This window comes from Nicotiana tabacum, chromosome 24 (assembly GCF_000715075.1).
Source record: "Nicotiana tabacum cultivar K326 chromosome 24, ASM71507v2, whole genome shotgun sequence".
Taxonomy (NCBI): Eukaryota; Viridiplantae; Streptophyta; class Magnoliopsida; order Solanales; family Solanaceae; genus Nicotiana; species Nicotiana tabacum.
Window position 1 is genome coordinate 85,439,510 of NC_134103.1, and position 72,089 is coordinate 85,511,598.

Here is a 72,089-nt window from a genome sequence, read left to right on the forward strand (position 1 = left end):
GCTCACTTTTCTAGAGCAACGAGGTTTCTTCACCGGTGCTGATGCTCACTTTTATAGAGCAACGATGTTTCTTCACCGGTGCTCCAAGTTAAAATGCATACAAATATTAGAAGGGGTTTGTGGACACTTGTTGGAGGAACAAACAAACAAATGTCTCCGAGGATGCATTGAGGCTAAGGATTTTTCCCTTCTCTCTATGGGGAAAAGCTTTAGATTGGTTGGAACGTTTGGCGAACCATTCCATTCACACTTGGGATGGCGGAAAAGTTTATCTCTAAATTCTTCTCTCCCGGGCATATGACTACACTTTGAGATGAGATTTTGGCATTCAAGCAAGATCCCAATGAACCACTACACGAGATATAGGATCAGTATAGAACAATGGTCAAGGAATGTCCCAACAACGATATGACAGAAAACATGATTCAACAAATTTTCTACCGTGGGATTAACACAACCAACCAATGTGTAGTGAATAAACTTGCCGGTGGAAACTTTATGACTACTCCTTATGCGGAAGCGTGTGAGATATTGGATGAAATGGCAGAAATATCATCGGCGTGGCAATCCTGTGCTAATGTTTCACAAGGTGATCCGAACGTGTTTCACCTTCACAAAGAGTTGCATGACCATGGGTAAGCCATTGCCGAATTGACTACCACCATGAATCAATTAGCAAAGGCTCAACTTCAACAAGTGCAAAATCCGAAGAAATTCAATGCCATGGAAGGGGTGAACATGATGGTAAACAAAAGAAGGACCAAGGGCCCACAAGTGCAAAATCGAGTAGAGAATTATGTGCAAGAGGATAGTGGTTTTAATCAATATGATTCATACAATGAACAAGAAGAGGAGGTTAAATTTGTGAACAACTTTCAAGGTCAAAGAAACAATTTTCAAGGCCCAAACCAACAATAATGGCGACCTCAAAACAATCAAGGCAATTGGAATTCTAACAACCAAGGAAATTGGAGTGGTGGCAACAATCAAGGAAATTAGCATAGCAACAAATAACAAGGAAATTGGGAGGTGGAGGGGGGTGTAACAATCAAGCCGGATGGAATAATAATCAAGGCAATCGGGGGTCGGGTTTTCAAAGGGCCCCTATGTATCAACAACCGAGCAACCCGCTTCCTTATCCTTCCAATGGTCCAAGTTCTTCAAACAATGAGATAAGGCATGTTGAGAATATGTTCAAGCAAATAATGGAAAATAATGCCGATTCGGATGCCTAAATTGCCTCACACAACACATCGATCCGCAACTTAGAAGTACAAATGGGAAAAATCTCTCAAGCTCTAAATTCTCATCCTAAGGGGGCACTACCAAGTGACATGGTAGTAAACCAAAAGGGTGGAAATAACACGGGGCATGCCATGGTTGTTAATACAAGAAGTGGAAGAGGTGGGAATGTACCCACCTCAAGTCAAATACAACTAGTGGATGATGAGCAAGTGGTACAAGAAGAAGAGGTCCCAAACAATGTGGTACAATCAAATGATGAAGTTTGGATTGATATTAATGATAGTGTAGAAGAGACTCAAGAGGAGGTGAACCCGTCTAGGGATCATATTATTGATATACCGGAGCCGGTAGTGCAAAAGGCTAATGCACCATTGCCTAAGCCTCTACCTCCATACCCTCAAAGACTTGCCAGGAAAAATGGCAAGAATCAATTCAAGAAGTTCATTCAAATGATGAAGAGTCTCTCAATCAATGTGCCATTAGTTGAAGCTTTGGAACAAATTCCCGGCTATGCAAAGTTTATGAAGGATCTCGTGACAAAAAAGTGGTTAATGAATTTTGAAACCATCAAAGTCACTGATCAAGTGAGTGCAATTATGAATTCAATGGCTCCTAAATTGGAGAATCCCGGTGCTTTCACGATTCCTTGTAATATTTGAAGTGTCGAGTTCGAAAAAGCTCTTTGTGATCTTGGGGTAAATATCAATTTGATGTCCTATTCGGTTTTCAAGACATTGAGAATTGGGCAACCAAGACCCACCTCTATGAGATTGCAAATGGCCAATCGTACTATGAAGAGACATTTGGGAGTGATTGAAGATGTCTTGGTTCGTGTTGATAAATTCATTCTTCCGGCAGATTTTGTCATTCTAGATTGTGAAGCCGATTATTCTTGGAAGACCTTTCCTTTATACGGGGAATTCTCTTTGTGATGTTGAAGCCATAGAACTTACATTCTAGGTTGGTGATGAAAAAGTAGTCTTCCATATGTGTAAGTCCATGCGGCAACCAAATAGAAATGAGGTGTGCTCTTTTGTGGACTTAGTGACTGATGTTATTGTTGATGAATCAAGTGCTATGATCAATGTTGGTGATATGTTGGAGGCCGTCTTGATCAACTTTGATGATGACGAGATGGATGGCTTCACGAAATGTATGAACTCTTTGCAAGGAATGGGGTCATACAACTATGCACCCCAAAAATTGTCCTTGGATCTTGAAAATAGGACAACTCCTCTTACAAAGCCTTATATTAAAGAGCCTTCTACCTTGGAGTTGAAGCCATTGCCTCCACATCTTTGGTATGAATTTCTTGGTCTTTGTTCTACTTTACCGGTTATTCTTTCCTCTTGTTTGACTAATGTGCAGGTAGACTCCACTTTGGCGGTGCTACAAAAGTGGAAGAAGACTATTGGGTGGACTTTGGCGGATATTCGGGGATAAGCCCCGAATTTTGCATGCATAAGATCAACTTGGAGGAAGATGCCAAACCATCTATTGAACATCAAAGAAGACTCAATGAGGCTATGCAAGAAGTTGTCAAGAAGGAGATTATCAAGTGGTTGGATGCCGGGGTTGTCTACCCCATCTTGGATAGTTCGTGGACTTCTCCAGTTTAACGTGTCCCAAAAAAGGGGGTCATGACGGTGGTTACCAATAACAAGAATGAGTTGATTCCTAAAAGAACGGTGACCGGATGGAGGGTGTGTATGGACTATCGCAAGCTCGACAAAGTCACAAGGAAGGATCATTTTCCACTTCGTTTCTTAGATCAAATGCTTGATAGATTTTCCGGACGTGCATTTTATTGCTCTGTTGATGGGAATTCGGGCTGCAACCAAATTCTTATTGCTACGGAGGATCAAGAGAAAACAACCTTTATATGTCCCTATGGTACATTCGCCTTCAAGCGGATGCCATTTGGTTTGTGCAATGCACCGGCGACGTTTCAAAGGTGTATGATGGCTATTTTCATGGACATGGTGGAGTACTACCTTGAAGTTTTTATGGATGACTTCTCGGTGTTTGGAGATTCTTTTGATGATTGTCTTGCAAATTTGGATAAAGTGTTGGCAAGATGTGAAGAAACAAATTTAGTGCTCAATTGAGAGAAGTGTCATTTCATGGTCGAGGAAGGCATTGTCCTTGGCCACAAAATATCAAAGAATGGAATTGAAGTTGACAAGGCAAAGATTGAGGTAATTTCTAAACTTCCACCTCCAACTTCGGTGAAGGGTGTGCAGAGTTTCTTAGGCCATGCGGGGTTTTACCGGCGATTCATCAAGGATTTCTCTAAGGTGGTGAACCCGTTGTGCAAGCTTCTTGAGAAAGATGCTAAGCTCAACTTCAATGATGATTGCATGAGATATTTTGAATTGTTGAAGTTTAAGTTGACAATTACTCCCATCATCACCGCTCCAAATTGGAGTGTCCCTTTTGAACTCATGTGTGATGCAAGTGACGTAGCGGTTGAGGCTGTTTTGGAGCAACGGATCAACAAGATTTTTCTTTCGGTCTACTATGCTAGTAAGACCATGAATAGTGCCCAAGTCAACTACACCATTAAGGAGAAATAGCTCATTGCCATTGTGTTTGCAATTGAGAAGTTACGCCTGTACTTGATGGGTGCAAAGGTCGTTGTCCATACAGATCATGTGGCTCTTTTTTATCTTATGAGCAAGAAGGACTCCAAATCTCGGTTGATTATATGGGTAATTTTGTTGCAAGAGTTTGATATTGATATCTAAGATATAAAAAGGTATGAAAACCAAGTGGAGGACCACTTGTATCGTTTGGAGGAGGAGGGGAGGCCACATGATGGCGTTGAAATTAATGACTCCTTCCCCGATGAGTAACTCTTGGCTATTTCAATGAAAGAGGTGCCACGGTTCGCGGATTTAGTAAATTTCCTTGTGTGTGGAATCATCCCGGATGAGTTCTCTTCAAACCAAATGAATAAGCTCAATCGGGATTGTCAAGATTATTATTGGGATGAACCATACCTCTTCTGAATTTTTGCGGATGGGGTGATTAGAAGATGTGTACCAGAAGAAGAGCAAGGTGAAGTTTTTGGGGCGTGTTATTCATCGCCATATGGTGGTCAACATAGTGGAGAAAGAACGATGTCCAAAGTGCTGAGTTGCAGTTTCTATTGGCCCACTCTTTACAAGGATGCTAGTGAAAAGATGTGATGAATGTCAACGGGCCGGTGGAATCTAAAAACAAAATGCCTCTCACTACAATTTTGGATATTGATATTTTCTTATGTGTGGGGTATTGACTTCATGGGTCCTTTTGTGAGTTCTTGTGGAAACACCTACATCTTGGTCACGGTGGATTATGTGTCCAAATGGGTTGAGGACATTGCTCTACCAAACAATGAGGCAAGAAGTGTGGTGGCGTTCTTGAAGAAGAATATTTTGACAAGGTTTGGTACTCCGCGGGCAATTATAAGTGATGGGGGGTCACATTTTTGCAACAAGGCTTTGGACACTTTACTTATCAAGTATGGTGTTACTCATAAAGTCACAACTCCCTATCATCCACAAGCTAACGGTCAAGTGAAAGTTTTCAATCGGGAGATAAAGAGTATTTTGTCCAAAACAGTGAATGCTAACCGGACGGATTGGTCCAAGAAGCTTGATGATGCATTATGGTATTATTGGAAGGCTTACAAAATACCTATCGGAAAGTCACCATACCGGTTGGTGTTTGGTAAAGCTTTTCACCTTCCGGTGGAACTTGAGCACAAAGCCATGTGGGCTCTAAAGAAGTTGAATCTTGATTGGGATGTAGCCGCTAACTTGAGGGTTGCAGATTTGAATGAATTGGATGAGTTCTGGTACCATGCTTGTGCAAGTTCATCCACGTATAAATAAAAGATGAAATATCTTCATGACAAATATATTTGGAACAAAGAGTTCAAAGTGGGCAATCTTGTATTGTTGTTTAACTCAAGGTTGAGGTTGTTTCCCAGGAAGCTAAATGGAGTGGTCCTTTTGAAATTGTGGGTGAGACACCTTTTGGTGCATTGGAATTGAAGAACAAAAACAATGAAGTATTCCGAATCAATGGTCACCGAGTGAAGCACTACTTGGGAAACTTGGGAAAAGTTGGAGATAGCCACGTCGTGGCGGTCATTCATTTCAATTGATGGTATTCTGCGTCGTGCCACGACGTTAAATCAGGCGCTTCTTGGGAGGCAAACCATGTTTCTTTTCCTTTTCTTTTTTTAGATAGCTGTTATTTTTATTCTAACTTGATTTGAAGTGTGCTACAGGGCTGAGTGTGACTTACAGGAACTGTGGACAAAAATGTGGCTAAGTGTTGAAAGAAGTACGGACCGTAGTTGATTTGTGCGGACCACACATTTATGGTTGTTGCAGTAAAAGTGCAATGCGCTTGCACAATTATCTTTTAGAATGCACAAATAAAGGGTGGAAAATGTCAACTTTCTGAAGTTTAGTCTGTCAGAGAAAAGGTCGATGTGCGACCACAAAAGGAAATCTGCGGCCGCAACATGAAATTGTGCGGCCGTACTCGCCCTTCTTCTTCTTAGCTACCCAAGTCGTATAAATAGAGAAATTAGGGCATTTGTTACATTTTTTCCTTCTCTGAGTACAAAAACAGTACTCTCTTGAAATTTCTTGGTGAATCAATCTGTCCACACACACACCATCTTTGATCAGTCACTCATCACACCCATTCATCTAGTATGCTTCAATTTCTTGTTAATTTTTTTCTTTTAATTTGTAGATTTTTAGGCCTTTTGTCAATAGAATTCAATTGTGCAGCCATGTGGGGGTAAATCTGTAGTGGATTAACTAATACATGCTCTATGGGGACTGGGTCAACATTTTTTCATGTCTATATGATAAGACCATGTGAAATTGAGCACAAAATTTCAAAACCTAGAATGAAATAACTGAATTGTTCGTAATTTATGAATTATGCGGCCGTACCTGAATTTGTGCGGTCCGCAGAAATTAATTATTGTGTATCATTAGTGAAGAAGGGATTTGCGGCCGTAAGATAAAATGTGCGGACCACAGAATTCCCATTGCGGTCGCAGAAATACAATTTTACTGTCATCATAGAGTCCCTACTTTGAGACTCCAATGTGCGGCCGCATGTTTAATCGCGCGGACCATAGAAATCGTGGTGCAGCCGCACATCAGCCAATTCTCTATCATCCGAGAGTTGGCATATTTTGGTTTTAGAGATGCGGCTGTAAGTGAAATTGTGCGGACCGCACTTCACTTCTACGGCCGCAAAACAAAATTGTGCGGACCGCAGATCCTTCTCCTGCAAGCATGCTTTAACTGTGAACCTCACTGTGTTTTCTGGTGTATACTTGCATATCTTCGGTGTATGTCTGAACATTGAATTACAACTAACAATCACCTTTTCTTGATACAGATTCAATATAGAGGTAGAGGCGACACTTCAAAAGGGAGGTGTAAACCTTCTCGGGGTCGAGGCAAGAGTGCCCTACCCCTTGGCCAACAAAAGACAACTGCAGAGAAAGCTACAATCGAAAGGGGGAGAGGTGTAGATCTTTCTGACACCAGCTCATATGTCCCGTCTAGGGAAGTATCAGAGGGCAACTCAACCTCTGTTCAGGAGCAGCCGGATGTACAGTCAATGCCGCAAGGGAGGTACCAACTTAGGGATGAGCCGTCCTGATCTCATAGCACTTCCAAGGACTTAGAGAGTGCTAGTCAGGCTTCTGAGCCATCGGCCACACCTGTCCCTGAGGCACGAGTTTGTGAGGACCGATTTGTCAACTTGGCTGTCTTTACCGGCTTTTGTACATGGTGGCCAGTGAGGTTGCTAACTATCAAGCGACAGTTTCTATTGAAATATTTGGAGAGGTACAACCCAGCAGTGTTGAGACAGTTCAAGGAACGCAAGGGTTGGATGTGGTTCACTCAAAGTTTAGTGGACTCCAAAGAGTACATGGTACGGGAATTCTATGTAAATGTGGCTCACATCAAAAAGGGGACAAAAGTGACTAAAGTACGTTACTTAAAAGTGAGATTTGATCAATATACACTCAACACATACTTAGGCTTCGAAGATGTTGAGCTAAAGGAATATTTGGAGAAGTATGCATTGAGTGACACAACCCGACCTTGGTTAGTGGAGATTCTAGTAACACCGGGGCCATCACCTCCATGGATTGCCACTGGGATTCCTATCCACCTCAGTTTTGAGGCGAAGGGGTGGCAAACCTTTGTCTGCAACAGACTGGACCCGAGTCAGAATGAGACTTACTTTTCAATTCCTCGGGCAATTTTGATTGCTTCTATTATGGCTGGGTACCCTATCAATGTGGGTGTCGTGATGTCGGCCAACATCTCAGTGATTTCTCAGTAAGATGACTCGTCCTACCCGTATCCCAACACTATTACAGAATATCTCACGGATGCAAGGGTAGAGCTGAGGGATTATGACACAAATGTGAGGTAGAAGAAGCCTTTTACTTGGTATGCACTAATGAATGCAAACAATCCAAATAATAAAGTTCAGCCTCCTACCAACGCGGGCCAGTCTGATGAGCCAGCTACGGTAGTTGTTGAGGCAGTTGATGTTCTATCCACTTCAGCCAAGCCTTCCTCTAGTGCTGCAGCTATGCCTTCTCCATCATCTACAACCCCTACTGCAGTTCCTGCCACAACTCCCACTTCGGCTTTGAAGCCGGTGCCCATGCCTACTACCCCACGCTCTGTGCTGCGAGTCTCCCAGACATTGGCGAGCCTCAACAACTGGATGCAGACAATCACTGCAAAGTTGTCTGACTAATCCAGTACTGTTGTAGCACAGTCTTCTTATCAGGCACCTCAGTTTACCCCGACAGTTGAAGAGGCATTGAAGAGTCAGTGAACGAAGAGCTGGTAGATAGGTGATAACAAAAGTCCTAGGCCAGCAAGAAGTCAGTGGACAAGCTCCGGAGACAAGTGACTAGGCTTGCTACAGCTGGAGATCTCCCCTTTGACATATTGATTGACCCACACCATTCAGACCCATATCCTAAAGCACCAACAGCACCGGTGGCACCAGCTGTCAAGTCTGAGGAGCCAGACCTTGCTGCCGATACTACCGAGGTAGTGAGTCAGATGTTCACCAACCCAACCACACCTAGAGTTGAGGATGATGTGATTCAATTGGATGACCCTGCGGGCGGTGACATTGCTGGGGACACAGAGATGTCCAAGGAGCCATAGGGAGTTTTCTTCACTCTTTCCTCTCTTTTACTCTTATTTTGTTAAGAATTGGGAACAATGCTTATATTTATTCGGGGAGTGGAGTTTACTGATTATATTTGATACATTCTAAGAAATTTGGCCTTTAATAAATTGATATTATTTTCTCTTTTCTTATTATGTATATATTCTCTCTCTTTCTCTCATTATGTATATTCATTCCACCTTCAGTACTTTTTGCTTATTAACTTCTTTATTTTTGTTTCTTTACTACTTCTTTGTTTGATTTAGTAGCTTCTTTGTTTGATTTAGTAGCTTCTTTATTCGATTTAGTAGTTTCTTTGTATGTTTTAATAGATAATAAGTCTTTGGTTTTCTTAATGCCACGGTTCTTTCCAAAGGTAGTTGTTGTGTGAACCAGGTGACTCATCCCAACGATAGATGGCGTGACAACCTTCTTAAGGAAATGAGTCTGTTTTTAAGTTTAGGTAATAATAGTAGTAGTAATGAATAAAAAGACCTAATTAAGTCATGCTCGAAGAGTCAACCATGCTTCAACTGGTACCAACACACTTAACTACGTGCTTATGGTTAGAGACAAGTTGTTTTGAGAACAATAGCTCTAGTTAGTGACTTTTGTGACTCTTGTGTTGACTTTGGCAATCATCGCGTGGTTTAATTGGACCATAGTGATCTTTAAACTTGAATGTGGTCATTGTGGGCTCTCGACTCTGTCCTCTTTAACAATCCGGTTGCGTGAGGGGTGAGATGAATTGTTGCTAGTCCAAGTATCCATGCGAAGGGTCTAGAACTTGCCTCGAATGTGTTTCAAGGATAAATCCTAAGTTTTGCTTGGTTTGAGAAGTGATTGTAGGCTCTCCTTGGCCCGTTTGAGTTTTATATTACCAACCAATGCCATTATCCCTAGTCAACCCCTTTGAGCCTCTAGCCTTTCTCATTTGATAACCATGTTACAAGCCTTTACCCGTTTGGTTGTGACCCTCTCTTGGCACCCAAGCTTTCCTTAACACTCTCGTGAAACAAATGGCTTAAAACATAAGTTTGGGGGAGAGACGAGGAACTTTAAAATGGTATCAAGGCATAAAAATAGAAAAGAAATGATCTTTATGAGAAGATAAGGCAAGAAAAGAAAAAAACAAAAAGAAAAATGCAAAAAGTGAATAAGTGGAAGGGTTGAATGGATCCAAAAAGAGGTAATGATCCCAAACATGGAGAAATAAAAAAGGGAGAAAAAGAATGAAATGATCAAGAAAGAGTGATGTTAAGTCTATTTAGTCCCCAATGAAAATAAAGTGCCTCTAAGAATTGGCAAAGTGTGAGCCGAAAAATGAAAGAAGAATTGCTTAAGGAAAGGTATAACCACTCACCCATACTGTATCCGACCCTAATCCAAAAGCCTTCATTACATCCCGAAAGAATTCCTACTTGATTTCAAGTCGAGTGAACTTACATTAGTGGCGATCTACATAAGGGGCAGGCCTATGGTACTTGAAGCCGTACTTGTGGCATTCTCTTGAGAGAGATGAGTGAAACTTTCATAAATCTTTGGATTGGGTGCTAAATTTCTTAAGTGAGCCTGGCAAATGGAAAGTAGAGGAGGAAGAGTTTGGAGTCTACCATGACCTACATGATAGAGCAAGAGTCCTTGATGAGTAAAGTCAATTCTTGAAGCTCAAATGTCATATTAGATCTATATGCGCAGAATGTTTAACTTGTCGCCTTGTTGATAATATATGAGTAGTGTGGGTAATTGTTAGTCCCAACTGATGTGTGGATGGATCACCTTTGAATCGCTGAAATGGCCCTTAACTTTTGGACGTGGGAACTAATTTATTTTCTTGAGGACAAGCAAAGACTTAAGTTTGGGGGAATTGATAAGTGAGGATTTTGACTACTAATTAGGACCTTTTAGCTATTGTTTTAGTCCGAAAGTATTGAATTGTATTCCTGGAACTAATGAAATTATGAAAAATTGCTGGAATACTGGAAGTTTGGTCTCCCGAGATGAAATCTGACTCAAAAAGGAGTGTTTCGAATCACACAGCAATAAAGGGCACAGAAGCACAAATGTGCGGTCCGCAGAAGAAATTGCAGACAACAGAATTCTATCTACGGTCGCATAATAAGAAGAAAAATGTAGCAGACCTTTCAGCAATGTGCGGACTGTACATGAATTGTGTGGCCGCAGAACTGGGCTAGGAGTCAAAGATCAGAGAGTATGCAAAAATACCAAGTCCAAAAGAGTTTGTGAATTGCGGACCACACAAGAATTGTGCAACCGCAGAAGATAGCTTCGCGGCCGCAGTCCAGAAATGTGCAACCGTAGAAGATTGCCTTGCAGGCGCAATTCAGAAATATGTAGCTGCAGAACTCCACCTTTTGCCAGCTGAAGAAATCTGTGGACTGCACATGGAATTGTGCGGCCACAAAACCTCCCAAGTAGCTTTTTTGTCCGAGATTTTTGGCCCTGTATAAATAGACGAGTTTTACAAAATTAGGTCAAGCTTGAACATATGAAGTTGCTGTAGCCGTTTTTCTTTACTACGTTAGGAAGTTTTACATAAATTTGGTGTATTTACATTAGATTTCATGATTTTAATATTTCATTATGAGTTTAATTAGCTTTTCTTCTTTATTTTCTTCGAACCCCATTATGAGTAGCTAGACTTTTACTAGGTTTGTGACCCAACCCTAGTGTGTGAACCTTATAGGTATCTAATTTAGTATTTGTTTATGATTGGGTGTTGATTATTTAGCTTAGTTCATGCTTCAATTTTAGAATTAATAGTTGCAAACATTGATTCATGCCTATTTGACTTAATCTCTACTTGATAAAGAGGGATCTAGTCTAGGATAACTTAGCTAACAAAGAATTGGGTCAATTGAGAGATTGATTAACCCAATTAAAGGGTTCAACCTAATGATAGTAATAACCCTACATGAGCTCTTATCAACTGTTTTGGTTGATACCCATTTGGACTTGAGAGAGCCAAATTGGGCAAAATCACTCTGTGATCGAGAGGTATTGAGTGGTTAACGTTGAGTTGAGAGCTATAATACACCCAAATCAACAAAATAAGCATTAACGTCTTTATCCCATTAGGCAAACACCTAGGTTATGGTCACATCCCTAGGCCTTTAAACTATTTGGAAAAATACCAAAAACACTGATTCAGTTCCAGTTTTTTTCTTAGCTTATAATTGCTAGAGTAAAATTGGAATAGAAATCAAAACCTTTTGTGGAAGTACAATTTAGCTATTCCTTTCAGTTTTGTCAAGTGTATACTCCAAACACCCCTAGTAACTCCCTGTGAAAATTGACCATGACTCTTGTTGGGTACTATTCTTCCAACGACCGTTTCCACTCGCTATTGAGTGCAGGTTGGACGTGGATCAGGGTTGACTTTGTTGACTTTTCAAGCGTAGTTGGGAAGTGTTTTAAATTAATTAATTATGATGTTGGAGTATATTTTTATTGGGTTTCATGATTGTTTGACTAGTTTCGGATCGGTGGGCATTGGTTTGAGGTGTTAGAGAGGCGTTGGAGTCGGTTATGAAACTTCAGAGCGAGGTAAGTCTCGTGTCTAACCCTGTGAGGAGGAAACTACCCCCTATGTGATGTAATTGTTATGTTCTACTAGTTGTGGGTTCTGCATACGCACGAGGTGACGAGAGTCCATACGTAACTAAAGTATGTTTATGTCCGGGTAGACTTATGACTTCATCATGAAATATTTAAACTATTTGAACTCATTCTATTAGCTTAATTGAGTGAATTTATAATTGAAGTTGACTTAGGAATATATATTAGGCCGAGCATTATCACCTTGAGTTGTTGGCAAAATAGTTTTTAAACGGTGAAGGGTATACCCATTTTATGCTAATGTATATGTATTGTAAGCACATGACTCGTAATTCGATAAGTTCCTTCCTTTATTGTGGAGCGAGTTGAACGCCTCGGCAGTATATTGAGATGCATCTCTGGTTTGCACCAGTCGACCTTCAACAATATACACACTACTCTGGATAGGGTCGTACGATCTCGGCATAATTGTGCGTTATACTGCTAGCAGTCTCAATATTCATAAGATTTTCCTTCTACTGATGCCTGTCATTTTATATGATATTCCTTATCCATTGGATATTGGCACTTGATATATTTGAGCTGGTGAGATAGAATACGAGATTAAGAAATTTATATCTTTAAAGGAAGTTCTGGAAAATTATATTAATTACAGTATTACCCCATGGCGGTGTATGTTGGATTCAGAGTCGAATCGGTGCTTTTAGTATTGATGGCTCGAGGGAAAATGATCTTTAAGGAGGCTTAGAGTTAGTAGAATTTTATCTGTTCTGCTGCTACAAAGATGGATTATGATTTGAGGTAGTATTTTGGCAGCAAAGGATGAGGGAGGACATGGTGGGAGGTGTCTCACAGTGGTTGAATTACTAGCAAGTCAAGTATGAACAACAGAGGCTGATAAGTTGCTTAAGGGGATGAGTTTAGCAAAGTGGGAGTAGCGGAGTAACGTACGGATTCTGTTGTAGGATAACCACATGTTTTGAGGAAGTTTAGAGCGATTTGGGGATCATGGTGGGCAATGACTAAGGCTACACTTTTCATTTGGGATAGTGGCTACTATTCCGAGGAAGGTTGAATATGACGGACATGAGTTTGCTTGGAATGAAGAGGGGAGTTAGAGCTTGATTATTGTTATGGGATGCGGCGTGACTTCAAGTTTGGAATGTATTGTCGGACTTTCAGTTGTTGTCAATGGGGAATGAACAGACTCTTACAGCTGGCGGGCGAGCATGGGATCAGGAGGGTTTATTGATTTTGTGATAGTTGTACCTAGTGCAGCATCGTTAGAAGATGCCGGTATGGAATTCCACAGGTTAGCTATTTCCTGTGAGCAGGTCAGCTGTTGAGTGATTTCTGATAAAGCTTCTACGAGGAGTTCTACTTACTACCCAGCGGGAGGTCGAATAGGCAATTATGGCTGATAATTTAGGATGTTTTATGAAAAGTTTAACAAGAGATTTCGAGATATATGGCGGGTTAATGGAGCGAGATCATGGTAATTGGGAAGAAGGAATCTTTGTGGGTTCTATATTTATGTGCTTGTAGCTTAAAGCTAAGTGGGGGAGCTCACCGTCTACGATTGGATTGCATGGTTATCTGCTTTTGAGGTTTCTGATTATTGGTGCATTGGTGGATTATTTATGACTAAGGAAGAAAAACATCAGGCGTAATTCGAGCAAAGAACTTGATGAATGTGTGCTATATTTTGCCTTATCGATTCATGTGTAGGTTTTTGGGAAGACTTAGAGTTTATGCTCCTTGTGGATGTGATGTACAAGGAAAATAATTCATTTGGTTGCTTCTTTGGGAGTGTTCATGTGCTAACGGAGCATTGGAGTTTGGTTATAGTCGGGACTAGGTCATGGTGCGTAACTCTCAACAAAGGTTCTAAAGGGCTAAAAAATGTAAGCGCTGTGTCTAAGGACTTTGGGCTCATTATGTGGCTGAAGACCGGGATTTTACAACAGAGTGTGAAGAATACTTGGGGAATTTTCTATGTTATCATCGTGTTTGCGGGACAATATTGGAGCAATGAGAGATACAACTTCAAATTCGCGGAAGGTCTTTCAGAATGGGTATACCAGTTGGAGATACTATTGTGCGCATGAGAAGGGTATGAGATGGTTCATGGGTATTGAGACGATGTGATCACGTGATTTGGGTCACTCGGGATGTGTGTTGATTGAGTTTCGTTATGCTTTTGAATAGAGCTCTTATTATTTCTAAGGCAAGTCAAGAGTAAATTAGAAGAAGTGGGGTCAGTTAGTACTGGTCTGAATCATCATGATTATGGTACTGATCAGTTCCTTCAGCGTGTTAAGTTATATAGGTTAGTGCGGGCTTGACAGCCACCATAATTTGATTGATTTGGGAGGTATTTGATTCAAATGGCCTTGTTATGTGTAAATGGATCCTGGAAGAGTTATGGTGGTTTAGACCACGACTTGAGGTTTGCATTTTATGCGGTTATGAGAATTCAGTTGCGTGTTGCAATGGTTCTTCTGAAATGAATTAAGTGAAAGGTTTCTAGCCAATGAAGTATTTATTCTACTAGTAATTCAGGGGTTATGATGAATTCTTGTACTTTCACGTAGCGGTATGATAGGTGCAGTAAGCAGTATGGGAATTGGAAGTTGAGGATCAAGGTTGCGGCTCAATGTGGATAAGAATGTCACGAGCTCGGATGAGCAGGGAAGAATTCAGATGTTTAGAGTAAGCTGGCATTATCTTAGTGTCGCCTAATAATAGTGTTCTGTGGAAGAGGCATTGTGTTTTGATTTGCGGATTCTTGATTTGTTTTATAGAATTTGTACGGTTGGTGGTATGGAGGTGCAGACTTTGCTACCTGGTGCGGAAGGTCGTGGGAGTGTATTTCACGGGAAAATTGTATAAGTGTGACATGTTAATCACTTGATTGTTAAGGATTGAAACCAAGTATGGAGATTATGGAATTATTGCTAATGTGAAAGTTTATGCCTGAAATGAGCTCTATTCATTTGTTTGTGGACTGTGGGAGTTTTTTTCGGATTGGATGGCTGCTCGTATGTGTCATGAATAGGGCTATTGTGGATCCTTGAAAGGTTATTGGCTCATTATGGTATGATCAGAATCGACTGGAGACCCGTTGGTGGGTCTAATGTGAATGTGTGCTCTACGTTAGGCCGGATGTGTTCATGTGGCATAACATTGCTTACGGAGGAGTCTTCGAGCGTTGGATGTTACTCCTGTCGTCTGCTATTCCATGTAATACTCTATTGTGCCATGTGGGTTGTGAGACGACTTGATTATTCGCACATGTGTTGTGCTCCCGTGTAGCTTGTGGTGTTATATGAGCAAGATAGATCTCGAGATACATGTCGTTATTGCACGTTATTCGTGCTTAGAGTTTTGTAGCGTATGGTGCTATCCGTCTCCCCAGGGTTGTAATATGTACTTGGCTTGCTTGTGGTTGATATTCGGGCATTTCGTAAGTATAAGCATTTTGGCTTGATGGGTGTTCCTTATTGATTGTTATGTGTGGATAGGGTGGCACGCTGCCACGAGTATCTTATTTGGATCGAGTGGCACGCCACCACGGTTATATTGTATGGATAGGGTTGCGTTCCACAACGATGTCATATTTGGATCGGGTTGCACGCCACATCAGTGTCATGTTTAGGATCAGGTTGCACGCCGCAATAGTGTCATATTTGGATCGGGTTGCTCTCCGTAACAATAATATGTTAAGTATGGTTCCTTATACTTATTTTGTGTGCCTTGTTTCTCATCTCTAAGATAGAGCCATAACATCGGTTTTGCCGTTTTATTCATTACGCGGGCTGGATGGTTCTTTGCCAGAGTTTGTTATTCCCTATGGGTCAAATTCGAGTTATAGCTTGTTGGCGTTTTGAAGGCGTTGTATGAGATTTTAGACGGTGTTTAAGGTGGCTTATTGCCGAGCAGCTTGTACTGAGTGAGATGAGGTTATTGGACCTGAGATAAGTGCGATCGAATTTATATAGGGTATATTAAAGAGAAAATATCGTTATTTAGTTCAGAATGAGGTAATGGATCTTGTCAGGTGGAGAGACTCCATGATATATTGATTTGGCAGGTGGTTATAAGTTTCTACACATCTCTTTTGTCGTGGCAGTATTGCGAGGGTTGGAACATGGCTTATATGTGTTATGAGGTGTATTGCGGGCATCTGGTTCGTGAAATTGCAGCTATTGTAGTTGAGGATGTTATTATGGGAAAACAATTTATGTGGTGCATGGTGTGATTTCAGCATAGGTGCATGATCATATTTTGGTATAGTGTGTAGTGATTGATGCGGTGCTCGTATGTTAGAATCGGGCCTCGTGGAGAATTTCGGATATTGGAATCTGGTTCTAAGGTTTGTTGGCTAAGAAAAAGGAAGGATCTTTAGCCTAGCTCGAGCTAATGGGCTCACGTGGGTTATGATGGAACGGATAAGTGCACGAGGTGTTGAACAGAGATTTTGGGCAACTACGGAACGGTTCTTGGTACGTTCGAGGACGAACATATGTTTAAGTGGAGGAAAATGTAACCACCCGACCTGAATAAAAAGAAACTGTAAAATAGGGGAGATAGAAGGGGACTCCAAGGTCTGCGGATGCCAGCAGATCTACCTTGAGTCTCCAATAAGCAAGTCCAAGCTGCTAAGCCCCACGATCAGCTAGGACCGGTACCAAAATCTGCACAAGAAGTGCAAAGTGTAGTATGAGTACAACCGACCCCATGTACTCCTAAGTGTCAAGCCTAACCTCGACGAAGTAGTGACAAGGCTATGACAAGACATCCACGTAATAAACCTATGCAGATAACATTATATGTACATAAAAACAATAATAACAGCTAAAAATGTACTATTGGGAGGGGGACATGCTAAAGGGGATACAAGATACGAGAAACACAGTGGAAATGATAACCAGAACAGTCAATATGCCTTTAACCAGTGGAAACAATTAAGCACAATAAAGAAAATCAATAGATATGGCACGACATCACCCTTCGTGTATTAACGCTCACAATATGGCACAACATCACCCTTCGTGCATTAACTCTCATAACATGGCACGGCATCACCCTTCATGAATTAACGCTCACAATATGGAACGACATCCCCCTTCGTGCATTAACTCTCATAATATGGCACGGCATCACCATTCATCATTAACACTCTTCCTTACCACATAACAATGAACAAGTAATAGCAGGGATATAGAATCAACACGAACAAGCCTTACTTCAACAATGGTTCCACAATACCAAATCTCAACTTTGGAATCAATACTCATTTATCAAAAAAGCCCGTAAACACTATAAGAACGATCAATTTAGTAACTAACTAGTCTAAGCATGGATAACAAAATCAAAGTAAGCAATAAACTACAAGGAACAAATCCCACCCGCATGCTTTAACCCAACAACAAAGCATAAGTACTCGTCACCTCACATATACGTTGTACCCAACATCTAAACATTTAGCAAATAGACAAACAAGTCCTAATTCCTCAAGTCAAGGTTAACCACGATACTTACCTCCCTCCAAAAGTCCACTCAAAGCTCAATCACAGCTTTGCCTCTCAAACAAGCCTCCGAACCAATAGAATCTAGCAAATTACCAACCAAACGATTCAAATTAAGCCTTAGGAACTACCCACGATTGAAAAGGATTCAATTTAGGTCATTATTGAAAAAGTCAACAACCCCCTGGTCCGCTTGGTCCAATCCCGAAATTTGGACAAAACCCTGATTACCCATTCACCCCCGAGCCCGGTTATGTAATTTATTTTGGAATCCGACCTCAATTTAAGGTCTAAATCTCCATTTTACAAAATCCCTAATTCTACCCAAACAACCAATTTCCACCATGAAAACACAAGATTTTAGGTTGATATCTTAGAAAATTTAATGAAAGATTGAAAGAAACTAGTTTAGAATCACTTACCATTGATATGGGGAAGAGGAATTCTTTGAAGAATGGGAGAAAATTCCGTCTTTCAGCTATTAGACCATGTGATACCATGAAGCCGAGGAACTTGCCCGAACCGACCCCGAAAGGGGGAGATCGCTTATCCCTCACCATCGATGTTTTAGTGCGCTTAAGCATCGGTCCCTGGGGGGTATCGGTGTCGCCGATGATCATGTGGATAACGTGTTGTGGTTCTTCTTGCTCGTTCTGCTTGCTGAAATCCCTGCTTCTAAAATGGCTCTTTGCCCTATCACTCAGAAACTCCTGAAGATTCCCTTTGTTAAATAGGCGAGCTATTTCCTCTCTTAGTTTCTTGCAATCTTTCGTTCTGTAGACATAGGTACTATGATATTCGCACGTTTGATTGGGATTTCTCCGGGCAGGATTGGTTTGCATTGGTCGAGGCCATTTAGTGTCTTCGATGCGCCCGATGGCTGACACGAGAGCAGATGTACCAATGCTGAAGTTATATTCTGATAATCGAGGTGCTTCTATAGGCTCGGCATATTTGTCGAAGCCGCTCTTACTCATAAGCCCCCGAGAATTTTGTCCCCGATCAATTCTTTGACTGTTCCGAACTGCGCTGCGTGTTGAACCATTGTTTACTCGATCGGTGACGTACGGTTTATATCGGTCTCTGTTTGACCTTTGCTCTCTGTCGATCTACTTTTGATTAATAACTGTCTTGTTCTGATGAACAGGTCCGTACGGGGTCCCCGACTGATCATCCTCGACCCTAATTTTCGATTGATATCGGTTGTGCACATCTGCCCAAGTTACCGCCGGATACTCGATCAAATTTTGCTTCAGCCGATGTGATGCTGTCGAACTTAGCTCGTTCAACCCTTGGGTGAAAGCTTGTACGGCCCAATCATCGGTGACCGGGGGTAATTCCATGCGTTCCATTTGAATTCGGGATACGAATTCCCTCAGCATCTCTCCCTGCCTTTGCTTTACTTTGAAGAGGTCTGATTTTCTCGTTGCAACCTTTATGGCACCAGCATGCACTTTTACGAACGAATCTACTAACATGGCAAAAGAATCGATGTAATTTGGTGGTAAATTGTAGTACCAAATCATAGCTCCTTTCGAGGGGGTCTCCCCGAACTTTTTCAATAGCACGGATTCGATCTCATCATCTTCCAAATTGTTGCCTTTTATGGCACACGTGTAAGAGGTGACATGTTCGTTAGGATCGGTCGTACCATTATATTTGGGAATTTCGGGAATACGAAACTTTTTGGGGATTGGCTTCGGTGCCGCACTCGATGGAAAAGAATTTTGTATGAATTTTTTTGAATCAAGCCCATTTATCATTGGTGGAGCCCCCGGTATTTGATCAACCCTAGCATTATACGTTTCCACCCTCTTGTCGTTGGCTTCAACTCATTTTGTGAGTTTCTCGAGCAATTTAGTAATTCCGGGAGTAGTCCCCGATTCCTGCTTGTTAGATTTTACTATGGCAGGCTCTGTTCCTGGGGTGACCTCTCGAAGTAACCCCTGTCGGACCTCTCGAAGTGGATTGGAAACCAGTCTGCTTTGTGCTTGAGTTTGGCTTTGTAGCCGAGCTATCGCTAATTGATGGGCTTGCAACATCTCGAAGATCATGCGTAAGATGGCCCCGATCTCCTCTGGGTTTTGGGTGTCTTGGGCTACGGATCGAGCACCGCCCTGAATGCTTCTTTCATGTTCGGAACGCTGGTTTTCTTCCAAAGCAATTTGTGAATTGACATCTAGTGGTATTTCGGCTCGAATCTCGGAGGTGCCAAGTTGTTGGTTTCATCTAGAAGTCCAGCTTCGTAATCGGTCGGTGAAGCCATTTGGTCGGTGGCTATTCGTAGCCGAACCTGAATTGAAGGTGTTTTCGGAAATAAGTGACCACTTTTACCCTCGGCCCCACGGTGGGCGCCAAACTGTTTACCCGAAAAATGGATAGAGTTGAATTTATATGCAGTTCTGAAGATATGTCGTACAACTTAATACAAAATGCTAGGATAAATAAAAGGATTAATATAGGTTGGAGAAAACGTAATCCAGGAAAATCAATTATGAACAGTGAATTTAGGATTTAACAAAACAGAATCAATCTAAGAAACTAGAAAGATCACTCTTCCTTCTAGAGGAAATAATACCGTTTGTGATAGTGTAAGTCTCAGCAAGCTGCCCTACAAGAATGATAAGCAAGCCCTTTTATAGTGAACGGGTTTGGCTCTAAGCATAATAAAATAAACATTCAGTGGGAGACCCATGATAAATTAGCTTTTCCATAATTTCTGCCAAGATTACCTCTAGTGGGATTACAACGGCTTTTGTCTGCGAGCTCGATCTTGCTTAGAATCCTCGATTTTGGTTCGAGCTTGATTTCGGCTCGAACTCGTGATCTTGGTTCGAGCCCGATCCTGGTTCAAGCCCTCGAATGGATTCCAGGTCGATGTAGGTTGGTTTTTGGATTATCAGCACGATAGATCTACCCGCGCCATGGTTCGATTCTTGTTCGAGTTTGATTATGATATCGATCACAACACGGACCGGCCTCCCCGAGCTCTAGGTTAGTTCGTGTCCCTCTTCAGGATCTTACTTCGATACACCACCCTTCGAACCATACCGGACATGCCAAGGCTGAAATTTATTTCGACCATATACAGTAGGTAAGCATTCATTCTACACAGAAATGAAGAAGCAATTTGCTCTTTGCTGCTGATCTCTCTCTCCTTCCATCTTCTAGATTCTTCTTCTCTCATTTCGATCTTAGAATCTCAATAGCCTACGATCAAGTGTTGCTGCTGACTTTGTTCTCTTCAATTTGCTAGTTAATTGTTCTCTGTCAACTCAATTTAGGTGCTAGGGTTTGTGATTCAGAACTGCGATGGCACTTGGAGAATGAACGAGTAATGAGACTGTAATCAGTCATAATCATCCATTGTATTTGTGACAAAGAAAAGAATGCTAACACTACTAGAAATCCGGTAAAAACCGACCAAAAAAACCGACCAACGTTGGTCGGTAATGGCCAAAAATCGACCAAAACGCGACCATTTACGTGTGGACGGTATTTTTGTGGTCGGAAAGGCATACCGACCAAAGTTGGTCGGAAATTACCGACCAACTTTGGTCGGTCAAAAAAATTTAAAAAACAAAAGAAGAAATATTGCAAAAAAAACCGACCAAAGTTGGTCGGTTTTTTCCGACCAAGGTTGGTCGGTATTTTAATTATGTATAAAACGATTCACCATCTGGGAATCGAACCGAGGTATGTACTGTGGCAGGATACTATTCTACCACTAGACCATTGGTACATTTTATTTTAAGACTATCTTTTATTTGATTTATACTTTTTAATTGTATTTTCGCACGAAAATAACCGACCAAAGTTGGTTGGTTTTATTAAAAAGTAAAATTACCGACCAAAGTTGGTAGGTTTTTTTAAATGACCGGCCGAATTAACCGCCAATTTTGGTCGGTTTTTTTAATATTAATTTTTATTTATTTTAATTGAAAAACCGATCAAAGTTCGTCGGTTTCTTGAAAAATAAATTTTGCGGTACTCAAAAATAGTTTCCCGCATTTTTGCATTAAATAAAACCGACCAAAGTTGGTCGGTCGACCTTGGTCGGTTTTTGCCGAATTTCTAGTAGTGAGGCGAGCATTTGATCGAATTCAAACTTCTAGGTACTGAAAATTATAATTTGTGGTGTCGATCTATGAGGATTGCACTCTTCACGAAGAACAAGGTTGGTTTTATTGATGGAACATATGAGAAGAACAAGTTTAAGAAGGAATTACATGATCAGTGGGATAGATGCAATAATTTTTTTCTCTTGTGGATCATGAATGTTGTGACAAAGGAGCTTTACAGTAGTGTTGTTTATGCATCTTCAGCATATAATGTGTGGAGTGACTTACAAGAGAGGTTTGATAACAGAAACATTTCACGAATCTACAATTTGCATCAGGAAATTATTGCTTTAAAGCAAGGACTAGCACCAATTTCCACCTACTTCTCAAAGTTGAAGGATTTAAGGGATGAGTATGATGCTATGACACCTATACCATCTTGTCCTTGTCCAGAATCAAAAGTATTCATTGAACACATTCATCAATAGTGACTAGTTCAATTTTCTAGTGGGTTAAATGAGTCATTTGCGCAAGCAAAGAGGCAGATCATGATGATGGTACCCACACCTACTATCAATGTAGTCTATGGAATAGTTTTACAAGATGCAAGCCAACGAGCTAGAGTAGTTGGTGTAACAAACTTGGAGATATGATCTAATGTTATGGCTTATAACACATGACATGTAGGTGGTGCAATTCCCTACAACACATGTCACAAAGTTAATCGAATGAATTACAACTCAATTCAAGGGGCACCTCCAATGTACAGACAGAAAACTCAACTCTATTGTGATTACTGCAAACTAAAAGGTCACACTAAAGATAATTGTTACAAGTTAGTAGGCTACCCTGAAGATTACAAACCAAAGAGGGAGTCTTTTGCTAGAAACACTGATGCAGCTCACAATGTGCAACTTGATGTCACTCAAGGATCCAAAGAGTAGAAGGAGCACAAAGATGTTTCTCCAGGGAATGGAAACTTCTTTACAAAGGAGCAGTATCAATAGCTACTCCAGATGCTTAATAAGAGTACCTCACCTGTTGAAACAATAGCTCATGCTAAAGTGATAGATATACCTATCTCACTTCTGAACAAAATTAAAAATTATAGGTTGATAATAGATTCCGGAGCCACTAATCACATGGTCTATAATATGGATGTATACAAAGATTATGTTCATCTTTCTACGACTGATAAGAGAAGAGAGCAACTTTCAAATGGTGAAACAAGTGTCATTACTCACTTAGGATCCTCCAGTATCTTAGATAACTTGCATGTTAAGAATGTGCTGTATGTACTTTAGTTTAGGTATAATTTGCTGGCAGTATCAAAACTTACCGAGGATGTAGGATTATTCATATCTTTTTTTCCTGACTGTTGTATATTCTAGGACATCTACAGTGGGAAGTTGAAGGGGTTTAATAGATTGGAGCATGATCTATATGTGCTAGATCTGGTTACTCAAGCCAACCACACAGGAGGTTTAGGAGTACATGGTATTTCTTCTGCATTAGTAATTAAAATAAATGGCATGCTATGGCATAGAAGATTAGGCCATGTGCATGTTGATACCATGAAGAGATTTCTTAAGTTTAATAATGCAAGGATTACTAATCTATACTGATCATTGTGATGTATGCCCTCTGGAAAAACAAAGTAGACTGCCTTTTCCTAATAGTAGCAATAAAAGCGAAGTTTTTGGAGAAATTATTCATGCAGATGTGTGGGGTCCTTTCAAGGTACCTACATATAATGGTAAGATATTTTTTCTCACTCTAGTGGATAATTTTATTAGATATACTTGGGTATGTCTTATGAATTCTAAAGATAAGTCAGTGGTTGTACTAAAGTATTTGATTGCCTTGATAAATACTAAGTTCTCTGCTAATGTGAAGACTATCAGATCCGATAAAGGTGGAGAGTTCATTAATAGCCAACTAAAAGATCTATTGAGCTCTGCAGGTATCACTCATCAGAGAACATGTCCATATACCTCATATAAAAATGGGGTTGCAGAGAGGAAATACATGTACATCCTAGACACTACTAGAGCATTAAAATTTCAAGCAAATGCGGTCTTAAGGTTATGAGGAGTGTGAACGATGACAGCAGTGTATCTCATTAATAGAATTCCATCTAGAGCTTTAGGAGGTAAGTGTCTATTTGAGTTGTCATTTCACAAACAACCATCTCTTGATCATCTCAGGGTTTTTGGTTGCCTTTGCTATGCAGCAAACCTCAAGAAGCATGACAAATTTTCTCCAAGAGCAATCCCTACTGTACTTTTAGGTTATTTGCTGGTCCAAAAGGGATAAAAACTATTTGATTTGCATAACCATTGTGTATTTGTGAGCAGGGATGTTCAGCATCCACTGTAGTTCAGCATTCTCTCAGTGTACTTTTAGAATCTGAAGATCTTTATGTTCATGACATTTCCTCTTATGAGATCTCAACTATAACTGATACTTCTACTGATGATTCTTACACTAGTTCACCTACTAGTTCTTCTTCACAGTCTCCAGTTCCCATCACTCCACCAGTAGTGCGTACTGAAGCTACGTCTATATCCACTCCTAGACACTCTACTAGGGTGTCCAGGTCTCCTATTTGGATGAGTGATTATGTGGTGCCTCAGCAGAAGCAGACATCTTGTTCTTATCATATTTTTGATTCCATCAACTACCTCCTATTGCAACCATCCTATTCTAAGTGTCTTGCAGCCTACTCTGCTGAAGTAGAACCAAGAAACTTCACTGAAGCTGCCCAAGATCCCAAATGGGTTGTAACTATATAACAGGAGATTCAGACTCTAGAAGATAATCAGACATGGAATCTAGTTCGATTACTAGCAGGCAAGCAACTCATAGGATGTAAATGGGTCTATAAAATCAAGTACAAAGCCTCAGGGAAAGTAGAAAGGTATAAGGCTAGTCTTGTGGCTAAGGGATATAGTAAAAAAGAATGCTTGGATTACACCAATACCTTCTCACCTGTGGCCAAAATGGTCACTGTGAGATGTGTCATAGCAGTTGTAGCACACTCAGGTTGGTCTCTTTATCAGACGGATGTTCACAATGCATTTTTGGAAGGTGATTTAGTTGAGGAGATCTATATGACTATTCCTCCTAGTTTCTCGAAGGATGCTGCACTGCAGGGGGAGTAGTAGATGTGCAGGCTACATAAGTCATTGTATGGTCTTAAGCAAGCTTCTCGATAGTGGAATATTAAACTCACAGAAGCATTGAAAGAGATGTGGTTCTCACAAAGTCATTATGACTACTCACTTTTCACAAAACAATCACGAAGTTGCCTGCTACTAGTGCTGATCTATGTGGATGACTTGATAGTCACAAGCAATGATGTTGATGAGATCACCAATACAAGAAGAGATCTGCAAAAGTTCTTTAAAATAAAGGACTTAGGAGAACTTAAGTTTTTCCTAGGAATTAAATTTGCAAGGTCACATACAGGCATATACATGAGCCAAAGGAAGTATGCTCTTGACTCATCTCAGAACTAGGCGTAGCAGGGGCTAAACCTGCAAGCACTCCACTTGAAGTAAATAAAAAACTGACCTCTATTGATTTTGATCAAATAGTAGGTCCATTAGATGGCATGGCACATGATGCAGCACTACACGATGCAGGAGAGTATTAGAGACTTGTGGGCAGGTTGTTGTATCTTACAATGACTAGACCAGACATCTCATTTGATGTACAAATACTAAGCCAATTCATGCATTCTCCAAAACAATCTAATATGGATGTAGCCATCAGAGTGGTGCGATATATCAAGAATGCACCTGAACAAGGCTTGTTATTGCCAGCAGAAGGAAATGGGGAACTAAAAGCATATTATGATGCAGATTGGGGTGCATGTCTTCAAACCAGAAGATCAGTAACAGGCTACTTGGTATTCTATGGAGATGCTTTAATCTCATGGAAGTCAAAAAAATAAGAGACGATGGCAAGGAGATCGGCTGAGGGAGAATGCAAAAGCATGGTATCTACAACAGCAGAGATAGTTTGGTTGATTGGATTATTTGCAGAATTGAACATTGAGCTCAACAGGCATGTAAACATGATATGTGATAGCAAAGCAGCTACTCAAATAACTGTCAATCCTATATTTCATGAACGTACAAAGCACATAGATATAAACTGTCATTTCATTCGAGAAAAGATCAAGGCATATTTGCTCAAGACAGTACATGTAAACACAAAGGAGCAGATAACAGATGTGTTGACTAAAGGACTTGGGAAGACAAAACATGATCATCTACTTTGCAAGCTAGGAGTGAAAAATATTTTTCTCCCCTCCAGCTTGAGGGGGAGTATTAAGCCAACGTGAAGCAATGAGAACTTTAGAGACCAAAGTGAATCCAAAGTCATAACTAACTTAGTGGAAGACACTGTTAGTCGGTTAATTAGGTGTGTGTATACATAGAGTGGAGAGTTAATTAGATAAGTATAAAAGGGATTAGTTAGTGATCAATGTAGGTAAGCATTCACTCTACACAGAAATGAAGAAGCTATTTTGTCTCTGAAGCTGATCTGTCTCTCCCTCTATCTTCTAGATTCTTCTTCTATCATTTCGATCTTAGAATTTTAATAAATATATCCAGTGTAATTTCATAAGTGGGGTATGGGGAGGATAGTGTATACGCAAACCTTACTCTGACTTTGTGAAGATAGAGAGACTATTTTCGATAGACTCTCGGCTCAAGGAAGGAATAGTATATTTTTTAAAAAGTAATATGAAAATGTAGAAACCATGGAAAAAGGCATTAACAACAACAAGATAATAAGATAACGGAAGTAAATATTGAAGGTTTAAGTTTACCAAAATTCTCATTTCATTATGCCTTGAAGATTGGCACCCAACGTTACTTACGATCCAATTTAGATGAGAGGAAAAATATATAATCACCATGTTTCTTGATAATACCAGTAACCTCAGTCAATGATAGCATGAGACATATATAGCAATGTCAATGTACACTGCACATATTGGGATCAACAAACAATGATATAGACAGCCTAATAGTTCAACAAGGGATCTTTCCTTTTTTATAAAGGTCTTAACTCGCGAGTTCGGAACCAAAATAATGAGTTTTTGGACTCAAGACACAAAAATAAGTAGAAAAGAAATTTAGTGACCAAAATACATATAGCACTCTTTGAAAGGGCGCTATACCTTAACGGTCGTTTGCCCGTTAAGATATAGCGCCTTTTAAAAGGGCGTTATACGTGAATATGAAAAGACGGGTAAGTATAACGCCGTTTATTAAGGCGCTATAATATACCGCCTTAATAAACGACGCTATATCTACATAATAAATCGTCCCCTTCCCTTCCCCACCAAACCAGAACCACCCCCCCCCTCCCCCACCAATTAAAACATTAAAAAACAGTCGGTCCCCCTCCCCATTAACGACAAACAAATCCTGAGTGGACCCCACCCGGCCCACAAAAAGTAAAGATCCTCGGTCCCACATCCTGGCTAAGGCGTTCTCTCGTTGTGGGTTGCTTGTTTCGGCTCTAAATCGCCAAATCTTCAACTTTCTTAAAACCTTAAATCGAGATATTCCGACTTAGTTTTTGTTGAAACTCGTATAAAAATGCATATTAGTTATTTTTAATGTGTTCTATGTTGTTTTGTGATTATTTTGCGATTTAACTATTTTGTTATTTTTATCCGGACTATGATGTTAGTGTGCTAAAAATATTAGTAAAAATAGAGAAATTATTATTAGTTGTTAAAAAAATATTAATAAGTTACTTTTTACTGTGGTATATGTATTTTCGTGAATGTTTTGTGATTAAATTTATTTGTTGTTTTTATCTGGTTTAGATTATTTATTTGCTTAAAGACTAGTAAAATAGATAAATTATTACTTTAGTTCCCTCTAGTGGTATCTTGTGGCCTAATGTAGTGCTTATATTTGTAATGTAGTGCCCTTTTAGCGTAGTAAAATGTAGTGCCCTTTAGCGTAGTATCCTTGTAGTTATTAAAATTAATCAATTAAGCATACATTGATTAAACTTTTATTCCAAGAAAATAATAAAATATCAACTTCTACCAATGTGTGTGCCAAGACCCGGTATCACAAGTGAATGAGCATCTAGTAGATTATACAAAACTTCAAATACTGTCTGAAATAAAATAGACAGAATATAAATATCAGAAGAGACACTGGTAGCTGCAGAACGGCTCAGAAAGGCAGCTCACCACTATGCCTCTGGATGACGTGGGTATGTGATGATAGGTCCTCCACTAGTACCTGTCTCAGTTCCTGCACAAAAAGTGCAGCAAGTGCAGTATGAGTACGTAAACAACGTGTACCCAGTAAGTATCAAGCCTAATCTCAAAGTGGTAGAGACGAGATGGCCGACTTTGACACTCACTATAGGTCAATAACAATTGAAATAAAACTAGGATATTTAAATCAATGTGATTTACAGAATTTATTTAATTAGCGAAAATAATCAAATTCCTTCAAATGTATCAATTTTTAATATATTAATTAAATTCCTTTAATTCAAATAAATTTCAATTTATTAATTAAATCTCATTTACAGGAGTAACAATTAATTCCTTAACAAGCAAGAATAATAATTCATTAAATTCCAAAGATTTTTCAATTTACTAATTAGCTTTACAAGCTGAAATAAATTATTAAAGCATCGTGTAATTATTATTATTATTAAGCACGATTTCTGTCGAGGACGTACGGCCCGATCCAGAGTGTCGTGTACACTGCCGAGGGACGTGCGGCGCGATCCATAGATGCATCTATCCTGCCGAGGCGTTCGGCCCGCTCCACAAGAAAGGAGGACATTTTCTTATGTGCCTCCGGAAGGACAATATGTTTATTATAAGATAAATTTGGGAGGAGAACAATTTCTTTTGACAATTAATTGATTTAAATAGAAATCAAGCCTTTGAGATTTTCATCCTTTAATATCTTTATCAAACAATTCACAATATATATATATATATTCATATATATCAATTAATATTAATTAATCAAAGAATACAATTTACACAAGTAATACATGCTTTGAGTCCTAAACTACCCGGACTTTAGCATTAATAGTAGCTACACACGGACTCTCATCACCTCGTGCGTACGTAGCCCCCACAATTAGCAACAATTATTTAATCTTAATCACATATAAGGTAATTTCCCCCCCACAAGATTAGACAAGAGACTTACCTCGTCTTGCTCCAATTTAATCCTCTATAAGGCCTTTTCCACGATTATCCAACTCCGTCTGGCTCGAATCTAGCCAAAATAATTCGATACAATCACTAAATATTATAGGAATCAAATTCTATAAAAAAAAATACTACATTTTAAAGAAAAGATCCGAAATTAATTAAAAATTTGCCCGCGGGGCCCATATCTCGGAATCCGAAAAAAGTTATGAAATCCGACAATCCATTCAATTACGAGTCCAACCATACCAGTTTCACTCAAATCCGACTCCGAATCGATACCGAAATCTCAAATTTTCGTTTCTATGAGATTTCTACACTTTTCCAAATTTCAATCTCAAAACACTAATTAAATTGTGAAAACAATGATATATTCTTGTATATTGATTAAATCCGAGTTATAATCACTTACCCCAATGTTTTTCCCTTGAAAATCTGCCAAAAGTCGCCTCTGCTCAAGCTCAAGTTTGCCAAAATGGCAAATGGGACGAATGTCCTCTGTTTTTTATAACTGCCCAGCAGTTCGGAACTGGGCCTCGAACAGGGCCTCGATCGCGGCATCGAACATGTGCCTTCGATCAGGGCATCGAGGGTTGGGCCTTGATCCTAGCCCTCGAGCCATACCTTCGATCATGCCATCGAGCCTTACCTTCGATCGTGACTTCGATCACAGGCTCGAGCTTGGACCTCGGTCATGGCCTCGATCAGGGTATCGAGGTTGGGGCTTCGATCATAGCCTCAATCATAGCATAGAGCTTGAGCCTTCGATCAGGGCATCGAGCATGGGTCTCGATCCTAGCCCTCGAGCCTTATCTTCGATCATGCCCTCGAGCCTTGCCTTCGATCGAGGCTTCGATACTGAGCCTCGTCCCTGGCTTTGGCTCAGGCCTCGATAGTGGGCTCGATATCTCGGGCTCGATCGTGGGCTCGATATCTGGGGCTCGATCGTGGGCTCGATATCCGGGGCTCGATCTGAGGCTCGATATCTGGGGCTTGATCTGAGGCTCGATCACAGCCCAGAATATGCAGCAGAAGAGAAAATTGCAGCAGCTTTTTAAGTCCAACTTTTGATCCGTTAACTATCCGAAACTCACCCGAAGCCCTTGGGACCTCAACCAAATATACCAACAGGTCCTAAAATATCATACGAACTTAGTCGAACCTCTAAATCACATCAAACAATGCTAAAACCATGAATCATACCCCAATTCAAGCTTAATGAAACTAGGAGTTTTCAACTTCTACGTTCAATGTCGGAACCTATCAAATCAACTCCGATTGACCTCAAATTTTACACACAAGTCATAAATTATATAACGGAGCTATGAAAATTTTTAGAACTGGATTCCGACTCCGGTATCAAAAAGTCAACCCCCCGGTCAAACTTTCAAACTTTAAATTCCTATTTTAGCCATTTCAAGCCTAATTTCACTACGGACTTCCAAATAAAATTCCGATCATGCTCCTAAGTCCAAAATCATCATAAGGAGCTGTTGGAATCATAAAAATTTTATTTCGGGGTCGTTTTCTCAAAATGTTGACCGAAGTCAAACTTAGCATTTTAAGGCCAACTTAAGGAACCTAGTATTCCGGTTTCACCTCAAACACTTTCAAATCCCGAATCAACCATCCCCGCAAGTCATAAATCATTACAAGCACCTACGAAAAGTTTAATTTTAGGGAACGGGGTTCTAAAAGTTAAAATGACCGGTTGGGTCATTACACTTTTAGCTTAGTAAAATGTAGTGCCCTTTAGCGTGCTATCCTTGTAGTTATTGAAATTAATCATTTAAGTATCTATTATACCCAAAAATACGTCAAAATAGCTGATAGTTCAAATACAAACATCTGTCCAATTCTAGTCAACGATCGTAAGAAAATAACATGAGAAAATAACAAAAATTCAGGATATCTTGGTGCTACTGCGCCTCAAATATCGAGTCTGAAAACCATATGTGAATATTTAATAATTAAATCTTGTATAATTATGAAAATGAAGTATTTAATTTTATTATAGTCAAAAATAAGTGAGTCATAAACAAAAATATATAATAATAAAACTAACATATAAATTAATAAAACTACTAACATATAAATAAAAAACTAACATTTAAAATAACAGACATGTTGAGTGATAAATCGAGAAAATTTTCCCATCATGAACACAAGAATTCAGGATATCTTGGTGCTACTAGGCCTCAAATATCGAGCCCGGAACCCATATGTGAATATTTAATAATTAAATCTTATATAATTATGAAAATAAGTTATTTAATTTTATTATAGTCAAAAATAAGTGAGTCATAAACAAATATATATAATAATAAAACTAACATATTAATTAATAAAACTACTAACATATAAATAATAAACTAACATTTAAATAACATACATAAATCGAGAAAATTTTCTCATCATGAACACAAGAATTCAGGATATCTTGGTGCTACTGGCCTCAAATATCGAGCCCGGAACCCACATGTAAATATTTAATAACTAAATATTGTATAATTATGAAAATTAATTATTTAATTTACAAACAAACATATAAAATAATAAAACTAACATATTATCTATTATACCCAAAAATACGTCAAAATAGCTGATAGTTCAAACACAAACTCTGTCCAATTCTAGTCAACGATCATAAGAAAATAACATGAGAAAACAACAAAAATTCAGTATATCTTGGTGCTATTGGGTCTCAAATATCGAGCCAGGAACCCATATGTGAATATTTAATAATCAAAACTTGTATAATTATGAAAAATAATTATTTAATTTACAAACAAACATATAAAATAATAAAACTAACATGTAAAGTAATAAAACTAACATATTAAAGTAAAATAATGTAATTAATCTTGTTTAATTTATAGTAGACGACATAGAGGTTCCGCCTTTGCATCCTGGACCTGCCAGCCTGGAGCTACTGTTGTTACAGGGCGATCATAGGTCGTCCCACATATAGGAGGGATAGTTACTGGCTCAGACTTTTCGCACCAGGAGAGTAGACGATATGTGTGGCTTTCTCAGGGAACGCGCTCTACATCCCCGTATAGTCAGAAGCCTCCAGGATATGGGCTTTTATAGGATTGTAGAGATCGGCCGGCTGCAACTCGATTGGTCGTTGATCATGGCTGCAGCTCGACCGGAGACGCACACATTCCATTTGCCCATTGGCGAGGCCACCATCACTCTCCAGGACATGGAGGTCATGTATGGGCTGCCCGTTGATGGAAATCCTGTTGCTCTTCCGCATGCCATAAGAGAGCAGACAGGTTTGCAGTACATGGACATGCTGCAGCGGCTCCCTGGTTTACAGCCACCGGAGGAGACTGCATTGGTTGGGGCCAGTCGTGTGCAGTTGACGACTGTCCGACAGCATTTGGAGTCATTGCACCCTGACATCACAAACGATACACCAGAGGTTCATATTCACCGGTACACGAGGTTATTGCTACTCCTTATGTTTGGAGGGGTTTTGTTCCCGAACACTTAGGGGAACCTAGTCATCTTGAGATTTCTTCATCATCTTGAGCGGCTAGATGATTTACCTAAGTACAACTGGGGTGCTTCTGTTCTCGGCTACTTGTACAGGCATATGTGTCGGGCGAGCATGAGCACCTAGCGTGACTGTAACGACCCGGCCGGTCATTTTGAGAATTTAAATCTCGTATTTTCGCACCTGCAGTGAAGAGAGCGTAGGTGCGGAGAGGCAAGCGCAGAAGTGGAAAAATGTAGGAGTGCCAGTGGTCGCAGGTGCGAGGTAAATTCCGCATCTGCGATGCCCGCAAATGCGATGGAGCAATCGCATGAGCGGTGAAGGACCGCAGAAGCGGACATGGGTCCGCAGGTGTGCACACGCAGGTGAGACCCTTGGATCGCAGAAGCGGACGCTGAGTTTTGAATGGAATCCACACCTGCGATGGGAATTCCGCTGGTACGGTGACGCATATGCGAAGGCAAGTCCGTAGATGCGGTTTAACTGGCAGAAAATGGGGCAAATCGAGAGTTTGATTCATTTCTTCATTTTTGGACTTGGGAGCTCGGGAATTGGCGATTTTTCGAGGGATTTTCAGAGAGAGCTTTGGGGTAACGATTTCCAACTCGCTCTTGGTTGTATTTCATTAATCTATAGTTGTTTTCTTCATTAAATTTCGGGTTTGGGTTGAAAATTTAGGAAAAATGGGAAGAAGTTCTTCAACTAAGAGTTTTGAGTTTTGATTGGGATTTAGACATCGGATTTGGATAATTTTGGTACGAGTGAACTCGTGAGTGAATGGGTGTTCGTATTTTATGACTTTTACCCGATTCTGAGATGTGGGCCCAGGTCTACTTTTTAGGGCGAATTTCAGAATTTTTATTAAATATTGATTTCATTGATTAGATAAGTCTATTATTGTTGTATTCATGTTATGCAATTGTGTTTGGCTAGATTTGGGCCATTCATTGTCAGAAAATTGAGGAAAGGGCATTCTTACGGACTGTTTGAGCTTGGTACGAGGTAAGTATCTTACCTAACCTTGTATGGGTGATTTCCCCCTTAGGATTTGAGTCATCTATGTTGATTGTAGCCCGTGTGCATGAGGTGACGAGTGCGTGCACGGACTTATTTGTGTAAAGTTGGCCTTTTAGGATCCTTAGGTCCTTATATTCACTGAGTATGAAGTTGTTATATATGATTAAGTTCCTATTTACTAGTTTCACCTCTACATGTTTTAATTAGAGTTAATTGCTTTTAGGATTCACTCTTATTGCCTATTTGACTCTTATTTCACTTAACTGAAGATTTTACCTCCTCTATTGTCATGCTGTCTTTTCATAACTGCTTATCTTTATTTGAAATTATTATTGTATCATCTTATAATTTATTCAGTCTTAAATTGAGGTTATGATTATTTTTCCGCTGCTTGTCCTTAATTAAATTGTTGAAAATTCTTAGAAATTCCTCAACCTCAAAAGAATTTTTAGATATCCTATATCTTAGTCGACTTGTTTTATTTGGAATTATTTGACTCGTGTTAGTTTCCCTTTGTTGAGTTGTTCTCTTTACACCTAGCATTCTTTATTGTGGTTATTCCTTGTGATTTGGTCCTACATTTTCCTGTGATTTAAAAGTTCTTGAGTTGACTTACTTGTTGTACTTTTTATTATTGCTATTGTTGTTCTTGTATTTGTTGTGGTGATGCACGAGGTTTCTGCCGTGCGGTTGTTGTTATGGGATTGCACGAGGTTTCTGCCGTGCTATTGTTACTATTGATATTTGCACATGCTGCGTGACAAGGTGGGATATATATATATATATATATATATATATATATATATATATATATATATATGTGGGGGGGGGGGGGGGTTGCGCATGTGGCGAGACAAGGTGGAAATATTATTATGCACGTGTGACGAGACAAGGCGTGCATTTATATTACTATTGCACACGTGGCGAGACAAGGTGGGATGTGTCAGGGATTGATTTGTGATGATTTGTGATGATTTGTGGCCCGAGGGCATTTTGTTGTTGATATTTGTGTAGTGGTATATGTACCTGTGTGAGCTTTATCTTGTGAAAGCTGTGAGACAATATTCTACGTGATGTTCGTTCTTTTTTCTTATGCTTGTTTGCTGATATGAACTATGGTAGGACACGTGCACAAGCATACACGTAGTTAAGCACTCTTATAGGGTAAGAAGTGTTCTTGATATTGTTGAGCATAGTTGCTTACCCTTGTTTACTTATCTTCTATGTGAGAATGGCTCTATTGGCACGTGAGTCGTCAGTGTGGTTATGAGGTGTTATGAGGGCACAGGATGCCAAGTGTTAGGGTTCAGGTATTGAGACCTGTGAGTTGTGAATTGTCCGAGGTTCGGTACCTCGTGGAGTTGTTGACTAAAACCTGATGTAAAAGTAGTTGTAATTACTGAGTTATTACTTGTCCTTGCTATATTCGTGATTCCGGATTTAGGTTGTGTTCCATTCACTTCGTCTGCGTCATTTTCATGATATTCCGCTGATACTTGTTGTTTCTTACTTTAATGCCATTACTGAATTGTGAGCCATATTGTATAGTCTTTAGGTAGACATCATACTTGTGTTATTCATGTGCTTATATCTGTTCAGTTTATTAGGCCAGTGGGTGTCTTGACTGTTCTTCGTCACTACTCCACCGAGGTTAGTCTTGATACTTACTGGGCACCGCTATGGTTTGCTCATGCTACCCTTCTGCACATTTTTGTGCAGATCCGGGTACTTGTTCGTTAGCTAGCTGTGGAGACTCAAGGTAAACTTGTTGCTGCGTTTGCAGGCTTCAGAGTCACCTTCTAGTTTTCGTTTTGCACTGTTTATCCTTATTTCTATATAGTTATATTTATAAGTTTTCTAGCAAACACTCTGTAGAGCTTATGACTTGTACCACCGGTTTTGGGATTTTAAGAGATTCTATTTAAATAATGTTGTTGTTTTAATTATTGTTAGGCTTACCTAGTCCCTAAAACTAGGTTCTATAATGATACCCAACGGAGGAAAAATTGCGTCGTGACAATGACGTTGCTGGTTTTTTGCTGCTGCTACAGGTGAAAACATATTCGAATAATCTATTCATTATAACATACCTAGTAAAAATATACCAAAAATTTTACTTCCACTTTGTATGTTAGGTTTGTGCTTGGGAGCGGTTCCTGCAGTTGCAGCCACCTCTACCACTATTAGCTCTGGGTGCACCACCTTCGTTTCAACCCTCTAGCTAGGAAGTGGGTTGATAGGCGGGGATATGGACGAGAGTACGAGGATCGACATAATCTCCCCTTGTGCAGGGATTTGTTGGATTTGCTGGAGGGCGCACAGGTAAATGTATACCTAAGTTTACTTGGCCTGGCTTCATATGTGTTGCGTATACTCACGTTTTCTATTGTTACTTAATAGTTCATTTGGAGGCCATACAGCGACGAGCTAATAGCTGGCTTGACCGATTATTGCTCGGCCGGCCGAATTATGTGGAGCTCTTCTGTCCCGTTGATGTGCCTTAATATTGTGGAGCATCATGCCGCCGAGTGAGTACTTCGCCAATTTGGCCATCCACAGCTAATACCGCGGGACAGCGGGATGATCATTCCACGGTAGATCAAACATATATGGCATGGCTAGAGGCGCAGATCGATACTTGGGACCAGCGACATGACCTGATCCTCCCCCCCTCCGCCCTCTCCACCTGACCGGACGGAGATTGAGCATGATTATATGGGTTGGTACCGCAGCATTACCTGACTTTTCATCAGGAATCCCATTTATCGCGCTGGCGGTCGGTACGTTCCATACACTGGGAGGCACGAGGCACTGGTATGTTATTTGGTATACTTACTTATAACGTTAACCTAGCATTCCGTAATTTATATTTTACATGTTGTGCAGGCTATTGGCCTACATCTGTTCCACCAGTTGGGACTGCAGATGCAGCAGTATACCGATGAGGGAGTAGCCGCTTTGCACGAGTATGGCCAGCAGGTTACCGATCTGGCTTCCTGGACGTTGAGGTGAGCCCGAGATGATGAGAGATTAGGATACGAGGCTGACTATGTGGCGCCAGAGCAGTGCCATCATGGGCCACTAGTGGGGCCGGAACGTGGTCGATGTGGCAGGCATGCCCTACGAGGTAGGGGTATCCCACGAAGTCGTGGGGTCTGTGAGGAGGTGGTCCCCAGCGAAGGGGCGTTGAGGCACTTCTTGATCATGTTGGAGTTGATCAGTCGAGTGACCTCCATGAGCCAGACCACTCTCACAGCAGCATGTCATCATTCAACCTTCAGCTTCAGCTCACTCCAGGGATCGCAGGTGACCCCGTCATCTCCATTGTTGATCACGGGCACGGGCATTACGCGAGAGCATTGGGATCAGTATTTTCTTGATCTTCCCGACCCACCGACCGTTGTTGATGATCGGCCGACATGAGATGTGGATAGTGGGCGCCGACTGAGTTATGGTTTATCATTTAGGGATGTTGCGGATCTTTCACAGGCACACGTATGTTTGTATTACTATTACATTTAAATATTTTTTATCTTATTGATTAGCCATAAATATCTTTTTTTTTTATTAAGGCTTCATCCTCGCCCGTCACGGAGGCCACTTTGTGTGATATTGACCGGGCTGCGCCGGATGATTATATTCAGGAGCCCGATGAGACTATGGTAAGACAATTTAAATTTTTGGGACTTAACATGTACATTACAAATATATATTTTCATATACTAAAATATCTTATTATTCTGTAGGTTACTGCTGGACAGACGGCCCCTTCTACCGAGCCTGCCAGCCCTACTGACGATCATGCTGCAGCGCATCCTTCGATAAACAGGTGACGTGATGAGGATGATCCTGATAGCGTAGCCGAGCGAGATGGGATGCGCCTCAGGCCAACGGCTGCATTAAAGCATACATGATGTGGGATGCATTGATTTTTTTTGTATTTTATGTACATATGACATTCAGTAAATAATTGGAACAATTTTTATTGTTTACATTATATGCGCATTATATTTTTATTTCTCCGGTTCTTCGTTATTTTAATACTACAACACAAACACAAACATAACAACTTAACATAATTTAAATTCAGTACAACTAATGAAAGTACATGATACGGAAAATATAAAGATAAAATACTACACTCAACACATACATGTGTTTGTTTAGTCACTACCGCCTATTATTCTCTACTCCAACCACTTAAATTTCTCTTCCATTTTATTTTTTTCTTCGTCCGCCTCTTTTAGTTTCTCTTGCAATGCCGTAATTTCTCGTTGCATTTCAGAGATCTGGCATTGGTATTCAGCGTTCATATTCTAAACATACTGCAAAATTGATTTGTAGTATTCCTGGTTAATGGGTTCATCATACCATTCCTCAAACATACAATAATTTTCGTCATTGCCTCTAAACCTGTATAGACACATCCAGTATATTCGCCCAACATTACCATCGGACCAACATGCCTTCATAATCGCACGTTTGCCACAATAGCACTTTGGTTGGTCATTGCGTCTAGACATTTGGTAATGCAAGAAAAATGAAAAATGTATGGAAAGTTTTGCTATATGTTTTGGTTAAGCGCAGGTAATAACTAAAATGCGCTAATTATTTATAGGCAAGAAAACACACATAACATAGTATTTAACCGCGCTATTCTTCGCATGTTAAAGATTCTTTCAGGTACAATATAGCTTTTCCGGATGATAGTTTTTGCAGGCGAGCAGCTTTTTCGGGTCGACATGACAACACACATAATGTAGTATTTAACTATGCTATGCTTCGCGTGTTAAAGATTCTTTCGGGTACAATATAGTTTTTCCAGAAGATAGGTTATGCAGGCGAGCAGCTTTTTCAGGTCTACAAGATAAAAAAATTTAAAAAAAATGGGTTTATGTTAGATTGTTGTACTGAAGTGTTAATGTTAAATATCAATAAGATTTAACAGCAATGGAAACATAATTTTATTTCATACATTCTGCAAGATAACCAAGTACATACACTTATTACAACCACATTACGGAAACAAAACACTACGTGTATCCTTGATAGTTGAGCACATTAGATGAACTTCTACCAGGAGCTGGATTACCACCGCCACCCAAACTAACTGAAGGACATTTACGACGGTCGTGTCCTGTTTGCGAGCATATGCCACATTTGCGCGCATAAACGGTATCACCGACATCCATTTGGTTCCATATACGCGTTCTTTTTTGCACTTGTCGCTGACTCAAAAACTCCTTGTTACACACCATTTTAAATGATTTTGGCGGCCAATAATGCTCAGCACCCACTGGCTGCAACTACCCACTATAGGTGTTTAAGTATGCAGCAACACTATATTCTTTATCAACGTAGTTGGTTGGCCCTAAACCTGTATGTTGAAAGCACTTGATGGCATGTGAGCATGGCATGTGGTAGATGGACCATTTTCCACAAGAGCATAACCTTCTGGATTCATTTACGGTGTGTGTATTATTCCCCCGGTTATGATGGATAGCGGTGGGAACTTCAAAAATATTTCGCTCATTGCAATACTGCAAAAATTAATGCCAATGTGCTCGCTTCCTGTATTTCTCAAATCTTTTCATTGGTATTGGCATTAATTCAACACCCCTTTCTATCAATGACGATGCACATGTAGCCCTTTCAACAAACCCTGGCATCAGCTTGAATTACATCCGCACCATGGCAGTGATAGGCAATCCTCGTGCAGACTTCAATAACCCGTTGAAAAACTCTAACACATTTGTAGTCAGAATTTTCCATCTTCTGCCACCATCTGCATGCAAAGTCCACTTGTCAAGCTCATGTCGCATCAACCAACAATAGGCTCCCTCGTCTTCCTGCCTGATAGATTCCATGCGCCTCCTGAATTTACACTCTTGGTGATCTGTTGCAGCCATCCACATTAAATCATACAAATCCTTGTTGGGATATGCCTTCTGTAAATTGGCCTTCAGGTGCCTCACACAGTAATGGTGATAGGCATACGGTTCCTGCCATGCACACAAATTCGGTACATAACATAAAATACCACCATGCATATCAGATATTAGACAAATACCTGAATGATATTTGATAACGTGCTATTTCAAATGGTTCAAAAATAGTGTCCACGTCTCTTGGCTTTCATTAGCACAAATAGTAAAACCTAAGGAAAATATACTTCCATTAGCATCTACTACAATGGCGATCAACAGCTTGATATCATACTTTCCATAGACATGAGTGTCGTCTATGGATATTACCGGCCGGCAATGCACAAAACCATCAATTGCAGGTTTAAATGCCCAGAACACGTATATTAATATATATTCTGATATTATTAGACTCTTATCAAGCTTCCATTCAACAACAGTCCCAGGGTTAAAGTGTTGCAATGCGGCCATGTACCTGGGTAGATATGCAAATGATTTATCCCAATCACCATAAATAATTTCAAACGCACGTTTGCGCCCGAGAAATTCCTTTTTTTGGTAATGGTGCACCCATATTCCTGGTGGACGGATGTAATACACTCTTTGATCTTGTACCTTATGGACGCTTCAATGTGTGGAATCAAGAAAATAGAAATCAAGTCAACATCAAAGTTGAAGTGATTCCCACTGAATGTGTCCATTTCACAATTGTAGGTGCCAATGTATTTACCCACAATCCAAATATTTATTTTCTTATTCTTCGCACGCAGTATCCAATTACAACCCGTAAATCATCAACGGAAAACAACCTTGTATACATCCGAAGTTGACTCTCATACCGTCATCTCACGACACTCTTTTATGCTGTACATTTTCACCACCCTGCTTAGGCGCGCTTTATCAGGAAAGCGCATGCCCTTTGACAGCACCGTTGGTCTAGACTCATCCCACATTGCTGTCTGAATTTCGTCAGTATCCCTTGTAAGGGCATCCACATCCGGCATAGTTAACAAATGATCACGGTAGGGAATCTCCCTTGAATGAAATGGCATGTGGTACCTGTACACTCTTGGTTTAACAGGGGGTAGAGCATGCTCCCTCGTCAAATCAAGTCCAGCATTCTCTTCCTCCTCATCATCACCCTCATCAGGGAAGGGTGTGTCATCTCCGGACTCATCGGCATTGTTGTCATAATCACTGCTCCCTTCCTGACTCTGTGCATTTGCCAGATCCCGATTAAATATATCATCTTCGGGCAATTGAGTCAGGACAGGACGTTCAAGTTGCTCGTTTTCACTGCACAACCAACAAAATAATGAGTTACACAAATTGATAAATACTTTACATATAGCTATATCACTTCACTTACAAATCGTAATGTGTTGACATCCCATGATGGACATCATCCTGTTGGTGATGACTCCCGGATGGACCACCATGATCCAATATACCAGAACTACGCATATTCCAACTGGGCGTTGGTTCGTAACTTGTAAAATTCATATCTGGCCGGTACCCACTGTGGAATATATGAGTGTTAATACAAATTTAATACAGCAAAAATAAATATCGTGACACAAAGGAAAATTGAAGTTTACCACTCGTTTAGTGGATCATGTAAAGTAGGAGAGAAATTATTTTCTCGCTCCTCATTCGCCCGTGGAGATAAGTTTAGATCAGGTCAAACTCTTTCAGCTAGAACCTGTTCGGCTAAAATTACTCCAAAATAACTACCCAATGACTGAGGGATATCCCTGCTTTGCGCAACCTCCTTATTGCGAACGTCTTCAGCCTTGACGTACATTTCCAACATTTTTATCAAAATAAATTTCCAGTATTCATCCGGAGTCCTCAAAAAATCACTCAGAGTTTCATCTTCCTCGATGTTAAACTCAGCATAACAAGCAACCCCTTGCGGAGTGACAGAATACGAATATCTTCCGGTTACTTTAAGGTTTACTGAACGTTTGCTCACACTCATTTTTTTACATAACAACGATACTAATCTATCATACTCCATTGTAAGTGGCAACTTAACATGACACTGTGGAGATAAACTATAGCTTACTAAGTTATTCGCCAACACAACCTCCCCCTCCCCCACACACACAATATAATGAAACCCTAATTCTTCGCTCTTCAGACATTATGACAAAATGCAAAATAACTTAACGAAGAAAAATTTAACAAGACTTGAGAATTTTTCTGAATGGATTTATACAAAATCCTTAACGTATTTAAGTAAGGCAGTGCCCAATCCGGGGGGTCGAATTTTTTTAGGTATAGCACCTTAAATAAGGGCGCTATATCCATTTGAATTATTGTTATGTCAGTTAAGCGCAGAATAATTATTGGTGGGCCCACAAAATATGTATAGCGGCTTAATAAACGGAGCTATACTTACCCGTCTTTTCATATTCACGTATAACGCCCTTTAAAAGGGCGCTATATGTATTTTGGTCACTAAGTTATTTTTTACCTATTTTTGTGTCTTGAGTCCAAAAACTCATTATTTTAGTTCCGGACTCCTTAACTCGCTAATTAAAGCGTCTTATACTTAAAAACCGAACTTTCACTCATTATATTACATAATCGATCTGGCAGAGACGGAACAAGAATTTCAACTTTATGGGTTCTAAAGTTTAGAGGACGATTTCAAATGCAAATAAGTACGTTCTAAATTTAGTATGTTTACATATTCAATGAATTTTTTTTTAATATAAATACTGAATCTTTGTACTAAAATTTTCTGATAATACGTCGCTAATTTGTTGTTAAGTAGAATTAGCGATAAATTTTACTGTTTAGCAACAGAATTTAGCTGTCGCTAATTTATGTTTTTTTTTAAGAGCATGACACCACTAATACAAACCTCTACTGCGTACGTACTAGCCTTAATAGTTGATCGTATACTTTTGTTAATTTCCTTTACTACATTTTGGTTAAAGTAATCATTTTCCTACTTCAACATCTCAAATGACAGAGGAAAGGAAAGAAAAGAAAACAAGCACTAAACCAGGAAAATTTTGAAAAGGTACTTATCAAATGGCCAATGGCATCCCTTCACTAACAAAGAAAACGGTCTCCGACCGTCCAACATATTACTTCCATGTCAGGACAAACTCACATTAAAAAGTGTATGTAATTTTATTTAATGATATTGACAATTCATCATTTTGGGAAATCGTGTGCGATTTTTTGACAGGTCTAGAATTAGAAATATCACATCTAGAGAAGCAACGGAAGATATTTTTAGGCATTTAGACAATATTTTATTGCGATAAGAATGTGCCGTAAAAATTAAAAGATAAATTTCACAGAGTGGTGGGTTCGACCTACCTTGTTGTATGGGGCAGAGTATTGGCCAGTCAAGAGTTCCCACATACAGAAGATAAAAGTAGCAGAAATGAGATGTTGAAATAGATGTATGAATGTACCGGGAGGGATAAGATTAGGAATGAAGTTATTTGGGACAAAGTAAGTATTGACACTCCTCTTAGGAGGTGTGAGAGATTGACCATGATGAAAAAGGTTGAGGCAGACCAAAGAAGTACTAAGGAGAGCTGATCAGGCAGGACACAGCGCGGCTTCAGCTCTCTGAGAATATGACTCTTAATAGAAGGGTGTAGAGGTCGAGAATTATAGTAAAATAGTAATAAGTAGTTGAAAGTTTCCTCCTTTCTTACCCGTAGTACTAATAGCACGCATGTTGTTTAGTTTGTTTCAATTATCGTATTCTCCTTTGTTTAATATTTTGGTAATACTTATTCTTTTCTCCCTCCCTTTCTCCCCTCTCTTTATTTCTTTATCTTCTTCTTTTTCTCCCTTTACTTTTTCTTCTTATTCTTCTTCCTCTTTTCCTCCTCCCTATCTTTTTGAACCGTCTATTTGAAATAGTCTCTCTACTTTCACTAGACAAAATTAGGCTCTGCGTATACACTACCTTCTCTAGATCTCACATGTGAAAATATATTGGGTATGTTATTATTGTTGTTATAGACAATATCTCGTTGAAGTTAAAAAAAAAAAGAGATTAATTAAAGTTGACGTGTACGTACCTATCAATTACCAGAACTATGTATATTCAACTGTACAAAAGTCACCTTAGTTGGTTTATGTACCCAATTATAGTACTCGTGAATATGTTTTTTTTTGTTTCACGTTCGGATTCGGTGTTCGGTATCCAGATCGGAGCCGGACTAAATTCGAATTCACGTATCTTACATTGGATGGTAAAACGCTCCTTAGTAAAAACGACTCTATACACATGGTTCGAACCCAAAACCTTTGATTTAGGATGAAAGAGTATTTATCACTACACGAGCAACAAATATATCATTTTCACCCGGAAGTCTCTAGAAATGGCCAGACATGAATCAATATAATGTAGTTAAACAGTTTGATATCCAGAAATATGCTTAAATACAAAAGTTCTCCTAAATAAGTCATAGGGGCCTAGGAACATGATCACTGTTAAGGGAACATATATATATTGCTGTTGGCTACACCTAAAAGAAGAAATTATTTCCACACTGGATCAGAAAGTATGCCCCTATTCCGTAAAAGTTATTAGCTAGGCATGCACTACACAGAAACTCAATTCAACGGCTTATTATAACGTAGATGAGAAGAAAATATATAACTCCATGTTTAATATAATCATATTGGTACTTCAAGGCATCTCCAAGCAATTAGTAGCTTTGAGTATATTGACAATTTTGAATTATTGGAGAGAGCGATGACAAAGAAAGAAGAGAAAACAATCACTGACTCGGTTTCAAGTTATGTTAACTCATTTGATTGGGCACGTAGTTTAAGAGAAGAGAGAAGACTTTTAAATTTGTGGTGTAAAATAAGGCACATATATTTTGTGTGGCTATAAATCATTGCATAAAAATAAATTATTTACAAATAAGAAAATGAGTCATTCTTTTTGGCACGGACTAAAAAATAAATAGGTTCACATAAATTAAAACAGAGGGAGGAATTGAAAAGATATGGAGTATATAAATCAATTGGCCATAGCATGCATGCCTTTCGTATAACTAAGTGAAGGAAAGCGATAATCTAAACACATTAAATAGCGCATAAATCGTAAAACGAGAATTTAGTTGTTCTTCGTGAAGTGGAAGCGAAAATCTTAAACGAACTGCGGCTGGAATCACTGGTCGTTGGTAATTGTCACGATATGTTGGAACAACCCCTATATCACAATCTAAACCCTTGTCTGATTTGGGAGAAGAGAGCATAGAAAATACTTATACTTATACTGAGCATATATTTTATTGTACACTATAAGTATACTTATATTGAAAATATTAGGGTTAACTAATAATGCCTTAAAGCACCCTTATGGGTTGACCCAAAATTTTCTAGACCAAGAAAAAGGGGCTTAGATGTATAGCACTTCCATGTTAGGACAAATAACTCTCATAATCAGGTGTATGTACTCCTATTTGTTGATATTGACAAATCAACATTATGGGAAATCATCTAATACTGATGTTTTGACAGGTCTAAAATAAGAAATATCAGACAGAATAAGCAACTTAAGATCTTTTTTTAATCATGTGTTGGTGTCTGGCTGAGTCCATTAGCCCCACTAAATCAAATTCGCGCCCTGTAAACTATATACAGGTAAAACCTTCCCTATTAGAAAAAAGATGAACGTATTCTGTATTCTTATGCCCGGCAGAGTCCACTAGCCCCACTAATTTAATCATGTGTTGGTGCCCTTTGTCTATTCGCTCGAAATCGAGAACTTTAATTAAGAATGAAAGTATTATTTTCGGCCGACAAAATCTTTCAGTGGAAACCGAAGATATTTAAATATTTTACTGTAAGTTTCTCTAACTTAACCAATCAATTATCGACACCGTGTATATATATTTAACCGTACAAAAGTCACTAAATTGGATATGTACCCAATTATAGTACATAAATATTTCATTTTCAACAAAAAGGTCTCCACAAAATAGCCAGATGTATCAACGTAGTCAAACAGTTTGCTATTTAGACATATGCCTAAATACAAAACCTGTTTCTAAATAAGTCATAGGGGGCTAAGAATATGACTGTTCCTGGCTCATTGCTTTGGGCCTACACCTAAAAGAGGAAAACATTTCCACAATGGAGCAGAGGGTATATGTTCCCCGTATAAAATTATAGTTTTTTGATTTTTCACCCGGTATCCGATACCTATATTAAGGCCTAATTAAATCCGGATTCGCATCGGAAATTCCTTGGGGTAAAGCACTCCCTAACAAAGGCGGGTGACTCCATACTTAAGGCTCGAGCCCGAGACCTCTGGTTAAGGATGAAGGAGTACTTACCACTCTACTATAACCCTTGTTGGTCCATATAAAATTAAAGTTAGGCATGAATAACTACAGAAACTCAATTCAACGGCTTATAACTAGAAATAACCATTTCACCAGTTGCATGGGCCACATTCGAGTTTCCCAATAATATGAGACAATATCAGTATTTTAAAAGGTATTTCTGGGACTTGTCCAGGGCTTGCCCCTGGGCGGGGCACTTGCAAAATGCCCTGGGGCTCATGTATGGGGCCTAGTTCTGTAAGGCTTACGCCCTAATCGCCCGACCGTGCGCCCTAAACACGCCTAACGCCCAACGCTCGGGGCTCGCCTAACAATTCTAACGCAAATCACATGTCGAATTTCCTAATTAATATCGTTGACCTTCAAAATTCTTTAACAAATTAATGATAAAAGTTCTATTCATCGATAGAAATATGAAGATTGAGCATAACTCTAATAATGAGACATAGTATTGCGAATTTATATCTTCACTTGTTATTGGTGGTGTTTTAGTTCATTTGTCCCTCCTTGTTATACACTTTTATTAATTTGATATCTTAAACTAATTTGTATTTATTCATGAAGGAGTAATATTTTAATTATCGTACTAATAAAATTTTATTAATTATTTACTTTTAGGAAGGTAAAATGTGGAGTTTGATCTTTTTTTAAAGAAATCATAAGTTTTAAATTATTTAAAAGTTAAAGACGTTATACGTGATTTGTATGCATTAGTTATACTTAAGAATCATGCTAGATATTATTTTTCTATGAGTTCCTTTAATTTTCTTTTAATTTTTAACTTTTAATTTATATTTTATATTTTTTGTGTTATTATGTTATTTTATTAATTTATAAATTAAAATTTTTAAAGATCCATGGGGCTTACGCCCCCTCCCCCCCCCCCCCTTCCAGGCTTACGCCCGCCTCATATCAAGTAAAATGCCCCACCTCAAGCCCACGCCTTTTAAAATATTGCTTGTAAGTAGTGTATAATAGATTGTTTGACTAGTATTTTGTAAATAGCGTATAATAGATTGTTTTGATTAGTTTTTTGTGGGGATATATTTCACATATTTATAATTTTCTTTAATTTTTATGCAATTTTACTTATTTATAAATATTTACTGTCATTATATTATTTTATAAAATATTAAAAATTAAATACATATGAGGCTTACACCCCATGTCTCGGGACTTATGCCTCATTGAGGCATATGTAAAACATTTCGCCTTACGCCCCACGCCTTTTAAAACATTGGACAATATTACATCCGGCAAAAAAATTGTGTGTTATTTTGAGATTTCATATGTGTAAATTAGTTAAAAAAATTCTTGTGAAAAAAGACAAAAATATAAAAGAGAAATTGTAAAAAATAACAAAACTAATTGATCCGTACTTGTAGAGTAGAAGAAATGGGGTTGGGTTTGCCTACCTTATGAAAATTGTTGAGTTGTTTGTGAAAACTTGTTGGTCAAGTAGAAGGCTTTGGCCACTTAATTAGCCATAGCCTATGAGAGAATTATTGATTATGAGATTGCTAATTTTCAAATGATCATTCAACTTACTGTTTTTCCTACAAAAATCATTAAAGTGGTAATAGATTTGTTACCTTAAAATCAATGAACTTATGTTGGTTAGTCAAAAAATAAATTTGGTCAGATAACCCATTAAATCTAACTGAAAAAACAAGTTGGAATGTCAAATTGGCTAAAATACCAATATGACTCCATGTACAGAGCCAAATATGTTTCGTAACAGTTGGGCAATCACAACTGCCAAACTTGATTGTGTCCAAAATTTAGCATAAAAATAGACTTGTTATGTGTTGGGTTAAAACGACCCAAAGATAGTCTTTAATTTGGTATGGTATTGTTTGTTTTGGGCCAAACTTGCACGATTTTTTCCAAAAGGTCTCACATAATTTAAAGTATTCAACTCCTTATAAGTAACTTTTTTTTCTTTTCTACTTTTCATATGTGACTTTGTTCAATACACCCTGTAAATACCTAATTTTTTCTCTTACTTTTCTCATACATACACTCTTTTATGGTTTATTTTGTGTGTGTGTAGATTTTAGAATTGTATTTTTTAAATAGTTGATAAGGAGGTTAAGGGATTGTGCTTGCCTTTTTAAAGATGAAATTGGCCCAATGTCGGACCAAACTCGGCGGTTCAAATTAGTCATAGTTGTTTTATGAACTAAGTAGTCGGTATGTGATTAGGCTTTCATCACATGTTAAGTTGATTATTTTGATTAATTGGTTTGGATAATAAATTTGCTTGGTTTTATTTTAGTCATTAGGTTTTAATTTCTCTTGTTTGATTAATATTTCAGTCTTAAGGTTTAGTTACATGTTTGAGGTATTTTAGTTGAATTCTAGTTACTTGTTTTTTATTTTTGGTTTGTTACAAATATGGTGGTAATTGATGTTGATAAAATTTGAAGGTTAGATGGGTTCGATCGATGACTTAGGATATTTTAGTAGCCTACTTTTACTAGTAGGATGGTTGAAAGGACCCTTTTCATCCTTGCTTCTGCCACATCAGGTTTTTAGGCTGTCCTTTCACCTTTTGGACAACCTTTGAATGGTGTTTAGCACACAAAGTCAGCCATTTTGGACAGATTTTTGGTGAACCAAAATCTGTCTCAAAAATGGCTTTCTTTTCCTACTTAAGGGCTACTCTATCCTCACTTTACACACACACTACACGCCTCTTTAGAGTTGCTTGAACACACAAAAATTTAAGAGAAAAATTAGCAACTGAACATAAAGAAAGTAAGTTGAAATTGTAAGTTTTGTGAGTGTTTCTTAGAGTGAAAACTATTTAAAAAAGATAAGTCTTTTAGAGTTAGTTCTAGGCTTTTACTCTAAGATTTTCGGACTGTTTTGTCACGACCCAATTTTTTCTCCGTTGGGTATCGTGATGGTACCTAGTCTTAGGGACTAAGTAAGCCTAATAATAATTAAAATAACAATATTATTTAAATAGAATCTCTTAAAATTCCCAACACCGGTAGTACAAGTCATAAGCTCTACAGAGTGTTTGCTAGAAAACTTCTAAATACAACTGTCCAGAAATAAGAATAAACGGTGCAAAACGAAAACTGGAAGGTGACTCCGAAGCCTGCGAACGCAGCAATAGGTTTACCTTGAGTCTCCACAGCAACAGTCCACACAGCTAGCTAACGAACAAGTACTTGGATCTGCACAAAAATGTGCAGAAGAGTAGCATGAGCACACCACAGCAGTGCCCAGTAAGTATCAAGACTAACCTCGATAGAGTAGTGACGAGGAACAGTCAAGACACCCACTGGTCTAATAAACTGAACAGATATAAGTACATGAATAGCAGAAGTATGATGTCTACATAAAGACTATGCAATATGGCTCAAAATACAGTAATGGCATTAAAGCAAGAAACAACAAGTATCAGCGGAATATCAAGAAAATGACGCAGACAAAGTAAATTGAACACAACCTAAATTCGGAATCACGAATACAACAAGGACAAGTAATAACTCAATAATTACAATTGCTTTTACATCAGATTTTAGTCAACAACTCCACGGGGTACCGAACCTCGGACAATTCACAACTCACGGGTCTCAATACCTGAACCCTAACACTTGGCATCCTGTGCCCTCATAATACCTCATAACCACACTGACGACTCACGTGCCAATAGAGTCATTCTCACATAGAAGGCAAGTAAACAAGGGTGAGCATATATGCTCAACAATATCAAGAACACTTCTTATCCGATAAAAGTGCTTAACTACGTGTATGCTTGTGCAAGTGTCCTAACATAGTCCATACCATCAAATAAGCATAACGAAGAAGAAAAGCGGACAACACTTAGAATAATTTCTCACAGCTTTCACAAGATAAAGCTCACACAGGTACGTATACCACTAAACAAATATCAACAACAAGAATACCCCCAGGCCATAAATCATCACAAATCAATCCCTGACACAGCCCATCTTGTCTCGCCACATGCGCAACCGATATATATATATATATATATACACATATCCCACCTTGTTACGCCGCATGTACAAATATCAATAGTAACAATAGCATGGCAGAAACCTCGTGCAACCCAAAAATAACAACCGCACGGCAGAAGCCTCGTGCATCACAATAATAACATTCGCACGGCAGAAACCTCGTGCATCACCACAACGAATACAACAACAACAATGGAAATAGTATAAAGTACGACAAGTAAATCAACTCAAGAACTTTTAAATCACAAGAAAATGTGAAACAAACTCACAAGGAATAACCACAGTCTGAAATGCTAGGCGTAAAGAGAATAGCTCAACAAGGAAAAACTAATGTGTAGCAACGATTACACAATATACACCTCAATAACAGGGAAGCTAACACGAGTCAAATAATTCCAAATAAAATAAGTTGACTGAAATATAGGATATCTAAACTTCTTTTAAGGTTGAGGAAATTACGAAGGATATTCAAAAATTCAATTAAGGATAAGCAGCGGAAAAATAATCATAACATCAATTAAGACTGAACAATTATAGGATGAAATAATATAAATTCCAAATAAAGATAAGCAGTTATGAAAAGATAGCATGGCTATAAAAGAGATAACAGTTTCAGTTAAGGCACATATGAATCAAGTAACAATAATAGTGGATCATGAAGCAATTGATTCTAATTAAGCAGGTATATGTGAATCTAATAATTAATATATATATAATCATAATAAGAACAACTGCATATTCAATGAATACAAGGACCTAAGAACCCTAAAAGGCTAATTTTCCACAAATAAGTCCGTGCACGCACTCGTCACCTCATGTACACGGACTACAATCAACATAGAAGACTAAAATCCTAAGGGGAAATCCCCTACACAAGGTTAGGCAAGATACTTACCTCGAACCAAGCTCAAACAGTCCGTAAGAATGCCCTTTCCTCATTTATCCAACTCTAAATGGTCCAAATTTAACCAAACACAATTTCATATCATGAATACAACGATAATAGACTCATCTAATTAATGAAATCAATAATTTAACAAAAAATTTCAAAATTTGCCCTAAAAAGTCCACCGGGCACACGTCTCGGAATCGGGTAAAAATCATAAAATATGAACATCCATTCACTCATGAGTCCAACCATATAAGAATTACTCATATCCGACCACAAATCGCCTTTCAAAACTCAAAATCTTTATTGAAGAAGTTTTTCCAATTTTTTTCCTATTTCAACCCCAAAAATCCGAAACTAAATGGAGAAAACAACTATAGATTAATGCAATAAAATCAAATTCGAGTAAGAAATCGTTACCCACAAGATTCCTATGAAAATCCCTCAAAGAATCGCCATCTCCTGAGCTCAAAATCAAAAATGGAGTGAAAAATGAAATAACCCTTGATTCCAACCCCTTTCTGCCCAGCGATCCTCGCACCTGCGATCATTTCTTGCACCTGCGCCTACCGCACCTGCGGTGTAACCATTCACACCTGCGGAAGTCACTCACCTGCGAGTCTTCTGTGCATATGCGGGCATCGCAGATGCGGAACTTCCTCGCACCTGCGACCCCAGGCCAACTCTCAAATTCTCGCATCTGCGCTTCCATCTTCGCACGTGCGAGTCTGCTGATGCGCACAAATTCTCCGCACCTGCGGAGACTGCCAAGTCCAGCTCTTCCCGCACATGCGCCTCATTCGTCGCACCTGCGACCATCGCACCTGCGCCCAAGGTCTGCAGGTGTGATTACACCAGAACTCAGACCTCCCTAAAACCATGGAAATCATCCGCAACTCGTCCGAAAAACACCTGGGGCCCTCGGGACACCGTCGAAACATACCAACAAGTTCTATACCCTAACACGAACCTGCTCGAGGTCTCAAATCACATCAAACAATGTCGAAACTATGAATCGCACCATGAATCGAACTTATAAATTTCAAATCTTTCAACTTCTAAAACTCGTGCCGAAACTTATCAAATCAACCCGGAATGACGTCAAATTTTGCAGGCAAGTTCCAAATAACATAACGGAGTTTTTCCAACTACGGAATATCATTCTGACCCCGATATCAAAAAGTCCACTTCCGGTCCAAATCTCCAAAAATTCGACTTTCGCCATTTCAAGCCTAAATCAGCTACAGATCCCGGATTCACAGTCCGGACACGCTCCTAAGTCCAAAATCACCTAACGGAGCTAATGGAATCAACGGAACTCCATTACGGAGTTGTCTTCACATAGTTCCGACTATGGTCAAAATTCTAAGACTTAAGCTTCCGTTTTAGGGACTAAGTGTCCCAAATCACTCCGAAACAACTGGTAATCGAATTCAACCACGCACACAAGTCAATACACATAATATGAAGTTGCTCAGGGACTTATGCCGCCGAATGAGACTTAAATTCACAAAACGACCGGCCGGGTCGTTACATCCTTCCCTTCTTAAACAAACGTTCGTCCTCGAACGTGCTAAGCATCGCCTCGATGTCTTGAAATCACTTAAAGTACATAACCAACACACACTCATGGGTGACCCCACGTCACCCCAAATCCGCATAAGCCTGATGACACCATCTCAACTGTAATTTATCCTTTCTGCCAACACCGATAAGCTTTAGAGTCAAAAATTCTCACCTTCCATTTATCTTCAAAAGATCTGATTCTAAATCCATAACCGATATCAGTCTCAACCAGCGGTAACAACTCATGCCTACACCCACAAAGTACGGCCACACAACAAGACACACCACATATAGGCCCATAATAACATTTCTGATCACAATAGCTTCCCGAAATCAAAACCAGCACCGGCAATTAGACCCATATCCGTTAGCAACCCGTTTCAAACCTCCATAATGCTGAAACTGATGCAAGAAATATGAAGACCTCATAACTATACTCTCGAATCAGCAAGTCACAACTAACACCATCGGGCACACACCTGCAAGCCAAAACCTAAGAAGCACATAACGACAACGACTGAATATGTAAAGAGAAACACGTAAGAGAAATATCAAACAAGCCCGACAGGCACAACTTTCTAACAATACCCAACTACAAATCAATTAAAAAGGAAAAATCAAAGTACATGAACAAATCATAAGGATCTCCTCCTGGTATCTCCCTCCATCGCGGCACGCAGCCCGGCTCAAACATATCAAATCACATGGAGTCGCGAGGGTCTCGCCCTCAACTCTAAATCACAAGTCGAATACACATCATACCAATGAAAATCCTCCACTTACTCAATTCTGCCAATAAAATCGCTACACTTGTTAAATTCTCACCCCGGTAGAGTATCAAATCACAAATTATAACCAATTTACTCAGGAATCACATCAAACCTGCCATAATGGACAACATGAATTCACTTATAGTCTCGTAACTTTCAATAATGGATAGAAACAAACGATAGGCACGGATATCACTCATAGAATCTCCCAACGGGGTAAACATCTAAACATAATACTAAGTCATAAACTCACCCATATATGGGACCACAAGTAGGGGAACTCGCCCCGATAAGCAGGACCGAATCAAAACACGAATGGTGCCCCTCTGTAACAAATCAAAAGCATATATGTATGACATCATCTGGCGCAGTGGCCTCAAGCCTACTATATGAAACACATCAACGAGTCGAGCCTTCCCCTCTTGGGCACCCTCTACTCGCTTGAATACTCGGTTGTGACACACCTGTCTGGAGTCTAGGACAATCTCTCACCATGTGGCTGGTACCTCCACACTCGAAGCAACCTCTCTGCTGATGTGGCTGTGGGAACTGTGCGATACGGGTACTCTGAGACCCATGAGCACCTGAAACACTGTGCGAAGCCTGAAGTGCAAACTGAACTGGCTGACCCACAAAACCTCTACCATGTCGTACCCTGCCTCCAAAATAAGGACCAATAGATCTCTCCGGTCTACGAGGCCTCCTCATCTCCCTGCCCTCTCTCTCCTGATCTCGCATGTACTCTCTCTTATGGCCCCACATGTCCTCTCTCTCCTGATCCCACATGCCCTCTACACGGCGAGTGATCCCTACCACCTACTGAAACGAAACATATGACTCTAACTCCCGAGCCATGATGAACCAAATATCATGTCTGAGTCCCTCAATGAATCTATGGACACGCTCTTTAACTGTGGTGAACAAAGCAGGTGCATGCCCGGCCAAATCACTGAATCTCACGGCATACTCTGACACTGACATAGTGCCCTGGGGCAGCTTCTCAAACTCCGCGCGCCATGCATCTCGAAGGGACTGAGGTACAAACTCTCTCAGGAATATCTCTGAAAACTGAACCCATGTAAGTGAAGCTAACTTGGCTGGTCTACCCAACTCATATGCCCGCCACCACTGATAAGCCGCTCGCCTGAGCTGGAACATAGTAAAAGCAACCCCGCACGTCTCCACAATACCCATAGTACGGAGAATGTGGTGACACTTCTCCAGAAAACCCTGTGCACTCTCTGAAGCCAAACCACTAAATGTAGGAGGGTCATATTTCTTGAACCTTGCAAGTCTAAACTGCTCTTCCTCAGATGTTGCTGCCCAGACCATGGGACAGGCTGTGTCGCCATGAGACCTAGAACCTGACCAACATGAACTCGCTGCTCTGGGGTGTGGGCGGCGGGAGTCTGGGATCCTCCCCTGGTCTGTAAAATAGATGGTGCAACCAGAATCAACCCAGCCTGAGCCAATGCACAAAACATGCTTAAGAACTATGCTAAGGTATCCTGAAGTCCAGGGGTAACAGCAGGCGCCTCCGGTACCTGCTCCCCAACTAGAACTACTGGCGGCTCCTCAACTGCTGCCCTGGTAGGTGCTCTGGCTGTGGCACTTACTCCTCGTTGGCCTTTGCCTCTAGCGATACCTGCTCCGGGAGCAGCGTCATCGATAACTGCAGCTCGTGTCCTCACCATCTATAAGAGAATGGAATGATAAAAGTTCAAACTCTAAGATCAATAAGCTCGCACGATAGGAATGAAAGAAGTGAAATTGGTCTAATAGTTTCGTAGCCTCGCGAAGATAAGTACAGACGTCTCTGTACCAATCCGCAAGACTCTACTAAACTCGCTTATGACTTGTAGCACCTATGAACCTAGAGCTCTGATATCAACTTGTCACGACCCAATTTTTCCTCTGTTGGGTATCGTGATGGCACCTAGTCTTAGGGACTAGGTAAGCCTAACAATAATTAAAACAACAACATTATTTAAATAGAATCTCTTAAAATTTCCAAAACCGATAGTACAAGTCATAAGCTCTACAGAGTGTTTGTTAGAAAACTTCTAAATACAACTGTCCAGAAATAAGAATAAACGGTGCAAAACGAAAACTGAAAGGTGACTCTGAAGCCTGCGAACGTAGCAGCAGGTTTACCTTGAGTCTCCACAGCAACAGTCCACATAGCTAGCTAACGAACAAGTACTTGGATCTGCACAAAAATGTGCAAATGAGTAGCATGAGCACACCACAGCAGTGCCCAGTAAGTATCAAGACTAACCTCGGAGGAGTAGTGACGAGGAACAGTCAAGACACCCACTGGTCTAATAAACTGAACAGTTATAAGTACATGAATAACAGAAGTATAATGTCTATATAAAGACTATGCAATATGGCTCACAATATAGTAATGGCATTAAATCAAGAAACAACAAGTATCAGCGGAATATCATGAAAATGACGCAGAAAAAGTGAATGGAACACAACCTAAATCTAGAATCATGAATACAGCAAGGACAAGTAATAACTCAGTAATTACTACTATTTTTACATTAGGTTTTAGTCAACAACTCCACGAGGTACCGAACCTCGGACAATTCACAACTCACGGGTCTCAATACCTGAACCCTAACACTTGGCATCCTATGCCCTCATAACACCTCATAACCACATTGACGACTCATGTGCCAATAAAGCCATTCTCACATAGAAGGCAAGTAAACAAGGGTGAGCATCTATGCTTAACAATATCAAGAACACCTCTTATTCGATAAGAGTGCTTAACTACGTGTATGCTTGTGCAAGTATCCTAACATAGTCCATACCAGCAAATAAGCATAAGGAAGAAGAAGAACGAACAACACGTAGAATATTTTCTCACAGCTTTCACAAGATAAAGTTCACACAAGTACGTATACCACTACACAAATATCAATAAGAAGAATGCCCCCAGACCATAAGTCATTACAAATCAATCCCTGACACAACCCACCTTGTCTCGCTACATGTGAAATAATAAAGTAAATGCCCGCCTTGTCTTGCCACACGTGCATAATAATATTCCCACCTTGTCTCTCCACATGCGCAACCCATATATATATATATATATATATATATATATATATATATATATATATACACACACATATACCCGCTTTGTTAAGCCGAATTTGCAAATATCAATAGTAACAACCGCACGGCAGAAACCTTGTGTATCAAAATAATAACATTCACACGGCAGAAACCTCGTGCATCACCACAACGAATACAACAACAACAATGGCAATAATATAAAGTACGACAAGTAAATCAACTCAAGAACCTTTAAATCACAAGAAAATGTGGAACAAATTCACAAGGAATAACCACAGTCTGAAATGCTAGGCGTAAAGAGAACAGCTCAACAAGGAAAAACTAATGTGTAGCAGCGATCCCACAATATACACCTCAACAACAGGGAAGCTAACACGAGTCAAAATAATTCCAAATAAAACAAGTCGACTGAAATATAGGATATCTAAACTTCTTTTAAGGTTGAGGAATTACGAAGGATATTCAACAATTCAATTAAGGATAAGCAGCAGAAAAATAATCATAACCTCAATTAAGACTGAACAATTATAGGATGAAATAATATAAATTCCAAATAAAGATAAGCAGTTATGAAAAGATAGCATGGCTATAAAAGAGATAACAGTTTCAGTTAAGGCACATATGAATCAAGTAACAATAATAGTGGATCATGAAGCAATTGATTCTAATTAAGCAGGTATATGTGAATCTAATAATTAATATATATATCATAACAAGAACAACTGCATATTCAATGAATACAAGGACCTAAGAACCCTAAAAGACCAATTTTCCGCAAATAAGTTCGTGCACACACTCGTCACCTCGTGTACACGGACTACAATCAACATACAAGACTCAAATCCTAAGGGGAAGTCCCCCACAAAAGGTTAGGCAAGATACTTACCTCGAACCAAGCTCAAATAGTCCATAAGAATGCCCTTTCCTCATTTATCCAACTCTGAATGGTCCAAATCTAACCAAACACAATTTCATATCATGAATACAATGATAATAGACTCATCTAATTAATGAAATTAATATTTTAACAAAAAATTCTGAAATTTGCCCTAAAACGTCCATCCGGGCACACGTCTCGGAATCGGGTAAAAATTATAAAATATGAACACCCATTTACTCACGAGTCCAACCATATAAGAATTACTCATATCCGACCACAAATCGCCTTTCAAAACTCGAAATCTTTATTGAAGGAGTTCTTCCAATATTTTTCCTATTTCAACCCCAAAAATCCGAAACTAAATAGAGAAAACAACTATAGATTAATGCAATAAAACCAAATTCGAATAAGAAATCGTTACCCACAAGATTCCTATGAAAATCCCTCAAAGAATCGCCTTCTCCCGAGCTCAAAATCAAAAATGAAGTGAAAAATGAAATAACCCTCGATTACAACCCCTTTCTGCCCAGCGATCCTCGCACCTGCGATCATTTCTCGCACCTGCGCCTACCGAACCTGCGGTCTAACCAGTCGCACCTGCGGAAGTCACTAACTCCCACATCCTCCGCACCTTCGAGTCTTCTGCGCATATGCAGGCATCGCAGATGCGGAAGTTCCTCGCACCTACGACCCCAGGCCAACTCTCAAATTCTCGCATATGCGCTTCCATCTCCGCACGTGCGAGTCCGCTGATGCGCAAAAATTCTCCGCACCTGCGGAGACTGCCAAGTCCAGCTCCTCCCGCACCTGTGCCTCATTCTTCGCACCTGCGACCATCGCACTTGCGCCCAAGGTCCGCAGGTGCGATTACACCAGAACTCAGACCTCCCCAAAACCATGGAAATCATCTACAACTCGTCCGAAAAACACCCGGGGCCCTCGGGACCCCGTCCAAACATACCAACAAGTTCTATACCCTAACATGGACCCGCTCGAGGTCTCAAATCACATCAAACAACGTCGAAACCACGAATCACACCATGAATCGAACTTATAAATTTCAAATCTTTCAACTTCTAAAATCCGTACCGAAACCTATCAAATCAACGCGGAATGACGTCAAATTTTGCAGGCAAGTCCCAAATAACATAACGGAGTTGTTCCAACTCACAGAATCTTATTCCGACCCCGATATCAAAAAGTCCACTTCTGGTCCAAATCTCCAAAAATTCGACTTTCATTATTTCAAGCCTAAATCAGCTACAGACCCCGGATTCCTAGTCCGGACACGCTCCTAAGTCCAAAATCACCCAACGAAACTAATGGAACCGACGGAACTCCATTACGGAGTCGTCTTCACATAGTTCCGACTACGGTCAAATTTCTAAGACTTAAGGTTCCGTTTTAGGGACTAAGTGTCCCAAATCACTCTGAAACAACCGGTAACTGAATTCAACCACGCACGCAAGTTAATACACATAATATGAAGCTGCTCAAAGCCTTATACCGCCGAACGAGACTAAAATTCACAAAACGACCGGTCGGATCGTTACATGTTTAAACGTTTATCTTATTGCTATTTCACTGTTGTTTCCTTATTGTTTCTGCTGCTGTTTCTGCTCATTTTTTTACTGTTGTATCGTATTTCCACTCTTTAGGTAACTTTTGAACCTTTTGTAATGCAGATTTTCGTTGCAATAAACCGAGATTTGAACCTGTTTGGACTATTAGAATAGAGCTGAATTCATTTGGCCAGTTGTTTAGGTGTTTTAACGTAGTATATATGACACAACCCCGTGAATATGCAACTGCTAGATTGAAGCTTCACTTGACTTGCCTTTAGGTATTTCACATGATCAATTCATTGTTATCTACTCAAGTTGAGTTTTGTTTAAAGTAAATAAGTTTAAAGTTTCTATTTCTATCCAGATTCATGTAAGATGGACTGTCTATGTGCAAACAGTGAGCATGTGTTGAAAGATTTCCATCATCCTTAAAAAGAAAGAAAACATGTAAAGTTGTGCGTTCCTCAAGTGTATTAGGAATATGATTTCTATCTAGGTGTTGGTTTCTTGGTTTAAAGAATTCAGGAAGTTTCTCTTCTTTTTTTTTGTTTAAGCCGAATCTGATGTTTAATTTGTCTTAAGAGTACAAGTACAATTATTATTAAGAGAAACCACTATTGTTTAGTGGTTATTAGCTAGTTGTAGCTACCATTTACTATATTACTTCTTATAGCTATGTTTTCAGTTTTTATAGAGTATATTCGATGTATTTAAGCTACTGTATTCATGAATACAGTAGCAAAACTCGGCGTGAAATAGGGGAGTCCAGCTAGGCAATTATTATATTCGACTATATTCGCGAGCTGTATTCGCGAATACAGTAACATAAATTGCGTAAATCGTGGTCTATTCAGCTGTTTTAGAATAGTAAGTAAATCAATTAACACAATAGACTCCTAACATAACTCAACTAACTCAATTATATCACCCAAAATCTGTATTTCACGACAAATCTGTAGAATATTTTTCCCAGACGAAAAATACTACAAAACATAGCAATCTCAAGATTCTCAATTCTTCCTTTTTCAGTTGCTATCGTTCGTGGAAGTTTTGTTTTCAACCAATAAAATTCGAGATTCATATCACCCAGAATCTGTATTTTACGCTGAATCTGTAGAATATTTTTCCCAGCCGAAAATACAACAAAACATAGAAATCTCAAGATTTTCAATCCTTCTTTTTTCTGTTGCTATCGTTCGTGGAAGTTCTGTTTTTAACCAATAAAATTCGAGATTCATACAATTATATACAGAAATCGGTATAATTCGATTTTACATATAACAAGTTTAACCGTGCTACTGTATCATTCTGGCAAGTGGAAGAATGAGAGTAACTATGTTGATTATTCGATTAAGGGGATATTGATAAAGGCGTATACGTCGTACAATGATTTGGTTGCTTCAATTTCGAAGCAACTCGACATAGATTTGTGCTCAAAGTCAATTAAAATTAAATACAAAGTAGATGGAAATTGCACGCCAATGGAAATACATAACGACATGAGTTACAGGGTGTATGCAGAGTTGAAAAAAGTGAACAGAGAATTCGGGATGTATCCTTTATGCATAAAAATAATTGACAAAGAAGTTGTAGCTGGAGGTAGTTTAATTCAAGGCGACCTTGTGCAAATTGACGAAGCAAATCAAAGGTGTAATTTTGATACAGATGATACACTTACTATTGAGTCTGTCAATTCAGGCGAACCAATTGAGGTGTTCGAACTGGACACGAATTTGATTATTTCAAAAACTAATCAAAGAGAGGTTATGGTTGGACAAGTATATAAGGATAAGGCTACATTGAAACAGGTGATTGAGCGTTATGCAATATCTGAAAGGTTTCAATTTCGGGTTGATAGCTCTAATGCTATCAGTTTTGAGTGTTCGTAATTACAACTTGTTGAACATCATGTTATATTCAAATGTATGATTATGTATTTTGAATGTGAAATTGTATATTGTTTTCATGGTAGAATTTTTATCTATATTTAGATGTATTTAGATATATTTGAATATATTTACATGACTTTCATTGTTATACTTATGAATAATTATGTATTTCAAATACATGTATTCATCTGTATTTTACTAATAAATATTTATTACAGTGACTTTCACTGATTGTTCTTAGATGTATTTATATGTATTTAGATGTATATATATATCACATGTATATATGTGTATTTTGAATTTTTTGTATATCGTATTCATGGTAGAATTTTTAAATTGCATTTAGATGTATTTAGATATGTTTGGATGTATTTACATGACTTTCATTGTTGTACTTATGAATAATTATATATTTCAAATACATGTATTTATCTGTATTTTACTGATAAATAGATATTACAGTGACTTTCGTTGTTTGTTTTTAGATGTATTTATACGTATTTAGATGTATGTGTGTGTGTGTGTGTGTGTGTGATATATATATATATATATATATATATATATATATATATATATATATATATATATAATTACAGTTGTATTCACATGTATATGTGTGTATTTTATAATAATGTATATATATGTAACAATGTATTCACATGTATATGAGTGTATTTTTTAACCATTTATACTGATCGTATATATTGCGAAAAAATTATTTGCAGCTATACATTATTATGTATGTCAGAGGATTGTGAATGGAGATTTAAGGCTTCTAGTATTAACAAATCACAAATGTTCAAAGTGAGAGAGTTCAATAATAAGCATACATGTTCGTTGAAGGATAAGGTGTATGAGCAATGTCAAGCAAGTGGTAGTCTTATCGGTGGTATGATTAGGTCCAAGCTTACAAATTATAAGAGGAAATACACCCCCAAAGAATATAATTGATGATGTGAAATCAGATTTTGATGTAGATGTTAGTTATATGTTAGCGTGGCGGGATAAAGAAAAGGCAATGAATTTTTTGAGAGGCGAACCGGCTGATTCATACAATAAATTACCAGGGTACTTATTTACCATAGATATGACATATCCTGGTTCACACATTAGAATGGTAAAATCGATACAAAATGAGTTCATATATGTGTATATATATTTATATGCCTTTACAAAGGGGTTCGATCATTGTAGACCCATTGTGGTTATGGATGGAAGCCACCTAAAATCGGCATACACCGAGACATTCGTCTCGGCCAGCACGTTGGATGGCGCATGTGAGTATGGGGATTATAATAAAATTTATTAATTTTACTGCCTATTAAAGATTGAAATACATATTTTTAATATGTATGCAATTGTATTTACAGGTCATATACTGCCACTAGCATATGGCGTTATTGATTCAGAGAACGATATTGCTTGGTCGTGGTTCTTTGAGCAATTCAAGGAAGCATATGGTGAGAGGAAAAACATGTGCATCATTTCAGATAGGAATGAGAGCATCATCAAATCTGTACCGAGAGTGTATCCAATGGTACCACATTTTGCTTGTATATGGCATCTATGGAACAACGTATATAAGAAATTCAAAAAGAGTCATTCAAAGTTGAGCGAGATATACTTTTCGATGGCAAAAATATACACACAGGCTGAATTTGATAGTCTAATGGAGAAGGTGGAGAAGGTAGATATTAGGGTGAAAGAATACTTGAAATTAGCTGGATGCAAAAAGTGGGCTAGGTTGTATGCACCTGTTAACAGGGGATGGACCATGACGTCAAATATTGTTGAGTCAATCAATGCCGCACTTGTGTCGGCAAGAGAATTGCCAATATACGACTTCCTCGAAGAAGTTAGGAAGATGTTTGGATGTTGGAATTGCAGCAATCGGAAAAAAACTTCACACACGTACACAACGTTTGGAAAAAAATACTAGGAGATGCTTTCTTTGAATGAGGCAATGTCTACACGTATGATTGTAAGTTTTTTTTTTTAAAGACATTGTATCATGTATTTAGCCCTGGTACAAGATGTATTTATTTCTAATACAATTTCTACTATTCAAATACAGAAGGCTCATTGTATTATAGCAGTTGTGCATGCTTTCTGTTTTATGAAATGTTTAAAAAACTGATCATTATATGTATACATTACTTGTTTATACATTTGTATTTTATTAGTTGAATTCAATGGTTTTGTTTCTAACCAGATGCATTTCCTCAGCAGATAGTCTATATGTTACTGTATATCACTATATTCATCAGTTAAAATGTCATCATCTTTAATATTCTGCCAGCCTAAATATAGACTGTATTCCACGGTATTCAATATATTTTATTATATATCACTGTATGTCTTTGTATTTTATATATACAGATATATATTTATATTTCATTGTATTTTATACATACATATTTGTTTGAATTCAATATAGATGATAATTCTGAAAGATAAATAAAAGTTTACTGCTGTATATTTAAATTGTTTTTTAATTGTATATATCTATACTATATTTAATACGTCTATTCTTTGATATATATATGATTTTTTTCTATGTTCAAAACTTATAGGTCTATGTTGAAATATAGGTTGCACCATCGACTGAATACTTGTATATGGTGAACGATGAAGGAAGTCATTACACCGTTTGCCTCTTAGAGAGAAAGTGCAGTTGTGGGCGGTTTCAAGTTGACGAATTACCATGCCCACACACTTGGGCTATCTTGAAGAGCAAGTTTCTAATGCCAGAAGATTATTGCTCGGACTATTACAAACCAAAGTCTGTTGTAATGACATACGAGGTGCTCGTGTATCCGCTGCCTGACCAAAATGAATGGAATATACCAGCACATATATCAGAGGAAGTTGTCTTACCACCCAAATGGAAAAGACCTCCTGGAAGGCCAAAGAAGAAGCGCGATAAGTCGTTTAATGAATTATTGCAGAAGAAAAATTAACATTCGTGTAGCATATGTGGGCAGGGAGGACATAATAAGCGTACTTGTAGAAATGCTCTACGTAGGACTTAGTTCACATTCTGACTTGTATTACTATAATAACGATGTGTCATAGATTCCGGTGACATTTTAAAATAATACATATTGATTAGTTGGTGTATTGGATTATTGCGTAAATACATATTGCTCAATATAATTTAGTAAATTGCTGAATACATACTGCATTTATATTTTGAATAAATATGAATACACACAGGTGCATTATATCTAAATACATAATTACAATCAGTTGAATACATATCAATACAAAATGCATTATACATACAATACAATCTGAATACATTTGAATACTTATGAATACAAAATGCAGTACACATACACTATAATCTGAATATATTTGAATACATCTGAATACAAAATGTAGAGCACATACAGTACAATCTCACGAATATATTAATCTATTGAATATATTTGAGTACATGTGAATATAAAATGCAGTACACATACAGTACAATCTCTGCAATTTATCTCAAAACATGATGCATATACAATCTGTTGAATATATATATATGAATATATATGAATATATATATACATATGAATAAAATCTACTAAATATATTTGAATATATGTGAATACAAAATGCAGAGCACATATATTACAATGTCCAGAATATATATTGAATACATAAGTAATCTCCTGAATATATTAATCTCCTGAATATATTTGAATACATGTGAATATAATCTCTTGAATATATATCAATACATGATGCATATACAACCTGATATATATATATATATATATATATATATATATATATATATATATATATATATATATATATATATATATATATATATCATATACATATGAATACAATCTGCTAAAGGATTATTTTTAGTAAACCGATGAATGCATATTATATATATATATACATCTGATGAATACTTATGAATACAAACTGCTGAATATTAACTAATGCACAAAACATTGAAACAACATGAATATTTAAAATTATAAACAGCTGAATAAACACTGTGGTTACAGTGAATAAAGTGAAAATATGAGTTTTTCTTAACATAACACCATCTTTACCAAAACAATATTCAAAAAACTGTATTCACATAAAACTATCTTCCAAAACTATATTCACCGAAAACTATTCTAAAACTATCTTCACATAAGTATCTGAATCCGTGATTTGCCTAACAATCTTTGAGGATGCTTCATTCTCGCTTATGGCATCACCGTCTATCTTCCGCAAAGCATAGTCCCAAAGGAGGGCACCATATCTTTGACGGAGTAAATTGGCATCAAATATTGTTTGTGGAACTAAACCAAAAGTGCTCAGATACTCTGCGTATGCCGCTACATGCAACCCACAATCCCTGAAAATGCAGATTGAAATAATTAAAAATAATTCATATTATTATATTTTTAAATAATACAAGCAAGAGGATTGAATACATACATGCTCCCAGATTTTTGTTGTGGAAGATTTGAAATGAAAACAACATCAAAGGGATCAGTTTGTGCCTTGTCACTGTATGCTGAGTCATGAGACCAATCTGTGCCTTGCTTATCTCTGTAAAAATGACTGATCGATAGATACAGAGGTACAAGCTTATCTATTTCAAAACCCACATAGGCATCATAACCTGCTGATCTGTATGAGTCATATACTTTGATACATCTCTCCTTGAATGAGACAACTGCCAATATCCAATGAAGTTTGTCCTTCAAGTTGACTGGTATCAAGACATTGTCAACAGTATGTCATGGTATATTAGCTAGCAATCTGTAGCCCCTTATGTACTCACATACCACATCATCTTCTTTGGCTACATTTACATTACTATCTGTATCAGCATACCTGTCGAAGATTTCAGCAATTCTTGTCTTGAATATACAATCAACAGTTGTATACTTGAAGTTGGTGGTTCGGTTGTACTTGCCCTTATTTCTCGGGTAGTAAAATATGACATCAATATGCTATATATAAAATTGAATACATAGCGTAATTACATTGAATGAAATCAAAGAAAACAAACTTCATTGAAGAAACTTTATATATACATGTATTGTATGTTGAAGAAACTGAAAATAGAAATCAGTACTAGTAAAAATAAATTAAATATAGTGTGTACAGTTAGATACATACTGCTGAATATATTCGAGTATTTAATATTGCATACAGTTAAATACATACTGATAACTAAAATACTGCTCTATATCAGTCGTACAGTTAAGAAACTAATGAAGAATACATACTGCTTTTAACAAATTGCTAGAGAAAACAGTAAAATAAATATAAATATGAATACAGTTAAATACACTGAATATACAGAACTCATTGAATTAAACCAGCAGCAGATAAAACTGTCCCCGGAATGGTGAATACAATATTTAACTGTATATCTGTTAATATAGAATACGTCTGTCTACATACCACATCAACAATGTAAATACAAATGAATACAGAATTTGTATGTCACTAGCAAAATTGTGAAATATACAATTAGATAAACCAAACAGAAAAAAAATGAATTAAACTGAAGTTAGAAGGGTTATATCTTACATTGTCATTCCATAGTTTACCGTCAAATGAGAGAAGGTAAAACCAATTTTTTGAAGTGACTTGATCAACTCCAAAATCCAACGGTTTAGGCAGTGTTGACTTGTTTTTCTTGTAATGGTCTTCCATATTATTTCTACAAGGAATTGGAAAAAATATTATATCCACTTTCTAATTGATAAATACATATTATACATATCGGGAAAAAAACTTACTTTTGATCATGTTTAGCAAAAAGACCATCACGAACCCATTTCTCGTATTTCTTAATGACTAATGTAGGATGTGGCCCCGATATTAAATCATCTTCAAAGGGGTATTTTTTGTCAAATATGGGTGTCAACTTTACTGAGGTACTTATTGTTCATTGAAGTCATTAATAGAGACATTTAATTATAGATATCATGGGGAAATAGATCATAACTTTATAATACATAGTTTTTGTTTAATAATTTACTAACCAGCTGGAGTCGAAGTTTGACTTGTAAGGCGAAGAATACCATCGACTTGGATGTCGATTCCTATGAGAGGTTAAAGGGGTTGAATCAATATTTTTTGCTGCATGATGTATCACAATTCTAGTTTCTGGAATTTGACTTGGAAGAAACTTATCCGCCAACTCAAATTGTGATACATATACTTCTCTAGATACACCCTCGTCAGATATAGGTGGTATGGTACAGAACACCTCAGATGTAGTTTTCCCCTCCATTCTTACTTCACCACAAGCAGGATTAACCTCTGTAGATGCATTTAACGTGTCACGACCCAAAATCTAACCATGGTCGTAATGGCACCTATCGTGTTACAAGGCAAGCCTACTTCCCAAAATATTACTACTAAACTGATTATAAGAATTTAATAAAATATTTCAACATTTAAATTTCTCATAAACTAAATCAACTCTAAATATAATATAGAAAATACGGAAATGAGCCCCAAACATCGGGGTGTCACTAAATCATGAGCGTCTAAAACTATAAACTAAGATATATAAACTGTCTAACACTCCAAAAGAAGAAATGACAAAAGGAGTAACAAGGTCCTGCGGACGCTAGCAACTACCTTGCAATTTTCACAGATAGCCGGCCTGAACTCAACGATCGATGTGCTCTAACTCACCTGGATCTGCACATAAAGTGCAGGGTGTAGTATGAGTACAACCGACTCAGTAGTAATAGAAATAACTAAGTGTAACGACTCGGCCAGTCATTTCGAGAGTTATAGCCATGTTTCTCCATTCCTCCTTCTTTATGTGTTGTTCAGCGGTGTTGAGTTGTATCGAGTTGGTAGGTTTGGGTCCGGAGTAGTTTTGGAGTGAAATGAACACTTAGTCTCTTAGTTAGAAAGTTAAGTTAGAAAAGTCAATCGGATGTTGACCTATGTGTAAACGATCTCGGATTTGAATTCCGATAGTTCCGTTAGCTCTGTTAGGTGATTTTGGACTTAGGAGTGCATCCGGAATGTGATTTGGAGGTTCGTGGTAGAATTAGGCTTGAATTGGTGAAATTAAAAATTTGGCGATTTCGGTCGGCAGTGGAAAAATTTGATATCGGGGTCATAATGGAATTCCGGAAGTTGGAGTAGGCTCGTAGTGTCATTTGTGATGTGTATGCATAATTTGAGGTCTTTCGGATATGGTTTGGTTGGTTTCGGCATCGGTTGCCGAATTTGGAAATTTAGAAGTTCTTAGGCTTGAATCCGAGGGTAATTTGATGATTTGATGTTGTTTTGAGTGATTCGAAGATTCGACTAAGTTTGTATGTTGATATACGACTTGTTGGTACTTTTGGTTGAGGTCCCGAGGGGCTCGGGATGATTTTGGATGGGTATCGGGGTGTTAGGAAGTTGGAAAATGCAGCTGCAAGCTGCTGGTGTAAGGCTACTGGTGTGGCCGCACCTGCGGATGGTGAGCCGCAAGTGCGATGATCGCAGGTGCGGATGGCATGTCGCGGATGCGAAAAATGGAGGCCTGGCATTGAGCGCAGGTGCGGAAGAGAGGATCGCACCTGCGAGCCCACAGGTGCGAAGGGGCAGCCGCAGGTGCGAAGCTTGGCGTCTAAGTGACTTTCGCAAATGCGCACCTGGGACCGCAGATGCGAGTCCGCAGGTGCGAGAAAGGGTCCGCAGGTGCGGAAACCCTGGGGCAGATCCTATATATCACACTTCGCGAATTGTGGTGCACTATTCACCGTTTCTATTCGGTTTTGGAGCTTTTGGGAGAGATTTGAAGAGGGAATCAAGGGGGTTTCATTGAGGTAAGTTACTTGAGCCCTAATACTTGTATATATGGTGTTTTTCTGTTGTTTAATCATGGTTAATTAATGAAAATGAGGGGTTAGGGCTTGGAATTTTTGGAGAGTAATTTAAGGATTTGAAGGACCAAACGATGTCGGATTTTGATGAATTTGGTATGGTTAGAATCGAGAGAGGTCAAGGTTTATTATTTTTCCATTTTTGACTGATTTTGAGACGTGGGCCCAGGGGTCGGGTTTTGGTCGGTTTCAGATTTTTGGCATAATTTGATAGTTTTTCTTGTGGAATTTATTCCATTAGCATATATTGATGGTATTGTACTGATTGTGAATAGATTAAGAGCATTTGGAGATCGAGTCTAGAGACGAGGGCATCCCGGAGTAGGATCTTACGCTGTTAAGGTAAGTAACGATTTTAACTATGGCTTTGAGGGTATAAACCCGGAGATTTGACATCACGTGATTGTTTGGAAGTGATACCCATACTAGGTGACGAACGTGTGGGTGTGCACCGCGAGGGATTAAGACTTGGTCCGTCCTGTGAGGCTGTGAGGCCTAATGGCTATTATTTGTGGTTATGTGTTTATTTATTGTTGAACTTGTCTACCTTCATGTTAGAGATTATGCTTAGGCTTTATTCATGCTCACATTATTTGTACTCAGTCATAGAAATTATTGTACATGTTTACCTCAGTCTCTATTATTTGCTAATATGCGGTGATACTTGATGTGGGCTATCTTCCCTTATTTGTTAGTGATGATGAGGCTAGTGAGGTACATGATTGAGTGAGGCCGAGGGCCTGGTTGTGAGGATATTAATACCATAGCACGTGAGTTGTTCGCGTAGCACGTGAGTTGACCGTGCGGGTCCAGGTATTGATGCCATAGCACGTGAGATGTCCGCGTAGCACGTGAGTTGACCGTGCGGATCCAGGTATTGATATTATGGCACGTGAGTTGTCCGTGCTTAGCGCTTGGGATTTGGGAGCCCCTCCGGAGTCTGTACACACCCCTAGTGAGCGTAGAGTGTTGAGTGTTTTGAGTATTGAGTGTCGAGTGATGAGTGATGGAGTGACACTGTTGTGAGGTTGTATTTATTTGTATTGTTGCTGCATTTATCTGTTAAACTTCTTTGTGGCATTTACTGAGTTATGGAATTTACCTGTTTATTTTTAAATTGTGAAAATAAATAATTGGACTGTTTTACTTATCTCGTCACTATTGCTCAGTTCCTTATTTATTTCATTTACTTGCTGAGGTGGTTGTACTCATCCTACACCCTGCACTTTATGTGCAGATTCAGGTGAGTTAGAGAGCGGCAATCGTTGAATTCAGGCCGGCTATCTGTGGAGATTGCAAGGTAGCTGCTAGCGTCCACAGGATCTTATTACTCCTTTTATCATTTCTTCTTTTGTATTGTATTGACAATTAGACAGTTCATTTCTTAGTTCATAGATTTAGACGCTCATGACTTAGTGACACCCCGATGTTTGGGATCGTTTCCGTATTTTTCTATATTATATTTAGAGTTGATTTAGTTTATGAGAAATTCAAATGTTGAAATGTTTTATCAAATTCTTATAATCGGTTTAGTAGAAATATTTTGGGAAGTAGGCTTGCCTTGTAACACAATAGGCGCCATCATGACCATGGTCAGATTTTGGGTCGTGACACTAAGGAACTGAGCAGTAGTGATTAGCTAAGTAAAACAGTCCAATTATTTATTTTTACAATTTAAAAATAAACAGAAATAAACAGGTAAATTTCATAACTCAGTAAATGCCACAAAGAAGTTTAACAGATAAATGCAGCAACAATACAAATAAATACAACCTCACAGCAGTGTTACTCCATCACTCATCACTCGCACTCAACACTCAAAACACTCAACACTTTGCGCTCACTAGGGTGTGTACAGACTCCGGAGAGGCTCCCAAAGCCCAAATGCTAAGCACGGACAACTCACGTGCCATCATATCAATACTTGGATCTGCGCGGTCAACTCACATGCTACGCGGACAACTCACGCGCTATGGTATCAATACCTGGACCCGCACGGTCAACTCACGTTCTACGCGGACAACTCACGCGCTATGGTATTAATATCCTCACAAACAGGCCCTTGGCCTCACTCAATCATGTATCTCACTAGCCTCACCATCATCAACAAATAAGGGAACACAGCCCACATCAAGTATCACAGTATATTAGCAAATAATAGAGACTGAGGTAAACATGTACAATAATTTCTATGACTGAGTACAAATAATGTGAGCATGAATAAAGCCTAAGCATGATCTCTAACATGAAGGCAGACAAGTTCAACAACAAGTAACTACGTAAACACAGATGATGGCCATGAGGCCTCACGGGACGGACCAAGTCTCAATCCCTCGAGTTATACACTATGGGTGTTTAACGGGCGGGCTGGGACGGGCTGGACACAAAAATATCAGCCAGTCCGTTTAACGTTACGGACTATTAGCGGGCTGAGTTAGCGGGCTATACTTTTTTAGGGTTTTTTTGGTCCGTCCGGGTTCGGGCTTAGCGGGCTTAATCGGGCCGTGTAATTTTTTTTTTTTAAAGTAAATTTTATTTTTCTTATTCAATGTTATTGATACTTAAGTGTTTGCTAACTTTTAAGCCTTAGAATTAAACTTTGAAGTTTAAAGTTTTAAATTTTAAATTTGAATTTTATAATTTTAAAATTAAAATTTAAAAGTTAGTGGCTACAAAAAATTATTTAATAAGACCAATAGGCAATATGTAAGGATCAAGCTCCGAAGACTTTCATTTGATATTTTTATTGAATAATATATAATATTTCAAATTAAGTTGCAAGTTCTATTTTGATTTTGTTATTTTTGAACTTGCAAATTAAAAGTTTACAACAATTACAAAAAAAAAAAAAGTACATCACATGCTTTGCATCATTTTTGTAAGTTCATCCATGTCAATATGAGGTTCTTGGTTTCCGACATTGGTTGAATCAGAACCATAAACCATTATATCTCCAATTTCTTGGTCTTCCGCTTGATCTACCTCGTCACACCCTTGATTTTGCCGTTCTGATCTTATCCAATCTCTGAAGCACACTAGAATTTTCAAAGCGTTGCTACCCAATGAATGGCGGGTATTTCTTAGTTGCTGCCTTGCTTGGCCAAATGCGCTCTCTGATGCGACTGTTGAAATCGGCATATTTAGCACGTCTCGAGCCATGGCCGAAAGAACAGGAAATTGATTTGAGTTGCTCCTCCACCAACCCAGTGGTAGAAATTCCTTTGTGTGGGGCTCTGCTGACTTTTGCAACTAGAATTGAAGTTCATCAATATTCCCGCTACTGGTTTGTTGATGGCTTGATGCTCCCCTAGTGTAGACCAAATTAAATAATCTTCAACACCATCATTATCATCCAAAGCACTGGTCCCGGATGTTGAAATTGAACTTGAAGGAATATTTGCATCTATAACAGAAGAAGCATCAACAATGTTAGCATAATAATTATATAATGTTTCTAAATATTTGTGTAGATCAGAAATACAAGTGCCAATATCAGGAGTTTCAGTTTGTCCAATATCCATATAAGAATATAAAGCAGTGATTAATTGGCGATAAGTGGTCATTTTGATAGAAGGGTTTGAAATAGAACCAATTAGGTAAATAGGGGGAATTGGGTAGAAATAATTTTTAAACTTATCTAGCATAGATTCAACAACAGAAATATATCCTTCTTTCTTCTTCAAATTATGTAGTAAAAGAGAAATTTCAGCAATATGAACTAAACCATTTGCAATAGTAGGATAATTTACAATATTTGAATTTGACCGTTGGCAACGGTCCAAAAAACAAAAAAAACCGTTAAAAACGGGCTGAACCGGGCTGTAGCCAGTTAAAAACGAGTTTAGCGGGTTCCGGTGCACCGGTATCAAAAAACTGTTCGTTTGAAACCCGTTCCCCGCCCAACCCATCCCAACCCGCCCCCCACGCTACAGTACTG

General features: G+C 38.7%; 1 protein-coding gene across 1 annotated transcript; it reads left to right on the forward strand.

The window, feature by feature from the left end:
• The first annotated feature begins 21,732 nt into the window (after positions 1 to 21,732).
• LOC142178281 (uncharacterized) lies at positions 21,733 to 22,590 on the forward strand. Its single transcript, XM_075247611.1, has 2 exons — positions 21,733 to 22,087; positions 22,334 to 22,590. The coding sequence occupies exons 1-2, from the start codon at positions 21,733 to 21,735 to the stop codon at positions 22,588 to 22,590; spliced, it is 612 nt and encodes a 203-aa protein (XP_075103712.1).
• Positions 22,591 to 72,089: the final 49,499 nt, after the last annotated feature.

Bases quoted from the DNA above. Each gene is read 5' to 3' on its own strand.
- LOC142178281 (XM_075247611.1), top strand. From the start codon at position 21,733: ATGAGGATTGCACTCTTCACGAAGAACAAGGTTGGTTTTATTGATGGA. The intron at 22,088-22,333 runs GTCCTTGTCCAG...CATGACATGTAG, and splicing joins TATGACACCTATACCATCTT to GTGGTGCAATTCCCTACAAC.